Here is a 72,089-nt window from a genome sequence, read left to right as displayed (position 1 = left end):
GAAAGATTCAGGTAATAGCTCATAACTATTGTACACATACATCATAATTTACATAGTTACCTTCCGTATGCTTGTTTCTAAGTCCACTTTATGAAAAGAAGGGCTAATCGGGACTGGGCCTACAGCTCAAAGTGGAAACCACCGGGTATCGAACCCGAAACCTCTTGATAACAAGGCGACGACGTTACTGCTACGCCATCAGGGAGACCCCGCTATCATTTCGAAGTACACCTACCATTGAAAAACATTAAGGTGTACCCAAAAGGTCAAATATTTTTTTCGCTAGCTTGTTAGGAAATTCGGTAGTGGAATCGGTAGTGGAATCGGTAGTGCACCTGACTGTCAGGCGAGAGATTTGGGTTCGATTTTCGGAGTGGGTTATCTCAGCTGCGGAATTTTCTGGGGCTCAGCCAGCCTATGATTAATGGGCATCCTTGGAGGGTAAAGGTGGCTGGAGCGTGGTGTGGATTACATCATCTCCACTACAACAAAGATAAAGAATGTATTGAGACCCTTCCTCCCTACGTGCCATAATGGCAAGATGCAATGCACAGGGAGTGGTGTAAAGAGTGACCCTTTCCGAAGCCAACCAAATACAACCTAGTACACACTGGACTTCATTTGCAGCCTAACGAGACTCTGGCGTCTAGACTCACAGCCAGCATGTGATTGTCCATCTCACCTGATTACCATTCATCCTCATCTTTGCTTTTCTGACACTTTTCGTTAATCGCAAAGTAAAGTTAAGCAAACAAGCAATGCACATGTGGTTTATCTTAACATTAGGACATTAACCTTTATTATTAACAATAAATATGTTTCTCAGACTTCTTGAAGCTATCCTGGCATGGACGTCCGCAGGATTCTTTCCTGGAAGGGGCAAGCAAGGTAATTTTTTTCAGGGGGGTGCAAAGGAAGCATATTTTCCCCCATAATACTGATGCCCCCTCAAAAAACACTGCTTTAGTCTGAAATTATCATGTTCCTTCAACACCCTTATAATAATTAACATAAATTACTGTGACTGAAATGAAATTGTGTGAAATATATACTTTTTAGGGGGACCTTCATTTTCCGGGGAGGGCCGCGGCCACCCCCCCCCCCCTCGGGACGTCCATGTTTCCTGGTGGTGAATAATGAAGAGATTAAATCTAAATATGGGGACGTAACGTCACTCCCATTTTCTGGATTGAAGTCTTGAAGATGAGAGTTCCTATATCCTTAGCGATCTTCTGCAACTTGTGCGCACTATCTATTCAGGAATTTTGCAGTTTTGCAGGCCAGTTTGTTATGAATCTACCCATAACTCTATAAATCTCATCGAGGTATTTTACATCTAATATCTAAATAAATGAAAGAAAATATACCTGATTCTCTTATTGCAGTAGGCGAAGTAACACCACTTGAAGATAATTGTTCACTTTCTTCTTGTACAGCAATTTTGTCTTTAACGTCTTCAACGAAGTACTCGTCAGGAACAATAATTACTGCCAGAGTTTCATTGGACAGAAACTGCTCCTTGGTCTTCCCACAAGCATACACACTGACAGGTTCATCTTCATCAACTGTGTACTGAGAAGCCTTAAGGCACTGCAGATCAGCAACGGACTGGTCGTGGCGGTGGAGTTTCGCTGTTAGGCCAAAAAAGGGGGAGAGCAACTGAGCTATGATGTCGATTGTTGATGCATCGAGTGTTGGCCTTAAAGAGCTATTGATGTCTTTGCCTACATCCGGGAACTTGTCATCTGAAGCTGGAAGAAAAAGTCACATCTTTCAGGGGTTAATTGCAAGATTGTGTAATGAACGGGAAAAACACTTCCAGGAAACTAACTTTGTTCTATTTTGTGAAAGTGTTAAAAATGGGGACAATTGTGCGTTAAACTTACCTAAGTTACCCTCACCAAATATTTTACGTATATTACTATAAATAGAATGCAAAAATCTGATATTATGGCTATACTTTGTTAATGAATGTAAAGGTAAGATGTATGTACCTGAATATTTGTACACACACAACCAAATATATGTATACACGAGGGGGTACCCAAAAAAAAAAAAACGGAATAGCGCTGCGCTGGGCGGAGCATCCATAGTACGAATTTTTCTCGCTAGGCAAGCGTCGAGCAACTAATTGTGAGTTCAGTACACTCAGTGGCTTCGCTGGGGAAGGTTGTCTCTGTTCACGGTGATTTTTTTCGTAAAAGCAGTTTCGCTCGCACCTCGTCTTTTGTGATGGCCGATGTAAGAGAACAGCATGACTCTCTTTCCGCACGCCCCTTACTCACCTGACCTTGCTCCGTGCGACTTTTTTTTGTTTCCCCGAATGAAGAGGGACATGAAGGGACAGCAATTTGACAACATAGAAGAGGTGAAGAGAAAAACGACGAAAGAGCTGTCAGCCATCACAACCGATGAGTTCCCAAGAATGGAATCACAGATTGGACAAATATATTAATTGTCATGGAAAGTACTTAGAAGGTGATAAGGTTGTTTTGTAAAAAATACAAAATACATGGCTTTAAAAAAAATCCGGTTTCTTTTGGGTACACCCTCGTATATATATACTGCCATCCGTGGCTGAATGGTTAGGCCACCAAACTACAGGGTGTACAGGGTGTACAGGGTGTACCGGGCTCGAAACTCGGTCTGGGCATGGGTGTTCTTTGTGAGTGTCGTTTCACCAATTTCAATCAAATCATCATTCTTCCTCATATTTGCGATTAACTGAAAATGGCAGAAAGACGAAGTAAAATGAACCAAATCAATCAAACAATCAATAAGGGCCTCCCCGATGGCTCAGTGGTAGCGTGATCGCCTTGTAATCAAGGGGTCCCGGGTTCGATACCCGCTGGAGGCACATAGTGGTTCGGATATAATGCAGTTTTATGGTTAATACAGTGCGTTATTTCATTGGTGTTTTTTTATTATATTCTGGTTAATTCGAATTTTTTGCGTAGCCCCTTGGAGTTCGAATTAAAGAGAGTCCACTGTATGTATATATATATAGTGGCTTAAAAATTATGCTTGTGCTCAAAAAAACATATTTATTCATGTTTCTACATCTTATTAGAGAAAATTGTTGGTGTCAAACTTTTGATTGTTGACATGCATTATATACAGTAACGATGAATAGCCGACATCCGTGGAGGACTGGTCTGCACAGTCCTTACGACACCAGGGGTTCCACAATACCTTAAATGAAATGGCTGCTGGCTGTCCGAGACAGTTCGTTTTCTGCATGGTTCATCTGAGAGGGATTGGCTATATTAATGTAGTACACTTTGTTAGCTATGTTAAATACTAATATGATTTTCGTGCTGTGGACCACCTTGGGAACACTGGCTACATTTGGCTCACCTACCTTATTAATACACACACAACTTCCTTTATAGGTTTTTTCATGGGAAATGTTAGTCATGAAGTTTTATAATCTCGCACATAAAAATCTATTGTTTTTGTATAGATCGATAAATTCATTAAGTTATCTACCTATGGATTGAGTGATGGTAGACTCTATCAGGTAGACTGAGATTACTTCCGTAACATCTCTGTCTGTTCTGCCTTTGCAGCTGAGGAGCGAGTCGTAACTGCCGAAGCCACCAATTAACAAGCGATGCCGCTGACGTAATCTCAACCCAGTACCAATCGCTAACCTCTTTGTTCACGCTGTAGGCTGTCAGGCTCGCTAGCTAAACTCGTGAAGTCAGCTGGAGATGTTTTGAAAACAATAAGAGACTAGAGTAAGAAATATCTGATACGATTCTTGCGTTTTTACACTGAAATTTCCGTACATAATATTTTCTTGCCTTTGGTTAATTTACTGAAAAACCAGTTAGCTGAACTTTATACCTCTTAGCTACCATCAAAGTAATAAGCTCTATTAAATTTCTTATATCGGACAAACGGATTTTTTCAAATTTACAGGAGAAATTACTTACCGAATGCAGTTTCTTTATAGTTGTGGAAGTTCGGGGAAGTGTTTTCTCGCATCGTTCATTGAATTTTGCCGGTGAATCATCTATTTTTCGATATAAATGTGTGACCGATGCACGAAAGCTGTTGCATCCATTTCCTTCCATTTCCTTGTTGCCTGTGTGTGATGACGTAATCACGGTCAATGCCGGTCAGTGTTTCGAAACAAGTGTTTTTGTAACTGAAGAAGGTACGTTTCCGCAAATGGTTTGTGGGGCTGTGTGTCAATGGTTCGTGGGGCTATGCGAGAATGGTGTGTGGGGCTACGCATTTTTTTCTAAACCAATTTTTAACTATTGTAACCTAAACGTGACCCAACCTAACCTAAGTTTACCGGAAATGGTTCGTGGGGCTATGTATGAATGGTTCGTGGGGCTATGCGTCAATGGTTTGTGGGGCTGCGTAGGTATTTTTGGGTGCAGTGGGGGTGGAAACACTGCATGCCGAGTACGGTTCTGAAACTGTGACCGGCATTTTGCATGTTACCGAAGGCAAAAAGAAACCAAGAAAACTTACTCGATCTGTCGCAAATAGAGCTTATTTCCGTGACGTAAGCGAAATACTCTCAATGCAGAATACGTAAGTATGAATATTGAAATTAAAAGAACTAGCACATTTCAGCCGTTTGTCCGATATAAGAAATTTACCAAGCTTATTTTCTAATTTGACTCCCCCCCCCTTCATGCACAGGTGAAGTGCAATCATTTGAAATGTCCTTACTTACAAGGATTACTGGGTGCCAATCCACCAGGCAAAGCAAGCGCATATCCAGTGAACCAGAGAAGAAGAAGCTGCTTCATGGTTGGTGACATAAGGAAAGAAACGGATTTTATCATGGAGACACGATTTATAAGTTATGTTCCTGACGAAACTGGATGTTTGTTGTTTACCCTGAAAGCCACAATCGTGTCCATTCACCATTTCCAGACAATCACTTGGAAAACCAACACTTATTATTCCATCAAGAGTTATCTTGGAGATTAGACTAATATAGTGACAAGACAGTGGACTGGACACTGCGCAGAACTTCCTCAATCCAAAGTTCATACCATCGGTATCATTCCCCTAATCTAAACGATTCCAGACCTCGTTTCGAAACTCGAGAAATGGTCGACACGATTACAAATTCAAACGAGAACGAGACTTGTCGAGAAAAAGCCTCTGTAAGATTCGGATGGGAAAGAGGAACAGACGAGTCTAGTGCGGGGCACATCCAGTTTCCTTAAAACGCCAACACTAAATGCTAAAATATCTAAACCGGACCCTTCTAACGTTATTAGACCTAAGTGGAATTGTAGGTTTGGAAATGTCAGTTTAGGAGAGCGAGATTTAGAGCCGTAGAGACGTAGACTTACTGTTTGAAATTCTTTGACTCGTTCAAACCTAGGTATGACACTTCAAACAATTTACCCAAATCCAATTCACTTTCCAACTGAACTTCAATAGAATATGATCTAGATTTCAATATTAACATCACTGCATTCGTGACTTGTATATTATACATATTCAGAACGTAACTTTTTTACCAACTGTTTACTTTTTACGAATGTCAGTTGTTCTTTTTTAGAGATAGACGTTCATAAATTCACGTTGTAAAGTCATCCAAACTTAACATTCTTCTCGTCACACAACGTATTCTGAAGTACCAAATTGATATCTACCTGATTATATATTTTGTTTATCCTAATTGAAAAGTGAATCTGGCAACTGTGAACTTGTAAGTTTGCGCGATAACATGCTGTATATGTTTTTTACACTTTGGCCAGCGTGTTATTTTAATTAGCGGGTGGTCTGTTCGTATGGGCTTTGTCATTTGTGATCACATGTTATTTATAATTTGTAATTCGTAATTATTTTATATTTAATACAATTAGTGTACTAAAATAGTTAGTCTACTTTGTTATTAACTTCTACAAGCCTCAAGTTAACGGGAAATTTTAGTTACAAAGTTAATGTTCTGTGACCTCTCACAAAAACTTTGCTATTTGAAATTTTTGCAAACTGTGGAATAACTATTATTTGCATTAATTGTAGAATATGAAAAAAATAACATGGTTCCCGTGAATTATACACAATTATTTTTATTTAACGCAGTGTTTACTTTTATTGTCCTATTACCAACTAACTGAACTTTATTTGTGTTATTATTAATAACTTATTAATACCACAAATAACAAATTTCTACTTATTTATAACTTGAAAAGAACTATGCCAATTTCCGGGGAGGTCGAGGGACCAGTTCAACCCCCCCCCCCCCCCCCCTTCCTCTCATCCCGACGCTTATGCGATTGCTACATCCTACTTAGAAATTTCAGGCTCATGAACTAAATCGGTCAAATTTTCCATCTTACATTTCTTGTCATGTTAACTATTGAAATTATTGTCGTTTCTATAAAGGTTATTAGAAGGATTAGAAGTATGGATATCAAAAGTTGAGTACAAAAATGCAGATATGAAAAGAAAATACTTGTATCAGCCATAGCTACCTGGCATATATTGCACAGTGGGATCCAAGAGTATTACCGTGCAAATTATCCATAACCACATTCGTGCACTTTATTTGACCCATTATGTACATAGAAACTACAACATAGCCTATATATTTGAATTACTGCAGTTTATTTGATGTGAAAGGTGTATATATGTTCATTATTTTCAATGTTTATATGTGAATGAAATTATGTATGTACCTATATTACATTATGAACTTTTTGTGTATGGTTGAGGGTAAAACAATGCACGAGCCCTAAATCTCCACCATAAAAATAACAGGTAAATAAATATATAAGATTGAAATTATAGCCGATTCAGCCCAAGGATTTACACTTGACATAACAGTAACTTTGGTATAGGTTTAATAAAGCTGCAAGTAAATAAATTTAATGTTCTTTTAGGTGTTTTTATTCATTAAAATATGATGCTTAAGAACGATCAGAAAGATGGTAAAATTTTTGTTGTCAGTAGGCCTAATTACATGTGTACATATTTCAATATGTGCATATCTTTTTACTGGTGTAGTAACTTCTCGAAGACCCTGTATCATATTAAATTCTTCTCATCTCCACGTATAAAGGTCGAGTCCCGGTGGCGGCAACTCCGTGCAAGATGTGTGAGGACTGTCCATGGAACGTCTGCCAATGTCCTTTGCCGAACCATCTCTCTAACCAGTTCCTGGTAAAGAAAAATCTGGCTTCAGGTTCATGATTGGTTACCGGGTCCCTCCTGGTAACGTCGACATTTGAACCAGCTAGAGTTTCTGCTACAACCGCTGATGGTTGTCCAGCATCTTCTACACGCTCCGTGCTCTTCTGCATAAGGGCACTGGCAGTTGCAATGCTGGACAACAGAGTTTCTCCATCTGCCAATCCGGAATCTACCATTGTTTTCTCCACCGCAGACAGAGCCTCAAAAAAACTAGCATAGCTGGTTACCTGAGCTTCCATCAACTCTCCTTTGTTGATGAAATTGTTGGCGATCACCAGAAAAGCTATATCATGTGCTTCTTCCTCGCTACCATCAACTTCTTGCACCAAACATACATAGGCCGTTACAGATCTGTTCTTGTCATCCTCATATATGGTACTGATGTTGCTACATTTCATGGAAGCTTTGAGAGTTTCTACTTCTTGTGTCGATTGTCTTATTCCTCCAAAAGATGCAGAGTCTTTTCCCTGAACTATGAAATTAACTGTCCGAAGCTTTCTTGTTGCAGTCGATCCTACTGTAAAGATAAATAACGATGTAGCATACAAATGCAATAAAACTAAACAGACTACTACACAATAGGCCTACTTTAAAACCATTCACGACATCATCCATCTTGTTACACGAAAGTTAACTTGCAAATTTGAGTAGTGATTAAGAACCATGTGCGAAAACAAAGGACCAGGTGTGAAACAATAAGTATAATCCATGAAACCAATATGGAGGTCATAGATTGTCCAAGGATTTTAAATGAATGCAAATTTATGAGTGGCGTCAACAAATAAAGAATCGACATGCCCACTTTTCTGTAGATACTTCGTCCTGTGTGTACGCATCGCATATATTGTCCATCTTGCAATCAACAAACATATTGATATGTTGTGATGAAGTGATAATGCACGAGAAGAGAAAATTATCACTAAAATGATAAATAATAACAATAATTGTTATGGTAATAGTACACTCACATAGACCCTAACATTGTAATCATCAATTTTAGTACCTTTTTTGTATTTTTGATTTTGATTTGTTGTTTCAAGTCCACTTTATTCACGGTAAGGCTAATCGGGACTGGACCTACAGTTTAAAGTGGAATCCGAACCACTTGTGCCTCCAGCGGTTATCGAACCTGGGACCTAAATTTTAGTACATGGAAGATGTTATATTAAATAATACAATCAGTGGCGTGCCCAAGGGTGGTTGGTGGGAGTTATAACCCCACCTTTGGCCCAGTATTCCTAAAAAAAGGACGTCAAAGGTAGGAAAAGATGGCAAAATGAAGGCTGACTACCAGAGAAAGTGTACATAACCCCTCCCTTTCGAAAATCCTGGGCACGCCACTGAATACAATCCATACAAAACACTCGGTACTTGCTATTAATAGTACTTTACTGTTATTATTAACTGCATTCACATCATTCCATAATATCAACATCGTCTGCATATGCTCACAACCTAGTTACAACAATTCGGTCCCCCTTTAATTTCTTCCACCTTCCTAACTGCATATTCTGAAGTTAAATTTAAAAGTAGAGGCGATGAAGCATTTCCTATGTTGAATTTGAAGTTTATCAGACATAAAGTCACCTACAAGGATTTTTACTGTTGGTTTCGTTAAGGCACACTCTTACTTCTTCTTCTTCTTCTTTATTTGATGGCTCACACCGCTTTTGCAGTTTCTAGCCAAAGTTGCTGAGTTCAGGTTCTAATAGAACCTCCGTTCTATTGTTAATATATATGTTCCAAACTATGCACACTCTTACCATATTTCATTTTTTTTGTATTCCAGAATCCACTAATATAAATTTCTTATATTTTATCTATTTCGTAATTACCTGCATCATCTACAGCAAGTCCATTTGGAAATGCAAAGACGATTGGAACAAGAAAGAGCAGAAGCAAGTTCCTCATCTTGTGGTTTCACAGTGACTGATCTTTTTGTGACGAATGCTCACATATCTATATCTATATATATATATATATATATATATATATATATATATATATATATATTCTTTGTGACTCAGAGATTAAGATGTGACATTTGTTTATCATGTGAACAAGGGGCCATTTAGGCCTACATGTCCGGCACATTACAGATAATGACATCACATGTGAACACGAATACTTACCGTCTGTTGTCGTGCGTGCTGATGTCTGGACGAAATACGGAACTACGATTCAGATCCAAGGGTCGTAGTTAGGAGTGGACAAAGAGGGCCGTTGCCCCCGGCTAGGACAAAGAACGAACAAGAAGAGAAAAAGAATAGAGTAGTTGCCACGGCGCGCTGTGAAATTATGGCGCCTTTTAAAATTAACATTTATGTCACTCCCTTCGCTCGCAGCGCAAACTTTCATCTGGTAAAATTTAATTTTCTTGCTTAAAAGTAGTTATTGTGTAGGCCTACCATTTGCTCATGAGAATGTAATGTCCAAGGTACTGAGTAGTGAATAATCAATCATATGTGCAAGGGTGTTTAGTAATTCGGTAACCACTAAAATCACGACACACATGTCTGATGTTTTGTTGAAGTTATTAAGAAGGAGTGTACTCTAGTTACATTTCGAGACATAGAAAATATTTTTAGCATTGATTAATAATGTCATGTTTAAAATTGTATTAAATCGTTTTTCTTCACTTAAAACACATGCATCATGTTTAAAATGCTGTTCTATTAGAAAGAGTGGAGAGTGATCTTATGAGAATGCACCCAAAGGTGAACCTCACTTTCACTTAGTATATCCTGGTAACTGAAATCTCGCAGGCCAACGAGGCTCTGGCGTCTTACAGCCAGTATAATCTTCTGTGCGATTTGTGTTGGGATGATATGTCTATGAGTGTTTGTGATTTTCCTTTAATCAATTTTATTTTATCACCATTCGTCCTCATCTTCGCAATTTGACAAAAGTGGCAGAAAGAGAAGGCACAATCAATTGAATCAAATGTATCACTCGAAATACTATTGTAATAATGAATCTTTCTGTGCCGTACTTAATACATATCTACTATATAATAAAAAAATGCAAATTTCCTCATAGAACGGGGAGATACATAATAACAAACATGCATTCCGAACGTTTCTAGAACTACACTTTCATGTTGAAATTTCAGCGATAAATGTAGTCTTGGCCAGGACTTGAACCCCCGCCTCCCTCACACCGTTGAGCCAAATTAACTTTTCTTCTCTTTTTATATTCTTTATCTTATATGCTTTTACTTTCTAATTAAATAATTCTGTGGTTACATAATACATAAGCAGCATATATATTACATAATGGATTAACATTGTGGAATTAAATTAGGACCTGTAGGAAATTCGCATGCTGTGATTTGCAGGCAACTTTGTCCATCGGTTAATATCTTCAGTAGTAGTATTGCAACTATTCTTTCAGTGTCACTGAATTATGTCCTAAAATATAATAAATATGGTCATAGTCGTAACTTGGCGGGGGCAAGGGGGCGCTTGCCTCCCCCCAAATTACCAGGTTCATTAAAAGTTACAATTTAGGGGACCTGATCTGACGAACAAAATAATAAAGAGTAGCTACTATTTGTGATTTCGAAAATGTCAGTTATTTAGCAAATAATCCTGGACGCTATTCGTATGAGATGGAAAATTTTTCGAGTGTCTTCCTCCAAAGTCAAGATCCAGATTTGATTCTGTCTCCTCAAAATTAGGCCCCAAGTTACGCCAATGAATATGGTGTTCTTCTAAAAACTGGACAGCCGTTACTTTAGTAACAGGGAAGTATACACAATGTGGGTTTAGTGAGTGCTCTACAGTGAAGGTATCAGGCGTTGTTCCATGTAGTACCAAGGATCGTACACATGTGTTTATTTCCATTGCTCTACCGCTGTGGTGGTTCATTTCAATAGGCGTGGCAGTGTGCCTTCTTCATATCAAAAGAAACACACAATACTGTCAGTCAATTGGTATCAGTGTCGCAGCAACATATCGCGAGGCCCTGGGCGAGATTAGGATGCGAGGGCCCCATCAGTTTTTAAATTTGAAATCTCAATGTGAATCGATAGAAAATCATCAGGGTATGATATTTAAATAATAATAAATTACTGAAGAAGATTATATTTAATAATTTCACTCACCCTAAAAATGTCTTTCTTTGTTTTTCAGGATCTGAAATATGAAGCTGTAGGACTGTAGGAAGGAAGTAAGAAATGCTTATATTATCCAATGCCTTTTTGAGCTGCAAACAATCCAAGTATTTAAAAGGCTCACACTTGCTTCGTGGCAGTTGGAGGTGTTTTATTGTTAACAAATTAAAATCGAGAGTGCAAGGTCGAGAGAATGAAGAAAAGACAAGATAAATTGCTTTTTATTCGAGAAAAAAATAAATGGGTAAAAATGTCCACGCCACTCCTTTATCGTGAGTTTTTGCGTAAATATTTCACATGAGAAATATGACAACAATTTTTACTTTTTCCGGCTCCCCTTAGGCTTAGAGCCATCCCGCCTGTATGTTACGCCCCTGATTTCACGTATTATAACGTTTAACTAGAATTTAAAGCCAGATAAAAGCTGAATGTATTAATTTTATTGCCTACAAAAATTAGCCTTTTCCATCTTTTTTTCCCCTCACTTCTATTTAATACATTTTTTGTATCAACCCCATGAGACGCGAGGCCCATTCACGCGCAAGGCCCCGCCCACCTCGTCCACCCCTTGCGACGCCACTGGTTGATATCGCTACTTTCTAGCGCCAGTTGCAATTGCATCATGAACTACCAGGTACAGTGAGATCCATAAATATTGCTCAGCAAATTGTCCATGACTATTTTCGTTGGTTTTTATCTTCATCCTACGTATTTTTAAGGACTGCATTTTTACGTATTCTGGTTCAGAGGTTGTAAGCAGATTGTTTGGTGTTTTGTGTCAGATCTTGAAGCTCTCATTGCATAAAACAAGGGGATTAAACGTGGTGATGGATAATTTGCTTGGTAATACTTATGGATCCCACTGTACTATCAAGATCTAACACTGCTGGGAATTTGAGATGCAGGTATATTTCTGCCCACACTGTATTTTGGTGGTATTCGTGGCATGTGATGTATCCTGTCGGCCAACTATGCATATAAAAATGTCTCTTATGTGAGGGGAACCTATTGGCAGGTAGAAAACTCAAACTATGCTTGTCCTGAAATTGTTATACGTATTTGGAAGGGATCTTCCCTGGATAAATGGGTATTTGAAGGTCCACGTCAACTATCAGAGTATGTACTACCATTACAACCTGAGTACACTTTGCAATCAGTTGTGTTTCATCTCATCAATAAATCATGTCCTATCAAAACAAATTGAAAATCACCAAAATAAGCGAATTTCTTCCAGATATTCTTTACTCAGTAGGTAAACAAAAGAACATCTTAGAGTTTATGTCAAAGGAATCCCAAATGCAGATAATCAGGTTACCATAAATAAAACTACTTCTCTGAAAATGCATCAAGAACTTTTATTGTACAATAAATGTTGGAGACAAATTATTCTGTATAGTTCACATACACTACAAAGTGAATTACATTGAAATATCATTTGTTTTTTATACTGCAGATTACTATCTCTGTTGTAGCCCTTCTAACAAATAGATTTGTTTGATATTTCATTAGGCTCACCTATCGAATTCTGAGTCTCATATCTCGTATAAAATTATATTTTAATAATTCTATGCAGCCAATATTCACAATATTCTTACGATAGCTAGTCTAAATTAATTTTTAATCTTTTCAGTCCTTTCAGTCTTTTCTTCTCTTGATGCGTCCTTCTCGCTCTCGGCTTTATCTTCTGAAAATAGTAATAAATTAGGTGCTTTTATTATTTGACCACAAAGCTGAATTCGTAGTAGCTTCAATAAACTTTGATTGTGTGGCATCAACTAGATAACTCAACAAATATAGTCATGACACATTGAACTTCTTTCGTTAAGCATATCAAAATTAATTTGTTCCTCTGAGGAAAATAATGTTGTCAATATATTTAGACATAGTATACGAATTAAACATTTTCATTCGACGAAAGCCATTTGTACAATTTTCAAGGAAATACATTTTTGTGGGAGATATTAGCAGTGGTACTAGCATAATAAAGAATGACGGAAAGAAAACAAACAATGCAAAATGTCCAAAATTAATTTCTTCATACTATCTTCACCAAACATTTACTGTATCCTTGGGTTGACTTAGGTGTGCACAAAATACAAAATGAGAAAGATGTTGACTTCAAACTGATGTTGGCAACACTGTGCTAATAAACATAGATAACTCAGAAGGTTTGAAAATAAATTACAACGACAGGAGAAGAAAGCAACTTTTTGAACAGCATATCTAAATGTTTTTGTATTGATTATACTACCTGACAAAAGGTTCATCTCAAGAAACAACGTTACGAAAAGAAATCTTAGCGTTAGTACTAATTGAAAAAGAGACCGGTAATTGTTAATCACATTAGCACCTACCATTATGATGTCATCGGTGAAGAATCGCCCTCTCTTGAAGAAACTGTATGATCCACGTCATGGATATCTAAAGGGAAGATGCATTGATGAGCATGATTTGTTTGATGTTTATTTGATGTTCCCAGTTAATCTTAAAATTATAAAAAAGTATTCCAAAAGTTCGCTTGTTACCTTTTAATAGAGAGATGAGGGACAGTCTCCCCCACTTCCCACCCCCTAAGAATCAGCAATTTCTCACTTTGTTACCCCTCTTATCCTCGACGCACTGCTACTCAGTGTTGTTTGTCCAATCATCTATATGATCAGTTCATCTTTGGTCTTCATCAAATAATAAACAAAATAGGAAGAAAAAAGGACATTTCGTGATTTAAATAATTTCAAAATATATGATTAAATCAGATAATTGCAGGAAGCATATATGACCTTACGTGATATATTGTCTAAAGCCATCCCACGTATGGGAACCGGAGGAACATAACTAAAAAATGTGGTTTTCCACTTCTGTTTTTAAAAACTCCTCTGAAGAGCTCCATTTGGAGTCAGATTGACATATCTCCACTTCTGATCCTTAGCAGTAAAGTGGAGTCACGTATCTCCACTTCTGATCTTTAGCAGTAAGGTGGAGTCACGTATCTCCACTTCTGATCCTTAGCAGTAAAGTGGAGTCACGTATCTCCACTTCTGATCTTTAGCAGTAAGGTGGAGTCACGTATCTCCACTTCTGATGCTTAGCAGTAAGGTGGAGTCACGTATCTCCACTTCTGATCCTTAGCAGTAAAGTGGAGTCACGTATCTCCACTTCTGATCTTTAGCAGTAAGGTGGAGTCACGTATCTCCACTTCTGATCCTTAGCAGTAAGGTGGAGTCACGTATCTCCACTTCTGATCCTTAGCAGTAAGGTGGAGTCACGTAGCTTCAATTTACTTACTCTTTTTAAGAGTCAGATATATACATAAGAATACTGTACATTATTTCCTATCTCCTGTAAATTTTATAAATTGAAGTTACACCCCTCTGGTCCTCACACGGTTGATAGCTTAGCTCCTTAGGAAGTCAAATGTCCTGTGTTTAAGTCCCGAGTACTCCTTAGGAAGTCAAATGTCCTGGGTTTGAGTCCTGAGTAAACATGGACGTTTCATTGCGTTTCTTACTTCACCGTTCATCCTCATTGTCGGGATTAACCTAGAGAGGTATAAAGCGACGTTAAATGTCTCAAGTACAAGTAGAAGTAAAAAGGAAATTGATTTTGAACTGTCGGCGCGGTTACATACCAACCTATAAATGCAATGGAGAGAACTCAAAGAAGAGGAGGAGTTTTTTGCAGTGGCTGCCGAATGTATCCAGGAGTATTGGCCGTTCAAGGCAAAAGCTGGCCGTCGTGGACGAACACTACGACCGGTTTTAATTCTCGGGGAGGCATTCGGGTCGTTTCGTTCATGTTGGAACTGAAGCTAAAGGTACAGGAGAACCGTGTGATCATTGGTTTCCTTAAAATCAATTTGCAAATGTCGAACTGTGCCTTGCCGACCGTTCATGATTCATTTCCTGTTTACTTGAAAGGAAGATTTAATCTTTCTTCTCCTAAAGAACCAGAAATAATTACTTACCAACAGGAGAAGGAGCCGTTGTGCCTTTGCCCGAGTTAATTGTATGGCCAATGTCATTTAAATCTGAGGAAGAGATTAAGAAATTAAGAAACAAAAAGCAATGGTGTATATCGATCGAGGTATGACAATAATTTCCTTCATAATGTGAAAGAAAAACTAATTTTCTATAACTTCTCGTTCTAGCAAGAGTACATAGCAGTGACGACATGAATGCGCATGCGCTCACGATCACACACAGATTTTTCCCTAAATTAACTGTTAAATTCTAATGGCAGAATTTTGCAGTTACTTCTGACAGCGTACAAGCATATTTGAACATATGTTTAAATCGATATGAGAGATTATGGAATTTTTTTATTCTTCAGAATGCTACTTGTATATTACAGTTACACGTTAACACAACTCCAACCTTTTGTTCCTACTAGTAACGCGAGAAAATAATCAACACCTACCAATAGCAGAAGAAGGTAGTGTGCTCCCTCCCGAATGAACTGTGTGGCCAATGTCATTTGAACCTAGGAAGAGATTAAGAAATAGAATCAGTAGTGTATCATACTGATAAAAATTTAAGAGAAAAATACAGGCTCTAACAAGACTCGAACACGGGTCTCTGGTAAACCGTGCCATTTCTCTACCAACTAACCTAAAGAGTCATTTATCTGATTTTTAGAGTCCGCTTGCGGAGACAATTCTACTCAGGAAAAGCAGCGAAAGAAAAAAATCCACTGATAAGTTTGTTACGTATCTTTCAGTCTAATCAGGAATTATCCCTTGGCTCCTCAAGCCTTTGACACAAGACTCTAGCAATCACTAGGCGTGGAAAACAAAACGTACTATTTCACCTTTGTAAAAGGTGTATTCTTGGAAACACACACTTAACAGCAATTAAATAAACTTTAAACCACATATTACAATTATTCACATCTTTTTCCACTATATCCCTTGATGCTATGTTTTTTTTTCTTGCTTGTTGATAAATCTCTCAGTTTGATAAATGTTGCCAGGTCCCGGCACGTATCTGTCCATCTGACACTAGTTGTCTATGACATCATAAATATTTGCCAAATTAAAAAACGAACAAACACAACATCTTAACTAAATAACAAAAAATTACAATGTAATGTCCAGGGCATTACAAGGTAAGCTTAGAGTTGGCTTAGAAAATGATGCTTGTGCTCAAGAAAACATATTAATTCATGTTTATTCACGTTTCTACATCTTATTAGAGGAAATTGTTGGCATCAAACTTTTGATTATTGACATACATTTTATACAGTATGAACGAATAACCAACCTCCGTGGAGGACTGGTCTGTACAGTCGCTACGACGCCAGGGGTTCGACAATAACTTAACATACTGGCTTCTGGCAGCCTGAGACAGTTAGTTTTTTACATGGTGTACCTGAGGAGGACTGGGTATATTAATGTAGTGCCATTTGTTAGATGTGTTAAATAATAATATTTTTTTTGTAATGTCGACCACCTTGGGAACACAGGCTACCTTCAGCTTACCTACCTTATAGAAAATTCCACACAGCTAAAATAGTAGAAGCAAAAATTCTCTGGCGGACAATGTTACTCATTAAAATTTTACTAAGTTGAAGCTCTAATTATGTTCGTCTTACGTGAATCAGAGGAACGTAGCTCCAAATAGACGTTGTTTTCAGTTTTGCTTGAATAAACTCCTCTGAGGAGCTCTTTTACGTAGTTCACAGATCGACATATCTCCACTTCTAATCCTTAGCAGTAAGGTGGAGTCACGTATCTACAATCAACTGACTCTTTTTAAGTCAGACATATTCCTAAAAATAAATAGCTTCCTCTCTCCTCTAAATTTGATAAATTTGCGGTACTTCCCTCTGGTTCTCGCACGACGTATTCTTGAAAAGCAATTGAATTAAACCTTAATAGATTATTTTATTTAGGTTTTTATATTAATATTAACAAATGCACTTACGTTACAAAATATTTTTTTTTGTTTATTGTATTATTAAATTATTCTAGCGTCACCTCGCAATAGATGTTACTCACTTTGGAAGTGAAGATGTGTACATTGAAAGTTACCTAAAATGATTATTATTTCTTAATTTGTTGCTTATAGCAAACATTCATATTTCCTACTTGACATATATGAATAATTAATCCATGTATACACCAAAAAATCTGAAATTCGGAAATCTGCAGATAGGTAGTATTCTGTTACAGAAAATAAAATTAGAACCACTTGGATGCGATCTTATGGGGTGGATTTAAATCTTGGTAGAGACGCTTCTTCTTGTTTCATATAGCAAACAAATAGACCAATTACTTACCAATAGGAGTCGAAGTTACAGTGAATATATCTGAAGGAACTGTATGGCCGTCATTGTCACCTGATGAAGAGATACAACCATTAGAATTATATTTGTAGGAGTAAAATATTAACAATATTTCAACAACAGTTCGACTTGATTTTATTTTTGTTACTTAAAGGTAAAGTGCTCCCCTGTGCATAGCACCACGCCATGAAGGCGTATAGGGGGTGTGGGGGTAACGCCCCACACTTTCTTGATCCGGTCGTGAGTGGGAAATGTGATCAGCATCACGCCCCTGACCGCCTATACCCACCAGGGTTTCCCCCAGGTACCCATGTTATTCGACGCTGGGTGGGCGCCGGGGCCGCTTCCACCGTTAGAAAAGTTCCCGGATTTGAACCGTACTTGTTACTTTGTTACTTGGAGTCTCTTTTATGCCACTTTTGGCATTCCCCAGCTAGGATAATTTGCATAAGCATCGCCTCACCTCTTGCACTGTCTCCTCCCAACATCCCGAAACTCGGCCAAACATTCTTCCGCCCCCTCAGCTTGTAATTTCCACTTCGAGCAATGCCTTGATGTTCGTGTAACTAAAAACAGATCGCATAGAGCACTCCTAAGGTACGATATTAATTGTGATGAGTTTTCCTTCAGATTGACGAAAATCAATTACCACTCTGATCCTGTTTATTTTAAAATAACCCTTCCACAAAAAGAAAAAGAAAAAAATATTAAAATGGAGATGTTGAAGTTCGTATGTTTTTGTTTTTTTCTAATACCTACGCCCTTCTGCTACTCGTGGCTAATCGTGACAATGAAGATGTAGAATGATTAGATGAAAGTGATGGCTGAAGACACGTAAAGAAACACTCATGCTCCAGCCTCAACTCGGCCTGTAGCTTTCGGTGGTGAGATTGTGAGCCGAACACTCAACGAAATCGACTACAGAGGCAGCAGATATTGATTGGTGCAGCTATAGTATAGACACATATAGCGCACAGAGCAAGCTACCAATAGAATGCATGTAGAATCGCTATGACACTGCTATTTTTATCAGGAAATTAATTACATCTCAGGCACTGTGCGAATTAAGCTTCTTGCTGGGGTAGGGTGCCCACTCAGGGGCATAATTGTGATTTCTTTTCGGGAGATTTTTTTTTAATGGGGTATGCTAATTTGTATATGTTACCGGTCAGGTATTGCCTGGCGGTTCTACTAGTAAGTGCCTTAGAACATTGACCTAGGCCATTAAATTTTATGATGATATTTACAAGTAACTTAGAAACACTTAGTGCATGTATTTACATTATAGGTCGCATAGAGCTCACACACAAAAACGGGCATCGAACTATGAACACCGAAAACATGCCCAAATTTCTATTTTCAATCTACCTACAAGTTTCTGGTCAACTTTAATGCATGTAAAATATCAGTTGCAAAATGGTGTTTTTTTTTTTTTTAATTTACAAGGCTACATACTCTTAAACAAGGAAATTTTCATAACTGAACCATTAATGGACACAAAGGATTTTTCAATCGTGTTTGTTACAAAGTTAAGAAATGGTATACTACATGCTTTCAATTCCATTTTGTTTGAAAAGGGGGGGGGGGGACAAAAACATCCCTGGCTGGGATAAATATAATTGTCTCTTGCCAGGCATAAAATTCTTTTGGGGGGGAAATCCCCAGCATCCTCCCTGTTAATTCGCACACTGATCTCAGGTATACAATTCCACACAAAAAAACAAACATTAGTTTCCTAGCAAATTAGAGTTACAAGGGTAACAATTATAGTTAAATTTCTAATAGTAACAGTAATCGCAATACATACCGTGATGAGTCGAAGGTCGAGTGCTGCTTCCTGAAGGTATGGTGTGGTCTTGGTCTATTGTACCTAAAGAAAACATTAACATATGAATGGAACTACAGCATGTTCATTTCAATATGCTTTGTAAGAGCATAAGATGATTGATTGATTGATGTGGTTTATTTTATTTAGTTTTTCAACCACTATTTGATAATTGCGAAGATAGCATAAAATGAAGTAATGCAGTATTAATGTTATAAATTACATAATTAGAGGAAAAGGTCCAAATATGGCCCCCCCTTTTTATATTGTCATTTTCGGAGGGGAAAAATTAACATATCAAGCACCTGCCTTTAAAATGCATATCTATGAAATATGTACTTAAATGTAATAGCATGCTAAAGTATTTTAAAAAAAGAGCAATTTCCGAAAAATGGTAAAATGATGTATTTCAAAATTGTGGTCTAAATATGGGCTACTAGTGGTAATATCACAAAAAGCAATTAAAATTTAAAAAACAGTCATTTATCGCTAAAACATTATAAAATTCATATTTATGAATAATCTGTTGTTTTGAAAGTCGCGCGGAATGGAAAAAATCGAAATTAAGAAAACCATCCAAATATTTGCTAAAAATGTGATCTCAACATTAGACCTAATGTCATAGCCTATATTTAGACTATCACGCTATTTTTCTTCTTCAATTTACTTTCGCTCTCTGTGGTACATATTTCACAAGCAAATCATGGCATTATAAAAGCCCACATTTGTTTTATGTACCGCTAATATCATAACTTATACAAAGGAGATGAGAATTCAGAAAACGCTGAGTTAAAACATACCTGCAAAAAGTTTTCGAAGGTCGCAATTCTATAACAGCGTCCAAGGCCGAAACTAACCACCACTTTCTCTTGCGAATTGGCGCCGCAACCTTTGTCCTTGACAGATAACCACTTCCCATAGCCTTCGCCAGGCTGCAGCACCCGGTATCACTGATAATTCCAAAAACCCATATTTAAACCTTCGCCCATATTTAGACCTTCTCCTCTATTAGTATTATGTTAATGTGAGAGACATAAAGCTGGCCGCGTCCCCGCAACATCTGTTTTTTGGGTCCAATAATAGAAAATTAAATTATCAATATCCGGGGAAAAAAATCCAGATATGTAATTTAGTGGAAGGAATACATGCAGAATTCCAACTTCATACTCAATGCAATTCGAGCGTTCTGCATTGATTCATAAATTTGTTGTTCGATTCAACATTCCATCTATTCGATTGCTGATGGTTATTCTGAAATTACTACAGCTACGAAGATAAAATTCCATGGACTGAAATACCAGCAACATATCAATTCTATGGAGCTTTAGTTGTCTTTGTTTATTTAGAATTACGGGAACTATATACACATATTATCTGGTGTACTGAAGAACTTCATGTAATACTTACTTGTCTGAGTTGTGTATGTAGTTGGTCTTTTAGTTGTAGAAGTCCCTGGTTCATCAGTAGTAGAAGTCCATGGCCAGTCAGTAGTAGAAGTCAATGGTCGATCAGTTGTAGAAGTCCATGGCCAGTCAGTAGTAGAAGTCCATGGTCGATCCTTAGTAGAAGTCCATGGACGATCCGTTGTAGAAGGCCATTTATCAGTAGTAGAAGGCCATGGCCAGTCAGTTGTAGAAGTCCATGGACCATCCGTTGTAGAAGGCCATTTATCAGTAGTGGAAGGCCATGGACCATCAGTTGTAAAAGGCCATGGACCATCAGTTGTAGAAGGCCATGGACCATCAGTTGTAGATGGCCATGGACCATCAGTTGTAGAAGGCCATTTATCAGTAGTGGAAGGCCATGGACCATCAGTTGTAGAAGGCCATGGACCATCAGTTGTAGATGGCCATGGACCGTCAGTTGTAGAAGGCCATTTATCAGTAGTAGAAGGCCATGGATCTTCAGTTGGTCCTGGTAGTTTGGTAGTAGCTGTAGAAAATTGAAATATGTCATCGATCTACATGAGACTAAAATATAATATCCACTATTTAATTCGAAGTTTCGTCAGCGTTCATTTTCCTTGTTAAATTTACCAATTATATTTCTCTCCTCGTAATTAACAAAACTGTCATTCAACATGAATGGAATATATATTTTCTGTATGTAATACGTGCATGTAATCACAGTTAGAGAAAAAATTCCTCCTCAGTATTCTATTTTTCATGCAATTGTACAGACACAGAAATTTCACAGAATACTTACTTTCCAGAGTGGTAGGCTTGATGGTAGAACTCGATTGGATAGGCTCTGTAGGAGCTGTGGAAAACATTTCAAAATAAGTGAAAGATTTAGTGAAATATTTACATTCTCCCACATTCCACGAAGCTAGAAAATAAGCTTATGAACTAGTTGTGAAAATACACAATCAAATAGGTACAATAGATCAACACCACACAATACCTTCAGGAAAATATCATTACACCTTCAGTTCATGGAGGTATGCATCACATAAATATTTGCACTGATCTATAATTATTTTATGTTATATTACAATATTTTGTACTCAATGAATATTGAAGTTTTGAGTTCAGCTAACAAAAATATACAAACAGTAGTAGACGAGATTTGACCTGTAGTTGTGACATGAAACATACTTCATATTCCAATTGAACAATGGAACAACAACTATAATTCCGTATTTAATAATAGCTCTGTGCTTTAATTTTGTTATATATGGGTAAAAACTTTTCCAAATATAAGTTGGAAGTATCATGATTTCAATAGTGTTTACGATGTCATTTTCAGAAAAGAAGCAATAAATACAAGGTTAGCCTAAAAGAAATAGACACTTTCAAAGTTTTACAGAAAGAAGAGTTTTAAAAATAGGGCTGAAATAGTTACATGGGTTGAAGAGTACGTCCCGAAGCTTACATTGGTAAATTACAAGTGTTCTACGTGTGACCCTTTTGTAACACAACAGATATCAATGGGATAGTCCAATTCTCTCCCAAACACGTCTCAGCATGAGCATGTCCATGTCAACAGTCGCAGCAGCTTCTGTGATGCGTTGTTTGAGATCGTCCACACTTGTGGGTGGTTGTTTACCATGCCGTGTTCTAAAACGACGCTGCACGATAGTAACAGAATTTGTTTTTGCAAATACAATCACGCAGAAAGCCTTCTCCACCTGGCTAGCGGCCATACTGCTCGACTTACGTCAAGGGCGCTCACGTGATGCTGACGCCACGAAGATGCTAAATGCTTTCTGATGTAACAAACAAATTTCAATTTATAAAGCGTTTGAACTATTTCTCTTAGGCTAACCCTGTATATTAAACATCTGCTTATTGGTTTGTTACTAGCATATTTTCCCCCCGGTCCCCAATATCATTTCTAGCCAATGGGAATTTTCAAAAATTCAAAAATTAAAATAATCAATCAGGAACCCTGAAGGATAGTGTACTACACAAATAACCAATATATGCCACAAAAAGATATGGACACATATGGGTTATTAACACCAGATAACAAATTCAAAATAACAATGTCTTGGCTATAACGAATATTATGTTGAAAAATTGTACAATTTGTAGCCTATTCATGTCACATTATTATAATGATTAAATCTAGAAGACTTAGGTGGCACGAATGGGGGAGGAAAGAAGAGTTTACAGGATTCTTGTTGGGAAACCTGATGGTAAGAGATCTGTAGGAAGGCCAAGACGAAGAGATAACGTTGAGATAGACCTAAAGGAAATCGGTAAGGATGAAAAAGATTGGATTGATCTTGCAAAAGATAGGGACAGATGGAAGCAGTGGATGCGATTGGGAGGCGTAGGAGGGCAATTGCACCCCAGCCCATCTTTTTGCCACTTTTGACCCCGCACTATGCTGAAACTTATGTATCAAGGGAAAGTGTAAATTGTCCTTACCCCCCAGTTCAAGCACCTTGCCCCTCCGCCAGTTTTGGAACCCAATCTCCGCCACTGGATGTAAGGATTGTGTTGGTGCAGCCATAAACCTTCGGGTTTAAGAGACTAGAGAGTTAGTTATGTTGAAAATGTCCTTATCAAGAACAACAACAATATATATATAAACAACACTTCTCTGTTGATAAGGGCAAAGTGTGAATTTGTGCTCTGGGTACATGTCTTACAAGAGGCAAAAATACTATCTGTGAGTCGATCGCCCGTGCCTCGTTGACCTGCTATGATGTAATTTCAATTGTATGCTGAATATTAGCGAGTTCAGATGTCAAGTAAATGTGACTACTTACCAGGTATTTTGGTTGTTGGTCGGGTAATGCAACGCGCAATCGCATGCCCGAAACACAACAGGAAGACTATGTTGTGTTTCATGGTTCAAAACAACTGAAGAACGTTCAATGCAACGTCATGTACTTTATAAGAATGGAAGAAGTTCTAAAACCTGATTGCTTTTTCCTTGTTCAAAGTTGAATGTTTGCTAGTCTTCTCCTCATCTTATAAACAAAGTCATCAGCACTAATGACCTTAAACTGTTAAGAAAAATAATACCAAATTTGTCGTTCTTATCTTACGAGCCTGGGAAGAACTGCAACATTTTCCTTCACGCGCCACATTGACCAGTGGCATAGTAGTGGCATAATGACAAACTCTGTCACATTTTAATGAAGGGATACGGTTTAGATTCCTGTTGGATTCACGTTGAACATGGGCAGTAGCGGCGATTAGGGAAGCGTGGGCTGGCAGTTGCCCCCCCCCACCCAACTTCTTGCCACTTTTGCCCACGCACTATGCCAAACCTTATCTACAACTTGCCCCCCAGTTTTGGCATCTTGCCCACCCTCCCAATTTTGGAACCTTAAAGCCGCCACTGCACACGGGTACGAATTCTGCTTGTAACTTTCCTCTATGGCAAAGTGATAACTAGGGAACGGAACTTTATGTGCTAAAAAACTCAGAAATATTTATTTTTTATGTCTCATAAATGTTGAAAATATGTGATAAAAACAGGAAAATATGTGACAAAAATAAAAACATTTGGTAACAAAAACAAACTATAACATGCATTTTAAACACCTGAAATTAGTTTCTAAATGATTATCTCTTAGCGAGCTATTTTTTGGAAGAGTTGCAGTGGATCACCATAGTTTTTTTCCAAATTCTCCATTGTAAATCTGTGACGATTATCTCTACAAAGCATCTTATATTGTGAGAAAGATCGCTCCACGTCACAAGAAACAATTCTTTCATATTTGAAGCACGAAATGTCACTAACACTGAAGTTTTCCAAAGCTTCCTCTTCCTCTACTTCACCTCCTTCCAAAACACATGCAATTTGGCACAATGTTTGAAAAACTTGGTTTTTCCCCAAAAATTCTGTACATTAAGACATTTAAATCCAGTGAGTTCTTTCAGTTTCGTTTCTACTGTACGGACTTCACCAATGGAAGCTGCCAAAGTGTTCGCGGACGATTCCAGCTTTCGTATGGAATTAGAGAGAATGGACAGGTTTGTTGAGATGTATGCCAATTCGACTTTTAAGGAGGACTTCATCAACAGTTCTTGCAGAATTCTTCTTTGTCGAGATCATTTACAACAGATACAATTTTTTCAAAGTTCTGGGCATAACATCTGCATCCAACCAAGTGCCCCATCGTGTTACTACAGGTGTAGGGGGAAGGGGAACCTCAGGACATTTTTGTTTAAAAATGTCTATTCTTCTAGGCGACTTGATAAAAACTTTCTTCCCATTTGAAACCAGTTTATCGACATTGGGATAAAGAGCTCTTATCTTTTCACATATTCTATGCAACGCATGAGCCACACATGTAACGTGCACCATTTTGGGGTAGCTAACGGCAAGACCACTGCATGTAAGCTGCAGCATCTGTCAAGAGAACATTGTCAAATTTTATGCCTTCTGGCCACAATAGCTGCATTGCTTCATTAAAAAGCCTTGCTATCGTTACGTGTAGCCAGCCCCAGCTACTTACAGCTATTTTCTCCCAATAGGATCGTAGGCGAGGTGCCAGAAGTCTGCCAGCGAGGGTGTTCAAAGACAAAACAAACCTAGCACTCTTGATATGAAAGAGGTGCGGAGAATAAACATCTTTCCTTCGAGGATTTCGAGGTAGATGAAGTCAATGAGCGATTTTATGTATTTAAAATGAAAATTCGCAAAATATGTATTTACATACGGAAAACTGGAAAATATGTGTTTTTATGTAAAATAAAATTTGCTGTGTTGACATATAAGGCTATGATCAGAATTTTGGCAAAAATGAGGGTCTCTATCTTATCGCAGAAAAAACATTTATTTACCTGAAGTTCCTTTCCCTAGTGATAACATCATTATTGCTTTGTAATCAAGGTGTCCCGTGTTCGATTCCATGTGAAGTCAGATAGTGGTTCGGGTCCTTACAGTTGTAGATCCAGTCACGATTAGCCATCATGTGTTTCAAGGTTGCTCCTCTTAAAAGACAGCAAAAATCTCATTTGCGAACTACTTATTCTAGTTTTATCACTACATTCGCTACCATACAAAGCAAGTTTTAAAATTATGCTATGGTATCTAATTTGAATATCTTTTCTAATTTTTTTCCAGGATTCTTTTGAAAATTCCATTTAATCTATTATATTTTATTAAATTTTTCTCAGCATCTTTTTGTTGTTTGAACTGTGAAATATGGGTTCCCAAATGTACAAAGTCTGTTACCTGTTCAATTATTTTCATCGTTTATCACAATTTGCACTGTAGGAAGTTTTTACATTTTCATGTTCACAAGTAAAATTCAGGAATTTTTTGCTCAAAATTTCTGGATGTTATTTATCGACATTGTAAAATCCTTGAGACCTTGTGAAACCCTTGACGCATTATCCCCATACATCCCCAAAGTACGAGGTGCAATTTAATGCACCAGAAGTACAGTAATACACCATTAGAGGAGAAGGTCTACATATGAGCGAAGCTTTAAATATGGGTTTTGGAGTTATCAGCGCTCCCGGGTGCTGCAGCCTAGCAGAGGCTATGGGAACCGGTTATCTGTCGAGGACAAAGGTTGCGGCGCCAATTCGCAAGAGAAATTGGTGGTTAGTTTCGGCCTTGGACGCTGTTATAGAATTGCGACCTCCGAAAACTTTTTGCAGGGATGTTTTAACTCAACGTTTTCTGAATTCTCATTTGCTTTGTATAGATTGATATTATTAGCGGTACATAAAACAAATGTGGGCTTTTATAATGCCATGATTTGTTTGTGAAATATTTACCACAGAGAGCGAAAATAAATTGAAGAAGAAAAATGGCATGATGGTCTAAATATGGGCTATGACATGAGGTCTAATGTTGAGATCACATTTTCAACAAATATTTGGATGTTTTTCTTAATTTCAATTTTTCCCATTCCGCGTGATTTTGAATTTTATAATGTTTTAGCGATAAATGACTGTTTTTTAAATTTTAATTGCTTTTTGTGATATTGCCACTAGTAGCCCATATTTAGACCACAATTTTGAAATACATCATTTTACCATTTTTCGGATATTGCTTTTTTTTTTAAAAAAATGGAGACCTTCTATACTTTAGCATGCTATTACATTTAAGTACATATTTCATAGATATGTATTTTAAAGGCAGGTGCTTGATATATTAATTTTTTCCCTCCGAAAATGACAAAATAAAAAGGGGGTCCCATATTTAGACCTTTTCCTCTAACAGTTATGCACTTGAATACGTCACTGGGGTCAACAGATTTGTGTCAATTGATTAGATTTGATTTTTGGTTATTTAGAGTCGCTTTTCCGTCACTTTTGATTAATCGCAACGATGAAATAAGAGATGATATAGTGAAATTGATAAAGGGACGCTTCCAAGCACACCCATTTCCAGGCCGGGGTTCGAATCCGATACCCCTGACGTCGCAGCACGCTGTAATAACAACTCTGCCATGGTTCTGTGTGCTCTACAAGTTTATGCTACCATCGTGGCGGAGTGGTTAGTACATCGCGCTACGACGCCAGGGGTCATGTGTTCGAATCCCGGCATGGGCATGGATGTTTGTGAGTATCTATTCATCAATTTCATCATGCCATCACTCATCCCTATCTTCACAAATTAGCCAAAAGTGGCACAAAAAGCAAAGTAAAATAAAGCAAATCAATCACAATCACCAGTGGTGGCGATTAGGATGGGGGGGTTGAGGGCAGTTGTCCCCCACTTTTTTTTACCCCATACTATGGCCTCTTAATATTAATCCTTGTCTACCAAGAGAAAGTAAACTTTCCTTGCCCCCAGTTTTGGCACCTAATCGCCGCCACTGCTTTCCACGTTCATTTCACTAACACTATTCTTCAATATGTCAATACTAAACCATTGACAAAATCATTATGGATTGTCATGAAATAAGGAGACTCACATACGTAAAAAAATGCTACAAAAATCATTTTATTACAAAATCACACACATACACATTTTGAAAGTAACCAACAATTGTCTATTCTTTGTACTTGCACTTAGATACTACATCTCCGTTGGCAAATGTGGAAAGTGGCTACAGGGATAACATAGCCAATTAGCCACACACTGGGAACTCTCACTAAAATATTGCTGGCCTTAGAAAATCCTTCCAAAACTTGACGTTTCAAATGAATTGCATTTCAGTAGACTGATTTCGTATTGGTTTCACATGTAGGTACCTTATCGCTTCTTCCACCTAAAAAGATAAGTAAAAATGCAAATTTATTATTTTTGTAAGTGCTGCACGTTGCAATATTATTTTATTTTATTGAAGAATTAACACAAACATATACAATGAAATCAAATTGCAGGTAGGTTAATAGGAAACAGGTAGGAACATTGTGTAAAATCACAGGCCAGCGAAAATATAAATATTTACATAAAGATTCTAAAGTAAGTTAAGGCACAGTGGCAAGTGTAACTCGCTACGAATCACGGGGCCCTGGGTTCAAACTCTGGGTGCATCATTGTGTTTGTCCTACTACCCATTTCACAACTTCATCATTCATCTCCATTGTTTAAAAAGGAAAAAAAATACTAAATGACGTTTTTCTCTTTGAAGTTTTGGTTTGGTTTGAGTTGCTGTTTTAAGTCCACTTTATGCACAGTAAGGCTAATCGGGACTGGACCTACAGTTTAAAGTGGGATCCGAACCACTTGTGCCTCCACCGGGTATCGAACCCGGGACCCCTTGATTACAAGGCAAAGACGCTACCACTGCGCCATGGGGGAGGCCCGTCTTTGAAGTTTTGTTTCGACGTTTAAATTCACTATATACACAGATACACAATCCGGACCGAGCCTACAGCTTAAATTTGGGTCCGAAACACTACGTGCCTCCACTGGGTATCGAATCCCTTGATTGCAACGCGACGACGTCCACTACACCATCGCGGAAACCACGAACATTCGGAAAACATCACTTTATTCTGAATGTATGAAGCACGCTGTACAGTCACGGACACTTATGGGTTATAACAATTCCATTAACTTTCAATGGAATCGTTACAACACAGAAGTGACTGTACAAGTTCACAGGGCCATCAATGCCTCAAACATTTTCGCCTTTCATTTGTTTGTATGCAGTGCTGCTCTCCAGTGGCGGTAGTGTATAAACGCGTTGTTGCCTGAATATGAACGTCTATGTATTTTACATTTTAGTATCAATCTGCATTTCTCACGATAACAATAAACGTTATAAAACAGATTTATAATACATTTTAAGTTGTTTAACGTCATGTAGGCATACGTTATTTGTAATTCAGAAGATGGATTTAGTGTTCTTTATCTTATTTACAGTGAAAATACCGTAGAATGCTCTTACGGTAAATTAGTAAATTTTAGGGAATCATCATCGTACAGTCACAGATATTTTTACAGTGCAGTCATTACCTTATCCCTAATTAGAAACGAAGAGACCACTTTTTTTATTTCGTTTAGAATTTTTTTTAGCGAAGCTTTCCTGCCACTTTTGACTAGTCGCGACGATGAGTGATGATATGATGAAATTGATGAAGGGAGACTTATAAAGAACACCTATGCCCAAGTCAGGATTCGATACCGGACATCTGGCGTCGTAGCGCGCTACGCTAACCACTCCAACACAGAGGTTGGCTGAGGTTTGGTTTCAAAATACATGAGAGGCTATGAATTTATATTTACATGAAAGGCTGTTGATATTAGACTATATACATTGGTTACAATAAATAACAGGTACACACATTAGTTTATAGTTAACATGAGACATAACATGCAAGCAGTTGTAAAAATAGAAATAGAGTTTCATGTAATATATGTTCAAATATGTACTGAGTGTATGTGTAGAGGAGGGAAAGACAAAGGATAAGTACATTAAAGGTAAGTTAAGGTATTAGAAATTAATCGACAAAAGTCCGCACGACCAAAGAACGAACTTGGAATTCAATTTTTCCCTTTTATGTCGGAACGCAGGGAGGGTCACCCTTGAACCAATCAGTTAGTCCAGTTGCCGTGGTGACGGAAAATTCTTGTGTTGTACTGCATTGCCAAACTTAAGCCTCGGAGCAACAGTTCGGGTCCAAGACGCTGCTAAGTGTAACGGTCGCCGCTGGTTAGGAAATGAATGAGTGTCTTATTCAATTCTCTGTCTATCCCTAAACTGCGAGCGAAAGGTGCATGTTGACTGGACAAAAAAAAAACAGGCGTGTGGCAACACTGCTCTATGCACTTCGGGACTCCCACATCTGGAGACGAAATGTCTGGGTATAGTGGGGCAACAAGAAAAAAAACGCGCTGTCGACCGCGTCGTACTCGTGCGTGTAGGGGAAGGGCAGAGTGGAGCAGCCTCATTGTGGTCGAACTGAATGGATGGAGGGGAAGATGCGCGAAGGCTCTTTTGTTTGTGGTTGCTCTACAGGTTCTTTGGTCTTGTGGGCTTTAGCAAAAGATATTTCAGTAGGTGAAGGAAGAAGATACACGTAACAGACTGAGAAGAGACTTACCATCCACCACCACACGTGTTACACCCTCCTCCTCCTCCTCCATGGCCACCACCTCCATAGCTTCCGCTAGAGCTGGAAGCATAGGCTTGACTCGATGCGTAACTCCCTCCCCAGGCGGAACTACCAGCCTGGCTGTAGGCAGCATTGTTACCATGGCCTCCTCCGTACCCTCCAGACGGATATCCACCACCACCCCCACAGCCCCAACTTCCACAACCACCTCCATGGCCTCCACCATAACTTCCATAATTCCCTCCATAACTACCATGTCCACCTCCTGATGGCGTAACGACTTTGATCACCTTGACCGTTATTGGGACGCTACTGTAGCCACCACCCCCGTACCCGCCATGGCCACCCCCGTATCCACCATGGCCTCCCCCGTATCCACCATGGCCACCCCCATACCCACCACTACCACCCCACCCACCGCTACCTCCCCAGCCAATCCCAGCAGTAAGGCTGCCACCCCACCCTCCATTCCCACCCCATCCACCCCCTCCGTACCCGCAGCGTTTGCATCTGAATGTCCTCTTCTGCCTGACTTTGGGTTCCAGAACCATGTTCTTCGTACTCTTCATCTTGCTAGACGTTCCAGGTTCTTGGGAACCGAGTATGCCACGGTTTGCCGGATACTGCAGCACTGGTTTCAAGTCGAACAAATAGGTGACCTTTCCTCCTTCTGGTACTGGAATGAGTGCGCTGGGTGCCCTCACAACTTGGCCCTTCCATGTCGGTTCCTGTGCTCTCTCGGTTACGGTTGAGGCTTCTGTATGTACTGTAATTAAACAAATTTGCTTTTTAACAAATCTGAGTCCCGTACTAGGGAAATAAATTCATTCATTATCACCAATAAAGTTATATTTTTTAATGAATCTACGTTACGTGTAACTTCCAGCTCTTCTGATTGATTTGCTTTATTTTACCTCGCTTTTGTGCCACTTTTGGCTAATTTGCGAAGATGGGGATGGGTGATGATACGATGAATCTGATGAATAGACAATCACAAACATCCATGCCCAGACCAGGGTTCGAACCCAGGACCCTGGCATCGTTGCGCGATATGCTAACCACTCCGCTACGGGAGCAGACTCCAGCTCTTCTGGCAACCAAGGATGAAGAGATTCTCTCGCGTGTTAATCACCACCTTTGATTTATTGATATGTTTTATTTTCCTTCGGTTTTTACCACTTTTGGCTAATCGCGAAGATGAAGATGAAAGGTGATAATATGAAATTGGTGAAACAATCACGCACACAATCAGTGGCGTACCCCAGAAGGGTTGATGGGGGTTATATTCCTAAAAAAAGAACGTCAAAGGTAGGAAAATGTGACAAGATATGGGCTGACTACCAAGAAAAGGTATATAACTCCTCCCTTTCGAAAATCCTGGGCACGCCACTGCACACAACTGAACAGGACTCAACACGAGCCCCACACAGGATTGTACTGGCTGTGAGTCCACACGCCAGAGCCTCGTTAATCTGCAAAATACAGTCCTGAAAGTACTACGTGGCATGAATGTTGACATTTACATCACTTTCGAAAGGGTCACCCCTTATATATTTCAGTGGAAGTCTGAAAATTAAGCCCACGTTATACAAAGTAGTCTAATCGGGACTGGACCTACAGATTTTAAATTTATGCATTTCACAAATCTGCCATTCATTCTTATCGCCACGACAGGGGCAGATGCGCGATTATGTGTTAAGACTGGCATTGAAATTCCTGCATCAATGATAAAACTTTTTTCTATGTATCATGTTCATTTCCTATCAATTGTTTTAACTTACAATACAAATCCCATTTTACAGCCAGTCCCAGTTATGCATGAGCAATGCTATTCTCTCTGGACCGGTTGGTATTAAATGTATGTGTCTAAACAACGGGGTGCGACACCAGCGCCCTGCAGCGTTAATTTTTGGTAGTTGGCGCGGAAACTCGTACAAGTTGTTGCGACAGCTAGAAAAGTGTGTCTGTATTTACACGTTAGTTTTGTAACTTAACAAACAAATTAGACTCTAATAATATTCTATCCGTGTGTGTACATTATGTTTGTGAAGCGCTAAAGTTCGTGTGCGTGTGCATCGATCGAGAAATACCCGTCTTTCGTGCAAGTTTTTCTGCACTCAGACCATCACTACAGGTAAGGAAATTAACAGCATAAATGTCCAATTGATGTTGTGTTTTGTTGCTTACTGTAGAAAATCGTGAAAAATTTTCATTTCGTTAATCGTTAACCCCATCACACCTGCAGCGAAGTGAATAATTGTGGATTGCTTGTAAAGATTGTTTGTCGTAGAAAAGATTTACGATCTTACAACCGTGTCTCTGCACTGCAGTATAGCAATAACCTGTTGTTTATAATCGTCATTACGTTCAATACGTTACATATCTGTTTAGCTTAGCTTGGTTGTGTTGTCTTAGAATTTAGCATATTATCTTGATTCCGTGTGTGTGAGTACACGATTATTGCTTTGTAGTACTTTAACTGCAAAATATTAATGGCAGTGAATTGAGAAACTGAACTTAATTGACCTAATCAACAGATCATGTTAAAAGACATTTTCATTGTGCAATGTGCAATAACATTCATGAACCACACATAACAACATATATGCAGAATGCAGCATAAATATTCGAAAAAGGAAAGTGTGGCATGGAAGTATACATTTTTTGACATCGATTCACAGATTTCAGGATGATTAGCGGCATTGTGTTGTATATGGTGTTGCGTTGGGTTGATTTTCTTCGTGCAAGGAAGCAAGTTCCAGCTTGCTTAAAGCCTCACGCTTTCAGTGACCCACATTCCACGCAGTTTGTTTTGTCGTTGAAAGACTCCAAATGATTGCTGTGTGTTTTCTAGGTGTTCGTTTCAGGGTATCCACTCCGGCACGTACACTCCCAAAAGTTTTGCCTGGATTAGGTCTGTAAAAGTTAATAATGAACAAACCGTTTAAAATGTAAAGAATAGGAAGACATATTTATGCTCGATATTCATGTAATGCATTGTGAAAATCAGTTCCCCAAATATATAAAATAATATTTATAGTTATAATTAGCAATAAAAGTAATACTTTATTAGCATTAGTTTATAATAATAATTATGTAAGTTTATACTATTCAATAATGCTTCCGGATGACAAAGTTGTACAGTTGTCGCATTGTAATCAAGGAATCCCTAGATCCAGAGGCGCAACCGCGAATTTTTGTCTTTGGGGGGGGGGGGGAAGTACCAGGAAAAACGTACCAATAATAACAATAATGTTAATAATAAAAGTGTTATTATTATAACATTATTATTATTGATTTGCTTTATTTTACTTCGCTTTTTGTGCCAATTTTGGCTAATTTACGAAGATGGGGATGTGTGCTAACATGATGAAATTGATGACTGAACACTCACAACCATCCATGCCCAAGCTGCAATTCGAACCTGGGACCAACATTATTATTATTATTAGTAGTAGTAGTATCAAACAAAGACGTTATTACCATCTCAAATTATGCAAAAAGGAGGTAGAAGTTGGTGCTAAAGCATTTGTGTTCGAACAAAGAATTTGAATTATTTTTTCAACACGTTCAATTTCACATTAATAATGGAAAACAAACATAAGCTATTTTTGAAAGACAGAAAATGGTTGATACATGCATTCCAAATATAATTCTTTTTTACATTAACATGTACCTAATAACTTTCATGCACGATATATAGAAATAATTTCCATCTAAGGTTGGAGGGCATAGCCCCCCCCCCCACCTGTGGTTGCGCCACTACCTAGATCTATCCCCGGTGGAGGCACATTGCACAGTGGTTCGGAACTCCTAAGTCCAGTTCCGATTAGCCTAACTGATCATAAAGTGGACTTGAAACAATTTTGACGTCTTTGCCTATTATTAAGTATTGTATCAACTACTAGAACCCCAACGAAACATTCTGCCAACGCCCATAAACATTACATGTTTTCTTTACTGTCCCGTCTTAATGTTAAGTAAAATGCACATACAACAGAAAGAAAGGAAAAGGCAATTAACATTAATAATGAGCTTTCATTTATGCCGACAAAGGAGTAAACCTCAGAAGTTGTTGAACCCCTGCTCTGCAAGAACAATGCTGTAAGTTCCATCGTTAATGGGTTTTCTGGATACTCAGAAGAACGAAAGTTCTGATATTTGCCCAGAAACCACTTAAAAGTTTTTGTTCTAAGTTCTGAACTTTTTGCAATTGTCTTTCGCGGTAGCATTATTTGCAGTGGAGTGGCGTAGTCACAGTGGGAGAGTGACATGGGCTTGAGCCATGAACTTAGGAAGGGGATCGAACCGGTCTCCCCCTCCCCCTTCAACCCGCATGGAAATTGGCATTGTTCATTTCAATTTAGGAGAAGTCTTTTTATTCTGATTGTTATAACAGAAATAAAGTTCAGTTAGTATACGAACAGAATAAGCAAAGTAACAACTGAGTTAGATCGAAGAAAATGTAGAGTAAATTGCAGGAACCAAGTTGTGTTTTCATATTATACCATTTTATTCAAATAATAAATGGCTCCACAGTTTCCAAATTCCAAAAATTAGATTTTTATGCGAGAGATCACACAATATAAACTAATAACTAAAATTGTAAAGCTTTTTTCTTGAACTAGATGTATAAAAATTATAACAAAATATAATAACTAGTCACATCAGTGCCCTAACCGTATAAAATGTAAAGAAGATAAAACAGTTGTAGATATTCCTTCATCTGGTGGAATGAGAAGCAAAGAATTAATAACTTTGGAATAAAATTGGTTTATTTGTTAGTATATAATAGTTAATATTCTATTATAACAATGATAATACTAATATTATTATTTCTACTGTAGCGTACAAGTTTTATCAATGGCTACCTACACAAAAGTTTCTGGCAAATGGCTCCATTAGCGTATTCAGGAAGTGCTCAAGATAGGTATATTATTCTAGTGCTGGAACTATTATACAGAGCGAGAGAGGGAGGATATTCGGAGAGAAAGAGAGAACATGTAGAGTTAAGTGCACTTTATGCACAGAAAGGCTAATTGGGGCTGGGCCTACAGTTTTAAGTGGGATCCGAACCATTATGTGTCTCCATCAGATATCCAACCTTGAACTCCTTGAAAGCACACATTATGAAGAATAACAAAAACGTAATGATTCAATCCGCACACACACACAAACAGTGTGGTATTTGACAAATACCGAGGTGGGGGGAGGGGGTGATTCCAATAACTTCTGTTGTAAAATTTTGTTGTTTCCCTCCAAGGGCCAAAAATTAGCAATCAGAGGAAATCCCTTCAAATATCACCCAATACACACGCAGCATACACTACAAACAGAATAATGTAGAGCTTGAGAAGAAATTTCAAGAGGGAGATTCTCTCGTTTACCCCTTCAATTCAATAAGTGAGAATAACTATCTTAGATCTATTGCTCCAGCTATTCTCACGTTTTATCGTAGTTGCAATCTTATTTGAGAAAGACCGGAAGTTTACCGGATGTTCCTGAATCGGTGAGGTACGCGTAATAGAGCTCAAAAGTTAGACACAAAATGAACATCGAATATTGAATAAGAGACATGAAAGACTCCAAACCACATTTTTAATTTAATGAAATAATTCTGAAACAAGCATTCGGCAACAGTATGGTATAGTGAAAACACATTTCACTCGTTTATTTCCTAATTATTTACATTTGTACTTACCTTTTATGCATAGCGGAACATTTTTGAACGTGGGATTTTGCTTTTTTCACTGAAAAAAGCGTAATTTTTCACATTACAAGTATTTATTGTTCGTTGCTAATTCTCTTTCGTTACACACAATATGGCGGGAAAATCTTGACTCACGTTGTCTATCGTCAGCTACTATGCAGTGTTTCCAAACTTATTAACCGAAAAATGCCGCACAAACTATTCACAGAAGGTTTTTAAACGAAAATAGATCCACAAACCATTCACCGAAGGTTAGGTTAGGTTCAGTTAGGTTAGGCAAACAGAAAATTAAATTGAAAAAAAAAAACCGCTCACACGTCATCTTGTAAAACTACCGCGTGGTTGCTACACTAACAGGGGGTTACATAATCGAACGCACGGAACATTTGATTCACGTAGTCGACGGTAATGGTGGCAAGAGCTATGGTGCATCGGAGATACATTAATGTCGAAAAATACATGATTTACCGGCCGAATAAGTAGAACGAAGGGAGAAAACACTTCCACAAGCTTCCAAAAGTCTACAGAAACCCAGTTCCTTAAGTAGTTTCTCCTGTAAATTTGAAGAAATGTGTTTTTACTATACCATACTGTTACCCAAGCATTATTAGTACCTTGTTAGCTTGTAAATTTCAACCGCAATCCACCAATTATATTATGATGACGTCAGCAATGAAGTAACACCTCTTTTACACAATAACGCCTTTATTATCTCCTAATCGCATATTTCTAGTCTTTTTCCAACAATGTAATTCTTTTTTGTTTAACTTTACCTCCTAGTGGAAGAAAGATGAATATTCGAAAATTGCATTGTTGTCACCATATTGACTTTAGTTTTCTATGCTTTGTACGCATGGAATTTTGAAACGAGACGATATGAAACAGCATGTAGTCTCGTCTTGAGAATGCTGAAGTATTGTCGGCTCCGCCTTAATATCGTCTCGAGTTCTCTTGTTCGGACATAAAACGTTCAGTCTCGTTCTCGTTTATTCAAGTCTCGAACGAGACGCTTGCTTCAGATCAGAAATTCCCAGGTCAGAGTGTATTTTCTTCAAATGATTTCCGTACCGCTTATGGATAACATAGGAACCTCCTTCCCTCCCATGCTACAGGCCTACACGGACATTTTCTTCGTGTATTAGATGGGTGTTTATACGCTTATTGACTACCCTGTATAATGAAATATGATGGGAATTGACTCGGTAATTTCCGGTATACATTTGCATTCCCGTATTTACTCAGCTGTTAGACCAAATCTGCTTCCGACTTCTTAATTCTCAAGGTCTCCATTTGCACTTACTCTTCGCAGCCATCTTGTCACATCATGCACCGTGCACGTGTGACTTCCAACGGAACAAAGAGAATTAATTGAGGAAAATCCCAGCTAATTAAGAAGCAATTACAGTTTTACATGGAACAGTACGTGCACGTGGTGTTTCTCAACACGTCACTTCCTGTCTGTATAATACATACCTGTAAATTCAATTAAAACAATCCAAACTTTGTGCACATTTTAGACAAGAATAAATTTGTCTATGAATAGCAATTATGAATTTGATGTTTTTTAAACTAATACTGGGCCAAGGGGGGGAGGAGTTAACCCCCACCAACTCTCCTTGAGCACTCCAGTGTACAGGGGTGCATTGTACCACCTCAAATTTTAGGAAAGGGTACAGTACCCTCTATAGTTCAAATAAAATAAGTACAGTTGGTAAAATATTCGCTGAAGATGCGTTTTTTTTAGTGTCTAAAATCGTTTAATACTCAAAGCTTTATCAGTTAGACAAGTATATTAAAATTTAAATGTACATTTCTCGAAATTATAATAAATGGGTAAAATGATATATGTACTGTTGAATAGAGTTTAATTTTGTTAAAGTATATAAGTATATATATATTGAAATTATATTTGTTTCGCAGATCCTTTATTATTGTTATTTAGAAGCAGGTTATTATGCTGTGAACAGTTTTATTCTTTCAGATAGTGCTTCAAGGGTTTCTGGATTCAATATCCGGTGAAGGCACATAGGGGCTTGGATTCCACTTTAAACTGTAAGTTCAGCCCCGATTAGCCTATTTGTGATTATAGTGGACATAAAACACAAAAGCTCGAATAGTGTGTACAGGCCTCTACATGAACATTTATAAAACATTCTTGTGAATAATGTTTGCAATCGCGTATCGTATCAAAATATTAGTTTGAAAAACGTGTACAATCACGAATTGTATAGTTAAAACTATTATTTTGAAAAGTGCATGGCAGTCACGTACAATCACAATGTAGGCTATCCAAAATCCAAATATTATTTTGACAAATGTAAAGAGTAATGTATCATATAAAAATCTTAGTTTGAAAAGAGTGTGCAATCTTGAATGTCATGAAATGTTTGAAGTATTTTGAAATAAACGAGGCAATTCAGTGTAAAGATAGTTATATCATTTAACAAATATTTACAATAACTTATCGTGCACTTATTATTGTAAGAAGTGAGTTTCACAAAAGTGAAAATGTTTTTATTACTTCTAGTACTTACATGCAATTACTCTATTTCACAACTACTCCATTACTTACATGCAATCAAGCAATGTGGAAAGGTTTATTCTTTAGGGAATTATGTGATTTAATATTTTGAAATATTTTAAGTATTTTACTTTACATGGTAGCATAAACTCGTTCATTCTTGTTAAAAAGATTATGAATATTAGAATATTTCATGTTCACTGACATCTTTTTGTTGATAATAGTCTTTTGACTGATGATGTTCTTTCTTGTGGGAACTTGAACCTATTTTTTTTCTTAGGTAGGTGACACGCTTTGTTGCCTTCAAGAATGCGGTTTAAAGCCGTATCTCTCTTTTTTGTATCCTTTAACACAGATTGATATACGTATATGTCTTGACGTGTGTGGTCATCTATACTGAAGTTCGTTTTTGTTTGGCAGTGTTCGACCTTGGGTAAAATCGCACGGTAATTGTTCCAGACAGTTTATATCCCTGGAGCTAGTTCTACGTGCTCGCCTGTTAACAGAGAAACCTGCACTCTGTAGGAACAGAAGATTTCTGTAGATCTCATCAGATCCGGAATTCTTCTTCTTCATCTTCCTCTTCTCTCGCTCTCTATCTCACATATTCATCATTGGAACAGCAAAAGCCTTGTTGGGAAATAGTTGTTTGTTTGAATTGTTGTTTTAAGTTCAATTTATACACAGATAGACTAATGGGGACTGGACCTACAGTTTAAGGTAGACCTCGAACCATTGCGTAATGTGCCCCCACCGGAGGGAGGGGCAGGGGGGAATTGTTGTATAAATAGAACTGTTCAGGTAATTTTGTAAAGGTGAAGCATAATGTTGGACAATAAATTGTCAGACCTCCCCGATGGCGCAGTGGTAGCGTCGTTGTCTTGTAATCAAGAGGTCCCGGGTTCGATACCCGGTGGAGGCACATAGTGGTTCGGATCAAACTTTAAAATGTAGGTCCAGTCCCGATTAGCCTTATTGTGCTTAAAGTGGACTTAAAACACCAATTCAATCAATCAATAAATTGTCAGGTGGTGCCTGGCCGTTCGTCTTGGATTTAACTCTCATCGCTCTTCCATCCTTTTTTTCAGCATTTCTGTCCGTTGTAATCCCTTCGCAGTGTAATCAAGAAGTACCGGGTTCGATACCTGGCGGATCCACATTTCACCGTTTTTCGGAATTAGAGTTTAAGCTGAGATCCGAACCACTATGTGCCTCCAACGGGTATTGAACCCGGTACTTCTTGATTTCAAGGCAGCGACGTTATCACTACTCCATCCAGGAGGTGTCGAAGTCCATGGTGGAGTGATTAGCACAGCGGGCTACGACGCCAGGGTCTTAAGATTTGAATCCCGGCTAAGGGTGTTTCTTGTGAGTTTCCTTTCACCAATTCCATCATATCGTCACTCATACTCAACGTCGCGATTAGCCAAAAGTGGGAGATAAGCTACGCCAAATGACAAATATCAAATTAAATCAAGCCATCGAGGGGGCTGCGCCAAGTTAATGAATGCCAGTTGAGATCTTATTACAAAACTAGGAAATGAGCAGACAAAAACAATTTTATGCAAAATATGTTAAAGTGCAATATTCCGAAAGAGCTCCACATCCGTAACACTTCCATTTGATCTAGACATTCCTTCCAGAAAAAAATCAAGTCGTTTTTCTACCTTTTGGGTTAATCACGACGATGGCGTCGAGAGTAACGATCTACTGAAATTGATCACGAGAAAAACACAAAAAAACACCAGGCAACAAACAATATTAAGCTATCTCCAATGTATTACAGCGTCTCATAAAGCAGCGGGAGGTAGGGCTTCACACATTATCGATCTCGGCCCATCAAAGTTGATGTAATAAGCATCTCCTTTTACAGTTGCCCCAGGTGCCCATTGATAAGTGGCTAGTTAAGCCTCAGAGCCTCTTTATGCAGGGAAAGAGAATCACATCTGAGATCATCCACCTTGGGAGTTGAACCTAGGTCTTCCCCGTGGCAGTCAGTCATGGGGTCTAATTTGTAAACATTTTGGCTTTAAATCTATATTGTAACTCCTACGAAAACGTAATTACAACCTGTCGGAAATAAAAAAAAAAGGTTGGATTATCCACGGCTGATCGAGCTGGACAGTAAAAGTAGATTAAAGTTTGTTTTAAGTCACTTGATGAACACGTAGACCAATCGGCACTGGGCCTACAGTTCCAAGAGGAATCCGAACCACAGCGCAATGTGTCTTCACCATGAACTGAACCCAGAATCCTTCGATTACAAAGGCGACAACGGTATGCCACCAAAGGCTCTAGTAACACACAATTAACTCGCAGTTCGTTTGGTGGTTTACGTTACAGGGGTAGATAAATCACCCAAATGTCAACTTCTCTCTTTCACGTATTACGCCCTGGACTGCATTTTGCAGACTAACGGGGCTGTGGCGCTTGGAACTGCAGCCAGGATAATCGCCTGTAGGAATATGTGATTGCCCCTTCATCTCTTTCATCCTATCACCATTCATCTTCGCGATGATCAAAAAATGGCAAAAATACGAAGTAAAATTAAACAAATCAACATCGACTACGTTTTGTCCCGGCACCAAAGTTCCCGGGTTCAAGTCCCGGCCTGGACTTGGGTGTCCTTTGCCAATGTCCCTTGGCCAGTTACACCTAATCATCACTCATTCTTATCGTCGCGATCAGCCAAAAGTTGCAGAAGATCGACGCTAAATAACAAAACTACAAATACATACACTTTTATCACGGTATAGTTCCAAAAGTGTGCAGTGAGCAGTTCCAGACAGGGTTGTAAAAGGTCCAGGAATTTTAAATAAATTCAATTCCGGTTCAGGAGAGAAAATCAGCAATCGTAAACGGGTTCTGGACCGTTAAGAACCTTATTATTTGTAAAGTATTTCGATTCGGTCCAGAAACTTTTTGTCCGGATCAATTCATATACGGTCCAGGAACCTTTTTTTTTCGGATCAGTTTAAATGAAATGAAACAATAAGCAACTTGGACCGAATTTAAATCGTCGTAGTAAAAGGTTCCGGTCCTGTTACGGGCCCCAACAAAACCCATCACAAAGTGTGGTTTCCTGGATCTTTAACAACCCTGGTTCCAGGATGACTTCCGGAAGAGAGCAATAGTTATTGTGCCACCTACCTGTGCTATCAGATGCTGCAATGGTAGCCGTGACCTCCTGAGCCTTCAGCGGACACACGACCAGCAAAACAACCAGAAGAATGTTCATGGTGGCGTTCGTCGCAACCTCACGTGAACTCAGCAGGAAGAGCGAGTGTAGTCTTTCTTATATGCGAAGCCGGATCAGAATCCTCCAGGCTGTTGGCTTATTAAGTGTATTACCTCCGGAAAGTCCGCACGAACACCAACTCTGTCCCAGGGGAATCCCGACTGAGAGCGAGTTAACCGTGGGTTCGTTACAGAAGGATCACGGAACCTTGAAGATTTGCGGGGGTGTTCAACCCAAAGGGTCACCGAAGCGTGCAATCTCATGCTCCTTTTTGTTCCTCCTCTTCAACATTATTCAACTGTGCTTACCAATCTTCCTCCGCTTTAAGAAGCCCATAGTCATCTCCCTCTTGAATATTCTTTTACCTTTGTGATTTTCACCGGTTCCTACTTCCGGATGTCTTCTAGAAATCGATAAAGCTTTTGCGTTAGGTGAAGGTTACGTTCTCCAAAGACCAGAGCAGGTTTCGTTCTTAATGTTAGCTATTAACTTTTAATGCCTCTTGTAACACTGATATAATACTGAGTAGTGTTAATGCTTGTCTTCATTACTATTACGTAAAAGCAACGGTTTTGTAAATGACAACACAACAACATCAACATCGTTTACAGTAACAATGCATTAATTCAGCTAATGATATTCTATATTTTTAGTGGTCCTTGAGAGTGTTGGGAACGCTTCATTTTTTGGTACTTATGCTAGTAACGCTTTACCGAAATTACACTAGCAAATTGCAACGGTGTTTTGTTACTAAATATGTGTTACCTTCATAAATTCGGAAGTGAAGGATTTATTTGCCATGACGAAACTTGTATTATGATTTGACACGCTCAGGAAATGTACTTCGTAGATATTTAAGCGAAGAATGCACAGTCGATGCTGACTCGAACCAAAGTGCGTGACGTTCAAACGGAAATAAATTGAGCTCACCGGTAGCTCCCCTGCCCCTGACCCCTCGACAATCAGCAACACAGTCGCTTACAAACAACGGATGTCACACGCCGTACAGCTTATTGCTTACTGTTAACATCAAATTCTCAGAAGTGTTCGAATACTACGAGCTCCACAAGTTAAAAATGTTTTAAAAATTCCTTTAATTTTGTTATAATTCAACATCCATGATAATCCTATGTTTACAAAATAATGTATGTATAAATTAATGATACGTTAACAATGATTCTTATAATGAAGAACATGTCTGAATGGGAGTTACCGCCCCAAAACGGACATTTTGGCATCATGACCGCAGTTCGAGGACAGGGATTGAAAAGAATGGGCTATCCCGACTAAATCGGTATATCTGGTAGCGTTGCATCTATGGTAATAAGGCTGGGAAGTTGAAGACCTATAAATTGCCAAAAAAAGACCTATTAAAAGACCTAAAAATATATATATAAAGAAGGACCTAAAAACGATCTGAAGTCTGAAGACAACCCCTCCCTCAGCGCGGCACCTCCTTATCTGACTTGAGATCTTTTCAGGCGCGTGCTGTCTGGTCATATACAGCATGCTGAAAGCTTCAAAACAAGATAAAGTTGCCACTTACAGCGCGATCTTCCAGACAAGACCTTGTACCACCGTACCTGCTTCAGTCGTCCAAAAATGTTTTTCTCTCGTTTCAGGGATGGTTCAAATATACCGTGCGTTCATTTCGATCTTCAGCCGAGAGATCGGGAGAAGCGTGGCGGGCGGCGCTGACGGAGATGCAGACATTTGCGGCCTGTACTGTCCGCTTATTTTTATGGACATATGCAGACATTTATATAAATATTGCAAAACGAGCACTAACCTGTGTTATAAGAGTACGGTTTTAATTTTAGTAGCTTAGTGGCTGTATGTGCTGATGATTTTGACACGCCCATCTCCTGTGAAACACGGCGTAGAGGTTTGTTTGGGGAACGTTCTAACGCTGCACCAATATCATCGAGTTTTGCTTCGGTTAGAATCCGTCGTTTTTGCTTAGGTGTTTTAAAATTTAACGATCCAGTTTCTAATAATTTAAGGACAAGATGTCTAATCGTATCTCTATGTGGAGGTGAAACGCCTGGGAATTTCTGTACAAATTGCCTACACACGTCTCGACACGAGTCTGTTTTCAAGTAAGTGCCATACATAAAAATTCTTTGTTCTAAAGTGAACCTTGCGGCTGGCATTCTAATCGTCTCACTGAACACAACACACATACACACTGCAATAACACAAACAAGTATCGGCAAGTAACCAAGAATAACACTCTTGCGGACAGTACGAAATTAACATGCTCTGTGTTTAGATCTGCTCGCCACTATATTCACAGCTCCGTCTTCATCTAGTCGCGAAGGAACAAAAAAACTCGAGCTCAGAGATTTCGGATTGCAAGGAAGCTTACGAAAACCATTGACTTTTAACGGTTTCGTCTGCAGCGTAATCTTGGTACAGTGTTGCACATTTGAAACCTCCAAACGATCCCCATCGACACAAAACTCTTTCAAGGATATAAACTTAAGCAGGACGTTACTGGTCAAAACTATGATTAAAATGTTTTATTATCTGTGGCTCTTAACATCGTTTCTAAAGCGTATTTATTTGTGTGATGAATTACAGAAGAACTTTTGCGTGTTATAACACAGGTTAGTGCTCGTTTTGCAATATTTATATAAATGTCTGCATATGTCCTTAAAAATAAGCGGGCATTACAGGCCGCAAATGTCGGCATCTCCGTCAGCGCCGCCCGCCACGCTTCTCCCGATCTCTCGGCTGAAGATCGAAATGAACGCACGGTATTTATTTATTTCTTTTTTTTTTTTTTTACTACAGAAAGGATGTTTAAGAGGTGATGAACTGATGATGATTCGAATTGAGAATGGGCAGTAAAAACGTAGTCGAAAGAAGGTGAACTTGCAAAAAAAAAAAAAAAGCCGTTAAGAACTAAAGAAGGCTAAACAAGGACCAATAAGCCAAAAAACGCCAAAAAAGGAAAAAAAAGGACAAATAAAACCCACCTTTTTCTGGCCTACAATAACCCAAAATGAACATATATTATGTTGGGCCTCGTCTTCGGACAATAGGAAAAAAAGGGTTTTTCCTCAACTTCCTAGCCCTAGTAATAAACTTAAAATTACTATAAACTGTAGGTCCAGTCCCGATTAGCCTATCCGTACACAAACAAAAACAAAACAGAAACCCGATAAAACTAAAATTTTCAAAGGTTGCAGACTTTCGAAGCCTGCCTCTCTCCACACATAAATCTTCATTTATGCAAGATCGAAGTCGAAATTCTTACAAATCTGGAAAATCGTCAATGTTATTTTCGTAGGTTATTTACAGGTTCACATTAAAATATATCATAGTTCGAAGGTAGGCATAACCTCCTAGGCCCTCCTTGGGCACGGTGTGGACCTAACAGATCGTCCCAAGCAACACTTTAATTAGCTTACATCATAGGAGGCAAAGGCAATCCCGGAACTGTTTAGAAGTGGGACTTCACGCCTGATGGAGACCTGCATAATATATAACTTTGTATAAACCATTTATTCCCTCACTTCTGCTTCCTCCTGATAGCTAGAATATGTTGAATGGCGAAAATGTAAACGCGACCTTATTAATATTTCATGGTTTTGTGTATTATGGAAGAACTTCCCGTTCAAATGTTGTTTCTATGTTACTATTTTAAATACACTCTACCCTTTCAAGGTTGTCTGTTGTTTATCGTTGATTGTCGCTTCTGTGGTCAGGTCCTGAAACTAATAGCCACAACTTTTATGCACGCGTCTGTTTAATTTTATCCCGTTTAATTCAAGGTTAATGTACATAAGGTATACACAGATTCTTACCATGACCTATGGCTTCCGAGCATTGGGCGTCTACAGTTCAATCATGTTTTCTCCACCAAGCAAGAACTGTGTAGTGCCAGGACCAAGGAAGTAAAGCTTATGAATATGCATTTAAGACATTAACTTCGCGGCGAGTTTTGCATGTAAGGCGAATGCTTGAATGTAAATTGGCGTCAAAATGTACTTTAAACGCTTTAAATTCACAGAACCGGTGATTTTGTAACTTAGTCTCTAGTGGCATAGCTCATATTGCTTTGCTTTTATTGATGCAAATTGTTTATCAAATTCATGCAATCATACTACTGGAGTAACTTTATCATATATTTTATGTCTCTTTAGGCTAATCGCGACGATGAGGATGAAGCGTCAGAAAATTTCGTTCGGGTGGAGTGAAGGGTGGATGAAATAATTTACGATGGACTTTGTTTTGGTGGTCATAAACATAGAGATCCTCTTTCTCTTTTTATTTCTCTTCCCCTCTGTTTTTCTCTATATACGGTTTCTCTCTTTTTCCCTCTTTCTTCCTCTGTCTTTCGTTCTAAATTTATTTCTTCTTTGTCTTTCTTTTTCTGTGCTCTCTCTATTTTTCTTCCACTCATTATTTCCCTTTTCTCTCTTCTTTGTTCTATATTATGTTTTTCTGTTTATCTTTCTCTCCTTTTTTTCTCTCATCCTCTTTTTCATTCGTTTCTCTCTTGTTCTCTGTCTTTTTCGTTATATATTCATGTCTCTCTCCCTCTTTCTTTATCTTATACTCTGTTTTTCTTTGAGTAATTCATTGCTCTATCTCTTTCTTTAGAATTCTGTGTATGATTCCATGGACGTCCGCAGGGAGGGGCAAGGAAGGTATTTTTTTTCAGGGGTGACAAACAAGGTACATTTTCCCCACTAATATTGTTGTTCCCTCAAAAAAACATTGTTTAAATTTAAATTTATCATGTTCGTGCAATAATTAACACATATTATTGTGACTGAAATGAAATTATATGTGTGAAACATATAATGTTTGGTTGACTTTCATTTTCCAGGGGGGCCACAGCCTCCCCTTCTGGACACCCATGTCTGATTCATTCTTCCTCTCCCTCACTGTGGTATTTCCTATTACAGAAGATTTCTTGCTCTCCCCGATGGCGCATGGTAGCGTCATGGCCATGTAATCAAGGTGTCCCGGGTTCGATACCCGGTGGAGGCACATAGTGGTTGGGATCCCACTTTAAACTGTAGGTCTAGTCTCGATTAGCCATATTGTGCATAAAGTGGACTTAAACACCAACTCAAACCAAGCTAAACCAAAAGATTTCTTAGCCAAGTTCTCTCTGTATGTGTGTGTGCGTGCATTTATATGTGTACACGCATACAGGCAGTCAACCTTTTACCCCAGATAAGAAAGAAACGTCGGTTTAGATAAATGTACAACTTCAACAGGTTTGTAGTAACGTGAGAATATCAACAAAATTCAGGATGGTACTTGAAGCGGTCATGAGTGGGAATTTCCCTCTGATTTCTTCATCCCCGCTTTTGTTTCATAATTTTTTACTTACTGTATGGACGACAACAGGATTTCTTTTCAGGTTGAGGAATGTAAGGTATTTTTCCCAGGGGGAGTGAAGAAACAATTGACTTTTTCATCATAATAACTTTACCCTGCCAAGAAACACTCCTTCAATTTGAAGTTATCATGTTCCTGAAACCCCCTTACAATAAGTAGCATAAATTAATTCACGGGACTGAAATTAAATTATATGTGAGAAATATATAATTTTATATTGACATTCATTTTTTCGCGGGGCCTTGGTCCCCTTGCACCTCTTTCGAACGTCCATGACTATTTGTGTAATTTACATAAAATCCCGATCCTTTGAGACTGGTTACAATAATTCTCCGCATTGACAAAAGGAAAAATATTTCACAAACATGGTACTAATTGCATTGGTACCAGTGCATGTTTGAACAGAAATTGTAGTTCGTGAAACTGTGGTGGTCCAATGAGCAGCTAATGCGAGAAACGTGAGACCCTCCCGGGCATCATTTGGGCAAAATCCTTCTTCGTGCCATCGTCCTGAAGATGCTGATGGCTGATATCAACTGCTCCACGATTCTGCAGGTACTAAGCCAAGTTTTTTCTTCCATCGTCGTTTCTTTGCTAAAATTTGCACAAAGAACACTGATTCCTGAGAAACGCTGAGAAATATATAATTTAACGACACACAGGCATTAGATTTCCAAGTACACGACAGTATTTTGGGCCAATTATGTGTTATGTAGGGTGAATAAAAATTATTATTTTTATTTTCAGAATCATTTTTGATGTTTTTTTTATTTAAATCGATTTTTATATTTTTTTCATCATCATACTTAAATTTGCTAGTATGTTTTTGGCACCGTACATTTTTTTTTTGTAGAAAGTCTTTCTCTGGTAACCGACCCTGTAAAATATTTGCAGTTTGATTGAAGCAAATACATATTTCTGTTTCTGTTACTGTACATATGAACCTACTATGGAAATCTTTGTTGTCCTAATGAAACAATAATAATTTATATACAGTAAAACCTCGTTAATCGGGACCCGATAAGCCGGACTTCGCTTAATCTGGACAGGCAAAAGGCAAAACGAAAAAAAAAAAACAGAATGCAAGGTTTTAAATGTGGCTAGAATACAACAAGAGAACTTCCCAAAGAAAAGGCAGTCAACCACTGATAAAATTCTGTTTCTTGCAGACTTTGTACTGTACTGTATAGTGTATTTAGTCCTATGCCCTTTAAATCAGTAGCGTACGCAGTATTTCATCAAGGGGGGTGTTATTTCGAAAACTTTCTACAAATTCACATTACCATTGTTTCATTATACTTTAATTAATTAATAATAATAATTAATTAATTAATAATTCTTATAATTAATTAATTAATTAGTTTAATTACTACTAATGCAGCTGCTATTTATGAAAGAAATAGAACAAAATTACATTTCTTTTGTTTCTTTGTTACAAAATAATTGTCTAGTCAACGGTTATTTGTATATGATAAGTAAAGAGACATTTTAAGTGTGAAGAAAATCCAAAAAAAAGCAAATATATTAAATTTATTGAAATAATCGAAATATGAAACTCATTCAAGGAGCCGCGCTGGTCTAGTCTGACAACTTCGTGGGAGATCCGGTTTCGATTCCCGGAATTGGTTGGAATTTATCCAGCCTTGTCTCCGCACCCAGCCTCATAGCAATGGGTACCTGAGAGCAACCCTGGGGGATGAAGGCTGCCGGAGCATGGTGCTGATCACATCACCTGCAAAATAGTTCGAGATCGCGAATCTTTGGGGCCCACCACACCACTACGTGTGCCTTAATGGCACGGTGCTATATGCACGGGGGAATTTACATTACCTTTACCTATGGAACTCGCCCAGGATGATGATGAAGCGCGAGAATACATGTTGCTAAATTCCTCTGAGTCTATGTTTTCGTTGAAAAGTAAGTTTATAGACATTCCAACACATTTATCACTTCTAGGTGATTCACAAAGCACTTCTTCAACATTATTTAATGATGTGGATGTACTCAGCATCACTTGAGAGTTCACAAGGGGATGTGAAATCAGTACCGGGAAGAACGTTTGCAATAAGGTCGGCACACTGCGACGAAGCAAGGAATTTTCACAATTCTCGCGAGTCACTGCGCGACTTTTTGCAAAAAAAATTGCAAAATTGAACTTTGCGGCCACTTAGATTGTGTTTGGAATGTTGTGTTTTTCTTCATGCTGCATGGGAATAATAATTCAAATTATTATTATTATTATTATTATTATTATTATTATTATTACTGTCGCAGATCTTTGACTGTGATAAATTAGCCATTTTTAATTTTTTTCTACAGCATTTTCCATAATATTTCAAAAGCTCAAGGGGGGGGGTTAAACCCGGTAACCCCCCCCTTGCGTACGCCACTGCTTTAAATACACTATAATAAACGTGTTTTGTTGCTATAAACTGAGTTTTAATGCACTTTCTACTGTTCTTTTAGGTTATTTCAGTTAATCCGGACTTTCCTTATACCGGTCAACTTATCCCCCCCCCATTAGTACGGATTAACGAAGTTTTACTGTAATATATAATGAGCAATTTCCTAAATTTTAAAACTAAATACATACAAATGTGTGAAAATGTGTGATAAACGCGGTAAAATGAAGAATACGCCACTGAATGGATACAATAATTCAACAAAGAAATCTTGTGGCTCCTCGTGTCGGAGATTGAACGCGGAACCGTTCGCCTCAAAGGTCAGAGCCCAACTGAAGTGGGAAATTTAGTTCTGCTTGAAAACACAAATGGTTGGTTTTGTAGGCAATTTGCGAATTGGGCGTAAACAATGTTGGCAGGTAACATTATGTTTTTCTAGTTTTTTTTTCCGTCGGATTTCCCGTTTGTTCGATTTGTTATCTTTCTTTCAGTCCCTTGCAACCAGACACCGGCATTTTAATATAACTCTGGTGGAAAGACTGGCCATTAGTTAAGCCATGAACATCCTGTTTTGTCTTCATATGCTACGGAATACTTGGGGAAGTCCTAGTGGTTTTCCACTGTGAAACAGTGTTGCCATAACCAGTGTGCACAATTTCCCCTCTCCAAGTACAAGAATTCCCTTTTCCATACAAATATTCCCTTCGTATCATAAAAATTAAAATATCCATCGTGGGAATTATTATTATTTTCCATAGCCCATTTGAAAACGTCAAATTCACTACTATGATTGAAATAATTATTTATCACAGCAGTTAATATTATTAGGCTAACATTAGCTGTGTTATTACATTAGTTTTACAAGTTCAATAATTGAAAATTATTGTCTTCAAGCAAAATTAAGGTCGACCTTCGTAGCGAAGTGGTAGTCGACCTCCGTGGCGAAGTGGTTAGCAGAGCGCGCTACAACGCCAGGGGTTCTGGGTTCGAGTCCCGGGTAAGGCATGGGTATTTGTGTTCGTCCAGTTGATAAGAAACAAAGAAAAATGGAAGAATTGAAAAGTGTAAAAGTGAGAAAAAGAGTGAATGGTGTGGGATACCTCCGTGTAGGGGGTATTTCCTTAAAAAAAAAAAAAAAAGTGGTTAGCATAGCGCGCTACAACGCCAAGGGTCCCGAGTTCGAATCCCGGCCTAGGCATTGGTGTTTTTGTGGGTGTCTCTTCATCAATTACATATCATGACTCATCCTCATCGTCGCGATTAGACAAACGTGTCAGGAAAGGGGCGTTAAAAATAACAGAAATCAAATCAAGCCAGTCTGCAAATTACAATTGAATTGTATTTGTATGTACGTTATTTAGCGTACATTTTCTGCCACTTTTTTCTAATCGCGACGTTGTGTGATGATATGATGAAATTGATGAAGGGACAGCCGGACCTGTGGCCGAGTAGTTATCACATCGCGCTGCGACGCCAAAGGGTCCCGGGTTCGAATCCCGCTCGGGCTTGGTTGTTTGTGAATGTCCCTTCATCAATTTCATCACTCATCCCCATCTTCGCAAATTAGCCAAGAGGCACAAAACGGGAAGTAAAATAAACTAAATCAATCAATCAATCAATCAATGATGAAGGGACCCTCACAAAAATACCCATGAGAACGCCAGGATCCGAACTCGGGACTCCGTTGCGCGCTGTACCAACCACTCTGCCACGGAGGTCGAGAGATTTTAATTGAAGTCTGTTTCGAGAGAATACATTATAGGACGAAAGAAATGGAAAAATGTCATTTATACTTCAAAATTACTTGATTCCAATATATACACGTATGAATCGAATATCTTCAAATTTACCTCTAATATTGATATTTTTCATCAAATTTGTTTTTTTGTCTCCTTTTTCACCTGTTATCTGAATTTCCTTGCGCAGAGGGAAATTCCATTTTCTGTGGCAACACTGCTCTTAATTTCCCTGCGCAGAGGGAAATTCCTTTTGCTGTGGCAACACTGCTCTGAAACGTGTAGCACTTTCAACTTACTTTCATTCCCAAGACGCACCTGCTAAATTTATCACAAGAAGGCCTCTCCCTCCCCTGCTTCGGAAAGTGAAATTCCTTTTTTTTTTATGTTCTCTTTTTCCTCGATGCCAAAGCCTGATCAGACAGAGGTCAAGGCCAATGACGTCACACGGAACAAGAACTTCTCTGCATTTCATTATTACTGGAGCGCTCCCTCCGAGAAGAGGGACTTGACCTTGACATATTGCACAAAGAAGATGAGCTTGTTTTGTTTCCATCGCCTGCTGACGTGAATAATTACCCACCGTGCTTTCCCTTCTGATTGGAAAAACATAGCAAGATTCTTTGCCAGGATATTATGCAAGTTATTCCCTAGTCAGTTACACTGCACGTGCTTCTGGGTTGTTCCTAGTTTCGGCCATTGCGTCATGAGTGGTAAATGAACACCGTGGGATCTGTAGTTTTTTGTTTGTTTGTATACATTTGTTTTATTTTTTAACGCCGCTCTGTTATTATTTTTGCGAAGATGTGGATGAATGATAATCAAACAACATGCGCAATGATGAAATGCTTGAAAGTACCCAGTCAATTGTAACTCTGCAACCAGTGGCGTAGAAACCGTGGGGGGAGGGGAGTTACAAGGGTACATTGTTCCCAAATTTTGGGAAGGGTGTTCAGTACTCCATGCTTGATCTGTCCAAACTGTACCCTTATATAAGTAGGCAAACGCAAGAAATACTGATTGAGTCTGAAATACTTCCGGGCAAGGCCTGCTTCGATGAGAATGCCTTCTAATGTGTAAAGTCTGTGGCCAAAATTCTCCATTTTTATTTTCACTATGTCGTTTTTCTACTTATTGGGTTAATCACGACAATGCTGAACTGATAAAATGGTGGTGGGGTAAACACAATGCCTTGACAAGGTTCAAACCCGAGACCTCCAACTTCGTAGCGCTTTACGCCGACCACTGCACCATGGTTAGCTGTCCAACATGCACACCCAGTAGCGGCGATTGGGTTTCAAAACTGGGGGGGGGGGGGGCAAGGACAGTTTACTTTCCCTTGGTAGATAAGGTTTAGCATAGTGCTGAGGCAAAAAGTGGAGGGGGCAACTGCCGCCCCTCGCCCCCCTCCCATATCGCCGTTACTGTGCACAATTAAATTACGAACAATATAAACGATATTTCATGATGGTAATATAATTGTACATTTTGTTGCCCGAAGCAGCTTTGTCTTTGGTTTTCGAATTTTGGGTGAGGATGAAAATTGTAAAATTTTATGTGATGTTAATGTTTGTGATGTTGAGATATTGAATTAACTCTTCCCAATTTATCATCTGTTTATCTTCTTCTTACAGGTAAGTATATCCGCACCCGTTTGGCAGACAATGTAGAAAAATGTGAGTACAATAATCTGTGTCACTAGATATTCTACTGCTATAGTGAAGTGCAACCGAGACTGCCGGCGTTTTCAAGAAGCGCGGGAAAGTACGAGCCAATAACAGCTGATGTCCAGCAACCAACGTTGCCTAATTTTCATACCAGGTGTCTTAGTTCTAACCTGATTAAGAGGGGAGGAACATATCCATTCGTGCCATGTAGGATTTTGTACTATAGAGGGAAGGAATGTGTACAATTTTACAAGAGCGTTGTTCGTTGTCCAATCATATAGTAGGAAGTATGAACGTTGAACGCCATCGTGACTGTAGTATGCAATAGTACAATCTACTAAACTTTGATTTCTATCCTCAATGCCCATCTGCTATTACTAACGACTTCGAGTTTTCGGTAATTTTTTTTTTTTAAAAAATGTTATTTTAAGTTACTTTTCGGTGTCGTTTCCCACCAAATTCGCGTTTTTACTTTAGCACACTTTTCTGTCAAATATACCTAAAATTTTACCTTTTTTTTACCATCTCCCCTGGGATGGCTAATTTTAGAAACAAGAGCAATGCGTTTGTCTTACCCATAAAAAACAAATTGAAAGCAGAAAAAAAATTAACCATTCACCTTACCTGATGTGCAGAATCTTTGTTGGACTTGTATATCGACTGTTCCCATGTGGAATGTTTTCACTAAGGTCTAATTTACTGTCTGAATCCCCTGCCGGTTCTTAATGTCCCTCCATGGTAGGGCTGTTCAACCTGCAATATTTATGAAATAACGCTATTTTATGCACGTGTGGACTGCGGAGTAAGCATCGGTACTGTAGCGTTGTAAGAGGGGCGGAAAAGAGGCTTCGTCGGTCGCGTTCGTGCAGGGTGGGGAAGCCTCTTGTCATTTGATTAGCGAGTAACAGTGCAGCGTGGAATTGTAAACGTGGCAGATGAAACAAAAGGTGGTTTCGTGAAATGGAGAGCGCCTTCCCGCAATCGGCTCCTCTGCTGCTCACTGGCCTTGAGGTGCAGTGTGCAGGCGGGAAGATCACTGTGCACGGATCGCTTGCTTCAAGTGCAAGCGAGTTGCTGAAGCTTTCCTGGAGACTACAATGTGTACATACATGTGGATATATAAGTTCAACAAAGATTCTGCACATCAAGTAAGGTGAATGGTTATTTTTTTTTCTGTTTGCAAGTACCTTCACGAATGATTCTTTCCAATTCTTTGCAAATTTCTTTCCATCTGCCGTCATAACTGTAAAAATACAAGGCAATATTATTTAAACCTACGAACCAATCCAATTCAAATTTTACTCACCTGACCTTTCTTCCAATTAAAATTTGATGGCCAACATCGTCTCTGATGACATTTTCCAAAAAAGGAGAAAATAACATTTTTTTAAAATGATTGATTGATTAATTTATTTTACTTCGCCTTCTCTGCCACTTTTGGCTAATTTGCGAAGATGATGATGAGGAAGGGCCGGATTTATATGCACTAAAAAAAGCAAAAATGTGCACTAAAAAAGGCCAAAATATGCACTGAAAATCTGCACTAAAATTTTTCAAAACAACCTATTTTAAGGTTCTGTACACATTACATGGGAAGTAAATGTATCGGTAAGTCACTGAACGCAATCATAGAAGTGAAGTGTGAAAAATTGTGCTATTTAGGTTCAAACAAAATATTAATTTACAAATATTTTTAGTTCCATCTAACAAAATTATTATATTGCATGCATTTCTTTGGAGGCTTGCTTTAAAAACTGCAATATTGCAATTATAATTATATACGTATCTTGTTTGAAACACTATACTCTTTTAGTTGCATTAATCAATATCCTCTTCTTTTACATTAGTATTTTAAAAAATATATGTTATTTATCAATGTTTTCAGGTTTCCGATTGTCAGAAAGTAAGTCATTGTATTTTGAAAATGATCTTTCCATTTCACAAGATGCCACTGGAGAGTATTTGTTCGTTTCATTTCTTGTGTTGATATCCTGATGTAACATGGATTTTTCTGTATTCATAATTTCAAATAAATAAATAAATTTCAGTTGTGGCAAGCCCTGGACAGGTTCCCCCAGCAACACCGAAATCATCTGTCTCAGGAACTGCAAACCTGGGTTTCTGGAAGCTATTGCTAACTGCTTCTCTAATTCAGCTATCTCAACTTCTATTGGTACTATTTTCTTTTGAACAATATCGAAAAGAGATTGGATGGACAAAGAAAGAAAAAAAACTAATCTTTGTTCAAAACTATCAACGAAATTTTACCCCATTTTTAATACTTCATGTAAGATTCAGATGAACTGCATTTTCAATCAATTAATAACGCAATGGTACAACTACAGACGTACCACAATGGTCTGGATGGCCTAGTGCGGGGATTCAAACTGCAAACACTCCGAATGTGAATCCATCACTTTAACCATCAATTCAAAGGAAGATAGTTCGCACAGAGATAATTGCAATATAAACAAAATAATGCACAACGATAGACCAAGAAATAATAAAAGCTTTTTTTTTTGCATAAATTGTGTTGCAGATTATATAAGAGATATAATTGTGACAATTTTCGTTATCAAAACCAGGACGGTATTACACACCCATAAAAATGGCATTATACGTATATATCAATAACTACACAAATCACATGGAAGCTATCTCAGTTTCTATAGAACTGCCATTCATCTTTCTCCTTCCAAATAATATATTAGTAAAATTAACACTTCAAATCACTACTACTTTCGTGAGGAAAACACCCAAAATTATGTGTAATCCTCACCAGTAGGTTGTTTGAATATTTAGCTGCAATCCAAAGATAGACATAATGGCAAAAATTTATTCTATTTTATTCCCTTAGTTTCAACTGTCTTCTTATTTTGTACTCAAATAACAGAACGATCCTTTATTAGGTTATAGCAGCATTGTCCGCAAAAATTAACATAAGTTTATAAAAATCACAGTGTCCAGGTATCCGCAGGCAACAAATGTTTTCTATTACCAAAAATGAAAGCTCTGTTTGAGCATTGTAAATTTGCATTTCGCCAAATTTCCATTTAAGCTGCCAAAAACTACTCTAAATACCTAAAATGTATTACGCACATATTTAGAGCATACTTGACATTAAATAGGTCTGGCGGAAGTGGGAAATGCATCGTTACCTTCTACCCACTGTTGGAGCAATATGCTGTTATTTATCAAGATGTGACATTAGCAGATAATCCTCAAATAACGCGATCTTAGTGTTTTCACCGGAATTTGGAAATGTGACTCACATCTCTGAAAGGTCATTGGTTGATGAAAGGGTGGGGTTTCTCCATCTTCGCAATCAGACCACCTACAACGCTATGAGATGAGTTTTGGAATGTTCTTGATCCAACTAGTGCCCATGGCCAGACAGAAGTAGGCTATTTTGTAATGCTGACAGAAAGAACGGGGAAAATGAAGCAGACAAACTTGAAACGAACAATTACATGAAAATTACTCCCAATACCTATATGCAAATTATATGCACGTTAAGTTAAAATATGCACTAACGTCCAAAATATGCATTTATATGCACTATAAAACTTTACCAGAGTAATCCACATCAAGTGAAATGGATAAATCCGTTGAGAGCATATCAATTTTCCTTAAGGAAAAAAGCATGCAAATATGCAAAAATCCGTCCCCTAGTGATGAGTGATGATATGATGAAATTGATGAATGGACACTCACATACAACCATGCCCAGGACAGGATTCAAACTGGGTACCCTGGCGTCATACCACGATGTGCTAACCACTCCACCACGGGGGCCGGCAACATTTTTTAAATAGAAATTAGCAATATGCATATGCCAGGAAACAACATTTTAGTTGCAAATAAAGACATTTTACAAGTATTCATCTTTATTATAAAAATTCGTGATGCTTTCACTAAATATTGGAATGTGTTTGCCCTATGGCCATCTAATGACATATAATTATCTACAGTGTTACATATTAGAATTTTATCATGCATTTATCATTTGAAAATGTAAGCCGTCAGTAGTGCTAATGTCATATAACTTTTGGGTTGGTGAAGCTTGACATATAGAATATTTACATATATAAATACGTATATGTAATATTGATTTTTTTAGGAATTTTGGGGGAGGGGGCAGAACGTGTTACAACCCTCCCTCCCCCAAGTCGATGCCTATGCTAATAACACAATACTGAGGCACACTGATAATAAGGTTCATATTGTATTGTTGTTATTGTAGTAAGCCGAATGGTGAAAACGTAGGGTTTTCTCCGATTAAAGCAGATGAGTTCTGAAGATGCTTCAGAATTTTGGAGAGGTAGCGTCACTCTCATCTTCAGGGACTGAAGATGAGGTGACAATGAGTCTGTATTTATTTACGTATTTATTTGACTCTCAATGGGTTGTACCAGGTTTGTCCATCAGAATATTGTTTATGTAGAGTGTAAGATCGTTTTTAAGGGAACGTAAGGCAAATTTAGTTATAGGATGGCCATTAATTGGGGTTTGTGGAACATTGTATGGGGGGTGTTGGCATTTGTATGGTTGGTCGATAATATCACTGGTTGCTGATGACAACTACTGGTAATATATCACTGTCGACGGGTCCTAATTCGAACAAGACTAGCGCACCCATTCCTTCGGTATCTTCTAGGACATCCACGTCTGTTCAGAAGTCCAAAGTTGGACCTGTACGGTCCAGGAGGCCGTCGTCCAAACCCAAATCCTCCTGAACTCTGGCTGAACGAGTTGCTGTTAGCAGCACTTGCCGACAGTCCTCCTGCTGAGATGCTGGCAGCATTGCTAGCAGCGGAGGCCGCCGAGGCACCTCCAAGACCAGCAGCAAAGGAGGAACTCTGACTGCTGGCTTGACTAGCGGACAGTCCGAGAGCTCCTGACTGGCTAGAAGCTTGGCTTCCGGCGAAAGAACCGGAAACGCCATGCGGAGCGACGTTGACCGAGAAGGACTGGCTGGCGGAGTGGCCTGCCGAAGAACCGCCGCCGAAACTCGCGCTGTGGCTTGAAGAGAAGCTTGCTGAGACGCCGTTCGGACCGGAGCTGATGCTGTGTCCGAAGCTGCCGCCATTGGCAGCATCTCCTGATCCAAAATTGTAAGTTCTTCCGTTAGGTTTGTCTCCACGTTTTGGCTTCACTGAAGCGTCGTTGTCGGCTTCTTTGGTTGCGATTTTTGGTTTTGGAGTGGAGCCGGTGTCCTTCGTTGAGTTTTTCGTCTGTGGTGCGGTGAAGATCGCTTTCACTCCCTGGAAGATGATGCTGGAGACCAGATCGTCATCTTCAACTGGTTTGCTCGGTGGAGGGTCGTCATCTGAGTATTAGAAAAGAGCATATTGTTAGTAACACAACACACGACTCATGTAAAATCAGAAATTAAAAAAAAGTATACTATGCAGAATGTTATTTTGCGTTACTAACCATTGGTACCCGAAGGTTGACTGATTGATTTGTTGAAATTAATGGGCATGTCAGTACTGACTATTTGCACCCGCCCTCAATATGTGGCCGACCTCCGTGGTGGAGTAGTTAGCACATCCCGCTACGACGCCAGGGGTCCCAGGTTCGAATTCCGAACTGGGCATGTGTGTACATATTGGAAATGATTGGATTGATCTTTGCCAAGGATAGGAGCAGATGGAAGGCTTGCGATGCTGCAGCCAAAAACCTTCTGGTTTAAGAAGGCTAGAGAGTTAGTTAGTTGCTTGTGTGTTCATCACATCACCACTCATCCTCATCTTTGCGATTAGCCAAAAGTGGTAGAAAAACGAATGAAAATAATCAATCAAACCTTAATATGGGACAAACCCAGTGACTAAAACAAAGTTAGGATAGTTAATTAACAAAGTAATAAAAAACATTGTTTTAAAATTCACTCACTAATTTCATCTGATTTGCAGAAATCAGAACTAAAATTACATCATCTGAGGCCAACACCGCTAATACTCTTGATAAAAGCTGAGGTTGTAATGGAGCATTCAGTACATGTAATGTGAAGACAAGGGAAAGCACAACCCCACATAATACGAGGTGGTATCAAAAAGTTTTGCCTGTTGAGGTATAATTTGTTTAATAATGGAAAGATTGAAACGATGAACATGCATATAGTTTGCCTGTAGCGTCCTCTACTCAGAGTTACCCTTCCACACAGTTGCCATCACGTTCGATGAATTTGAGCGAGCGTTTTATCCAGACCTCAAGACCAGTTTAGAAAAATTACACAGAACACTCCCTGCCCCACTGTTCAGAGCTATTTTAACCTCATGTAGGTCCTCGAATCTCTTGCCACGAAGCACAGACTTTATGGTATCCCAAACTCTCAATTATTGCATGTGCTGACCCATAGGACATGTGCACTGCATCAGAAATTTCCTGGATGGTGATGCGTCTATCATCTCGAATGAGCTCATCATCCCTGTGGCGGTGGTCGTCGGTCAACGACGTTCATGGCCTGCCACTCCTGGTCATGTCCACACTTTCGGTTTCTCCCACTTTGAACTTAACTACTTAATTCTGAGCCAAGTCTGTGCTTCGTGGCAAAACTTTTTGATACCCCCTCGTATTATACTGCCTGAAGCTTCATGCAGCAGAGACTCGTTGGCCTGCAACAATGAACTTACCGTGAAGTACTACGTGGAAGAGATTGATTGATATCTGAGTGCCTTCACCCCCCAAAAGGGACATTCACGCACCCCTCTGTCACAGAATATTAAAAAAAATATATATACTTAATATTCTCTTCTCCCTTTTGCATGCATCTATCTATTTTTATTTTTCTCTTTTACTTTCCTTGTACTTTCTTTTAAGCTTTTGTTATATTTTGCTCACTCATAGTTATTTTCAGACCCAAGAAACAAGCTTCAAGCGGGCCTGACCTTAATTGACACAAACGATATTTTATAGACATAATAAATGCCTCTTTCGGGTAAAGGAAGGGTGCTGTCGAATGTGTCCATCAACCTCCCCCCCCCCGGAAATTTTTACAAAAGTTTTAAAAAAATCAGAAAGCTAGTTACAGTGGCGGCGATTGGGTTCCAAAACTAAGGGGGTCAAGGTGCGAAAACCAGGGGGGGGGCACAGACAGTTTATTTTCCCTTGGTACATAAGGTTTGGCATAGTGTGGTGGCAAAATGTGGGATGAGCCCCCTCGCGCCCCTCTAATCGCCACCACTGGCTAGTTATGCTTATAGTTAATTACAGAAATAAAGTTAGTTATTGTTCTAACAGAATAACGAAATTAAAAATGTGTTAAATCGAAAGTAGGCTATTTAGTATAAAATACAAGAACCAGTTTATGTTTTTCTATTCTACCATTCATGATGGTTTAAAACAAGGAGATGCATTATCTCCATTGCTCTTTAATTTTGCCTTAGAATATGCTGTTAGGAAGGTAAAAGAAACTAAAGATGGACTAAAATTAAATGGTGTGACTCAGTTGTTAGCATATGCAGATGATGTAGACTTATTAGGGGATGATATAAATACAATTAAGAATAATGCTAAAATATTTTTCAAAACTGCTAAAGAGATGGGTTTGGAAGTTAACAAAGAGAAAACTAAATATATGCTTACAGGTCGAAACCAAGTGTTAGGTAATAATCAAAATCTAATTATTGATAACAACTCGTTTGAACCAGTTTCCAAATTCAAATACTTAGGAGTAATATTAACAAATGAAAATTATATTAAAGAGGAAATAAAAAGTAGGCTTAATTCAGGAAATGCATGTTACTTCTCTCTTCATAAACTTTTGTCTTCTCGTTTAATATCTAAGAAACTAAAAGTTAAAATATACAAAACAGTAATATTGCCTGTAGTATTATATGGGTGTGAAACTTGGTCCCTTACATTGAAAGAGGAACACAAATTGAGAGTATTTGAAAATAAGATCCTTAGGAAAATCTTTGGACCTAAAAGGGATGAGGAGACAGGTGAGTGGAGAAGGTTACATAATTTAGAACTACATAATTTGTATTCATGTCCAGATATTATTAGAATAATGAAATCAAGAAGACTTAGGTGTGCAGGCCATGTGGCACGAATGGAAGAGGAAAGAGGAGTTTACAGGATTCTTGTTGGGAAACCTGATGGTAAGAGACCTGTAGGAAGGCCAAGACGAAGATGGAGGGACAACGTTGAGATGGACCTAAAGGAAATCGGTAGAGATGGAAAAGAGTATATAGATCTTGCTCAAGATAGGGACAGATGGAAGGCCTGTGTTGCTGCAGCAATGAACCTTCGGGTTTAAGAAGGCTAGAGAGTTAGTTAGTTAACATTTAAATCAAAGAATAAGTCGTTTAGAATCCAAAATGAGAGTTTTATATGATCGATCACACAACATAAGTACTATGTCTAAAATTTCCTTTTACTTTTAAAGGTTTTTCTTGAATGAGGAGTATAAAAGTTAATAACAAAACTACTCTAATAATAATAATAGTAATACATTTGGTATGTTGTCATTAGTTTGTAGTTATTGTTGTATGGTAATCATAAGCATGATGATGATGATGAGAATAATAATAATTAGTATTATTTCTATTATTCCTGTTTTATCAACTGCCTGACCCCCTAAAAATAATTCTGGCGACGCTCATGGGCGAGGGGTGAAGAAGGTGTCTCCCCCTCTAAATAGGCAACAACGTCTTATTGAGCGACAAACATAATGGAACAGACTTTGCAGCTCACAATACATTGATGGTAGCATGTAGTTACTTTGATTCACACTAGATGGCAGCAGAATACTGGAAGGAAGGTTACGGTGTAGTATGCTTGAAGATTACACAAATGTTCCTTAAGTTTGCAAAACTAATTCATAGCAGTTATTTATCTGCACACATTCAACAACCCCCTCCTCCACCGTGATCCGCTTGCCAAATTTTTCACGACAACCTCTAAAGTATCTCAATAAGCAATGTTATTATTTGATACATTACTAGTCATTCTTTAAATGTTACGTCATAGAAATCCACTCCGCTTACATGTTGAACGTTCTATTTCTAATCTGTGGTTCTAGGCATACATTTCATCCTAAGAGAGATATCAACCCGAAACGACCCTCAGTAACCAATGCAACCTTTCAGATCGGAGAGACACGGCAAGCTGCCCCATCGTATCGCCTCGGCATGTTGTTCGCGCATGTGCAGTGAATGATTGGCTTTATACTGAATGGTGCCGTCTCGCTTTGGTCTGAAATCTCCCTAAGGCAGTTTTCATGTAAAGCGTTTTGTGCAACCGACGATACGACCGCGAAAACGGTCATGTTTTTCAAATCAACATAAACCAATGGGTCGTTTTTATGCAGTGCTGTCCGTTTTCACATGCCGCCGTGTTTAAGAAAGAAGCTTTCCAGTCCCGATTAGCCTCCCTGTACTGTGTAGATTTCACAGTGTTGTGAAACCACATTAAAATAATAATAATAATTAAATCGACAATTTACGTTCCAGGTGAAACGATTGAATTCTAAATAGACCATAGACATAAAGGCCTCAATTTGTTTATAATTTGGAGATAGAACATTTTCATTTTAACTGGACGATTTAACACTATTTTCTGTTCCCTCCACTCCCTTTGAACACCTTGCATTTTCTTTTACTGACATTGTACACTGTAATTCTTTTCTTTGCACATATTGCTTTCCATCCTCTTCTTATGTTTTAAGATGTCTGTTTTTCACATTTCAAGATATTCCTTCGTGTTTTTTTTTACATTTTAAGATGTTTCCCTCGCAGTTTTTCACTGTTTAAAAGGTTTATCCCGTCTATTTTCACTCTTTCCTACCCTGTTGCTCATCTAATTCAGTTTTGAAGCGATTTTCCTCTTATAATCTATTCGTAAGCTGTTTTCTTTCTTGTATTTCAGTGTTCTTTCCAATAGTTACTATTACCCGGGTTCGATACCCGGTGGAGGCACACGGCACAGTGGTTCGGATCCCACAAACCGTAGGTCCAGTCCCAATTAGCCTTACTGTGCATAAAGTGAACTTAAAACACCAACTCAAACCAAACCAATAGTTACTACTTGCTAATTGTCTTATTTTATTCTTTATGCTTTTTTCATAGTTCTGGGGGCCTCCCCGATGGGACAGTGGTAAGAGTCGTCGCCTTGTAATCAAGGGGTCCCATACTCGAGATCCGATGGAGGCACATAGTTGTCCGCATTCCACTTCAAACTGTATGCCTTTCTGTGCATAAAGTGGACTAAAAACCTGAAATGTTTTTTTCAAAGTTCTGAACTATTATGTTTAGTATTTTTTTTTACATTTAACCTTTGGTTACTATTTTAGTGAGTGTACTATTCCAGAAATATTCCACTGCTCTTCAGTCCGTGCAAGTGATTGAATTTCATAAGCACAAAGAATATCCACTCTCATAAGTGGCCGGATGGTTTATGTTGAAAATACGACAATACACACCCTGGTCACATAGTGCTACACCTCTGGAAGAATGTCACGTACTGGTGATTATATTAGAAGGTTAGAAGGCGGCGTTTATACGTAGCGGCGATCAACGTGACGTGTAAAGCTTTGTCCTGTCCGTCTTCCGACATCTTTGTCTCAACATGATCGCTAGAACTAGAGTCGTTTTCACGTTCAGAAGAGACAACGGCGCTTATGGAGAAACCGCACAGTGTTGCCAATACAGCGCTAGCTCATGTCGCCGGGAAATGATGACCTTCCTTCACAATGAAGGTGTTACGTATTTTGTATATATAATGATAATTATATGTAAATATTAACATTAATATTATACTGTGAACGTTACAGTTACCCTTTTTACTATGATCCATTGCGATCACTACACACGCGAGTGTAATGCACGAATATGACACTTCAGAAATCACTTAAAAAAGTAAAAATCACTGAGCGCTCACACAACTGAAAACACTTTTTCGGGAGAGGGAAAAAGTCTAAACAGACCAAAGCAGATCTCTCACTCAAGTAAGGAGACCCTGGCACATGGGTTGGATTCAAGTTGCAACCCAAACAAACAAATGAGTTGTGGCCCACGTGAACTGATAAGACGTGAATGACTCAAGCAAGTCATATTTCTATCTTGAAGCCCCATATTTTGTCACGTGTTGGAAAGCCTTTCAAAGGTTAATATGGTGTCTATGAATTTATGTGTACGTTGGAAGCTGAAAGGTGATCTTCATTTCAGCATTAATGTCGACAGTAATGTAAACGAAAACAACGTGTATTTGCGACAGCACTAATGTTGCTCACAACAGCAGCATTGGACATAATTGTCAATTATTAAATTTAAGTAATTTCAATTCTATTATAACAAACTGCATGAAGTTCATATTTTTACTGAATGGAAATAAGATAACAACTGGAAAACTTGGTGGTGATTAGCCGGAATGCTGCGGTGAGTCAGCTCAAGATGGCCAGACAACGTCTCCTTACTTCCCGCGTGGTTCGGGTTAAAAAGAAACTCCAAATGCATGGAAGTAATATTTCTGGGAACCTTTGAGTGGTTATAAAAAATAATTTCATTATTTTCTCCACAACTTTGTTGCTGGAAGTTTTTACTTGGAATTACAGAACAAAAAATGGCCAGCGACGACATTTTCTATTGCACGAATATAAAAAATCTCCACATACTTTATTTGAATATTTTTTAATGCAAATATGCTTTACAGTATTGATAGATTCTGAGTACCACCGTCACCTATGACAATTAAAAAACAGTGTCAATTTCTTTCATAATGAAAGCTTCAATTTTACGGCATGTTTCAACGTTAGGAATGAAAACAATGTAAAAATTGTGTTTTCACAGAAAATTTGCGTTTTTAATTTATCTAAAATTATGTAAGCAAGTTACCAGTTTTTTGTGTTCACCATCGTATTCTCTACAAAATTTCCTGCAAAACTGCAGGTACCGATTTTACTTAAGCTAAATTTGTAAATCCAGAAATTTGACAACAGCGCGCTCGTATTTCCCATAAGAAAAGCATTGCCCATAAGAGCCCATTGTGTCTTCTGAACGTGAAAACGACTTTTTTCTAGAAAAGTCAACCTCTCTTTCACACAGTACGTCCTGGAAACTGCATACTTGCAGGCTAATGGGGCTCTGGTGGCTGAACCCACAGTCTGGTGTTTTGTGTCCGATCTGTTTGCGTTTGTGATTCTCGCATTATTTTTGTCAAACGAACATTCCTATTCGTTGACACGATTAGCATATAAACGCAGGAACGTGACTAAAATAGGAATCATGCAAACATAATCTGTGTGTAAGAGTATTTTTACTGATTATGACACTAAAACCGAAAAAAACTAGTTGTACAGTTGTCATGATTGAGATGGCTAAATGCTCTTGGAAGCGAGACCGGATTTGCACTAACAGGTTTATATTCTGTGGCTTTGTTGATATGAATTTGTGAAGCAATGGTGTACAGTAGGATCCATGAGTATTACCGTGCAAATTGTCCATGACTATTTTCATTAATTTTTCTCTTACATCCTATGTGTTTTTAAGCGATAGATTTTTATGTATGCTGGTGCAGAAGTTGTCAAAAGCTTGTTTTGAGTTTTGTTTTAATCCTTGGAGCTCTTATTGTGTGAAATAAAATGCATGAACATGGTGATGGACAATTTGCATGGTAATACTCATGGATCCCACTGTACATGTTGTAGAGTTGTAAGAAATGGTTATTTAAAATATTAAGTGTCAAAAGGGTCAATTCGGATAATAGATAATACGAGCTTTTGGCCTTGTTTGATTTATTAAAGTACATGTAGTTACATTTTAAAATTAATTAATGTACATACCTTTAGTTCTGTTGCAATACCATTGGCCAAGGGAAAATGAACAAATCTGTAACCTGGAAATTTTCATACTAATCTCAATCTTTAGTCCTTAATTCTCGTCGACAATAAAATGTAACTGTATGTCCTTTCTTAAATCAAACAACGCCATAAGATCGTATTAACCCAATTTATCATTTTAACGTTGAATTTTTAAAATAACCATTTCTTACAACTGTGCAACATGTACACAATTGCTTCACACATTCATATCAACAAAGCCACAGAATATAAATCTGTTACTTCAAATCTGGTCTTGCTTTCTAGAATATTTAGCAACCTTCAATCCTGACAGCAGTGATATCCTAAATGTAATCATAGAGTAATTTTTCAGAATATTTGTTCTTGAAATCAGTGTCTTTGATTATTGACGTACTCCCTCCCATTCACATGCGTGCCATGAAGATTATAGCAAAGGCTAAGCCTATTCCTTGCACTTTACAACATGTCCTGAAGGCGGTAGTGCTCTACACATTCACAGTACCAACCATTTGTGGAGGTGATGTGATCAGCCCCACGCTCCTACCACCCAGGGTTGTCGCCGGGTGCCCATTTATTAGATGCTGCGTTAACCAAAGAGCCACATATGCTAGAAAAATTCGCATCTGAAATCGCAACCCTGGGAATAAAAGCTGGGTATTCCACCTAACACTCAGACACTCTACCAACTAGACCACCGCGACCCTGTGACATGAATATTACACCCATGTTAATAATCTTACACATTGTAAACAATTGAAAGTTGCATACGTACCTTTGAATATCACTTTAAACTCTCCCAGTGACGTCAAAGTTATCAGAAGAACTAGAATCACAAACTGGCGATACATGCTTAGCGCGCCGATGTCCACATAAGATTTGCACCAAAGTAACAGAGGGCAACGGCACTGCTTGCACTTTATATATGCTGACAGAAAACAAGGCTGTTGACCACAAAGAACGGGAAAATGTTCAGAACCTCGCAGCTAATGCGTATTCAGCAATACAGAAGTTTGCATCCGGTGAAGAAGATGGTTTCCTCTCAAATATAATGATCTTGATGACAATGATTCATCATTCGTAGAGATTTCAATGTCTCAGGACGTTTACAGACATTGGCCTTTCAAGATAACCTCACCAGATGGTTCTGCAGTCCGGTACTGGAGGTTTTTGTCCAAGATGGACCCTATTTGTGTCCTCAGTTTCTTTACCTTACAAATCACGCACTGTCCTTGGCAACAATGAGCAACAGCGGGTGCTGATGGAATGATAATTACCACAGTGGGCAATTCCATGAATAATCCCGGTGTCAATTATTACACACGCATTTCCTTGCAACAGTGTCCGAGAGACACATTGTTGTGTCATTATCAGTAAAGCGTATCATATTTTTTTCCCAAATGTGCTTAGGGAAAATTCAAGGGGGATTTCCCCGTTGACTTGACATTCAGGCGACAATGTATGATGGAGGTTAATTTCTACAGGTGGAACTACAACTATAATAGATTTCTTTGTGTAGGTTTGCACAAGTTTGCAACATATTAGCACAAACCTATTGCTGATCTACATATATACTCAACTTTGAGTTAGTGCTTGTATGCCTTAAGAAGAATAAGTCTTTGGGATCCACGTGCAGTCACTTCTGAGCCATCTGCCTGAGAACTGAGGCCATTGTCGCAATGTCTCCTACATTAGTAAAGTTGCTGGTGTGGTAAGCATGTACAGAGAGATAGAATTTTCATTTGCCGAGAAATTTCTGTAAGTTTTAGGCTGACATAGGGCAAGAAACGACTCCTCTTCACTGGTGAAAGTGTGTAGAGGAGGCGCCATCTTTAAAATAGCAAAAATGACGATTTGAAACTCACTTGATTAGTATTGCAGCCTTGAGGTCGTTTTGTAAATAACAGTTGATACCTCATGTAAATTTAAGCTGTATACAGTTTGCCTTCAATATTTATTGGACTTTTGAGGTTTTCATTTGACTCTTGTAATACAAGGTAGTTCTACAGTCGTACCAAGAAAAGAAGAACCGTGCTCAAAGCAGGAACTAAAGAGGACAGTCATTTGTTTACCCCTCTCGCAGTGAGCGCAAATAAAAGCCAGTTCACTGGTGCCCCAGTGTTGCCATATTTAAAACTTTCCTTTCTTACTTCGCTGCCAAACAATTAAATAACGTTAAACATTGCTTCTCTACGCTGCCTGCGGTTTTCCCCTTCAACATGACACAAACACTTAGCACCTAGAAAGATTACGACGATGTTTTGGAAAACTCTGAACTTTTTGGCAACGCATGGGCAGGATTACATTAATTACATATGAATAAGTAAATAGAACTTACCGTCACATTTGGAATATTTTTGGTGCAGTTTTTAACAAAGTTTCTTTGTGAACTTTGAGTTCAAAAGCTACTAAAGTCAGTTTCTTATAAGTAACACTACCATCCTCATTGTTCCTCTTTATTATCAGTGAACAGTGGCGCTCCCAGGATTTTAATGGGGTGGTTGTATTTTCATGTTTTAGCGGTCAGTCCTATATTTTGTTATCCTTTCCAGAATTTGACATTGTTTCTTTTTAGTAATGCAGGAGCCAAAAGGGGGGTGAGCAACCTCCGAGGCGGAGTGTTTAGAATAGCTCCCTAAGGCTCCGGGTTCTAATCCCAGCCTGGGAATGGGTGTTGTTTGTGAGTATCCCTTCATCAATTTCATCATATCATCACTCATCCTTGAACAAACCTAAGGCGGGGTTTCCCTACTAAGACCCACTTGGGCACGTCACCGTCAGTTAACGACCCTGAAAGGAGATGATAAAGTCATTCCACGGGCAGCATTGGCTCGACTGCTGGAAAACATACCGTGCTTCGAATGTAGCTACGTTGTTTAGACGCATGGAATTTCCTAAGCCCACACTTGCCAATGCACTCATATGCACTCCAGTGGCGATTTCTCTGGGTGTGTAAGTCGTGTGTCAACGGCCAAAGGAAAATGAAATAAAGAAGAAAGTATCTGTAGTTTTATAAATTACGATTTTGAGCGTTTTTCTTCAATTGTCAGTCACGAGCGCCCGGTAGATTTCGAACGCGGCGCAGCGCGCAGTGGTTGTCAGGCAGGCAGATCGGCCCGTGAAGGGCAGGGCGTTGCGAGGAAATCCAACGTCTTACCACAGCCAAAACATAGCATGACCGCGCATGCGCACCCTGCCACCCACCAGCATGGTTACCTTCTCAAGGCGTTGTATTTGTTCCCAACGATTTGGCTTTCATCCGCCCCGCGTTCCGCGTTGTTTTGCTCGTGATTGTTGTGCATTATTTTTTAAACGTGTTGTGTGAAGTGATGTGATTATTTTAAGATGGAGAATAGTGAAAGTGTTGTGCAAAAGTATTTAAATAATTTATTTTCTTCGCTTTCGTATTCAGAGAAGAAACAAGTGATTGACAATAGTCGACCATGTTCGAATCTCACGATGTCAACATGTGTTAAAGGAAAAAGTTGTGCTGGAAAAGGTTTTGAGAGACATTTTCGAAAAGAACTCTATGAAATTTCAGACTGGCTTTGCGGGTGTGATGTGGTGAATAAATTTTACTGTTGGACATGTTTATTATTCTAGACTAAAAAAGGTGTTGGGAATTATCAAGGGTATGCGGATTTGAATCATCTCAATACTGCAGTGAGAAAACACAGCGAGTCTGAATTGCATCTTTATAATAAAGTTTCTTTAAATTTAGTAGTTTTGTTGCCACCCCTACTAGAATTGACGTTCTTTTGGATACTCAACGAAAAGCTGAAATAGAGCTACACAATGAAAAAGTAAAAGAGAACAGGGAAATATTAAAGAGGTTGATTAACGCCGTCTGCTATTTAGCAAAGCAAGAACTGCCATTCCGAGGCCATGAGGAAAATGCAGCATCTCTAAATAAGGGCAATTACATGGAATTCCTTATTGCAAGTGCCGAGTTTGATCCCTCATTAAAATAACATTTATTAAATTCTACAGTTTTTCGCGGTACTTCGGCAGGCATTCAAAATGATTTAATAAATCCAGTTTCGGATGTTCTGAGAGATGAAATCTACAATGAAATTCAAAACACAGACTTTGTGGCTATCATGGTCGATGAAACATCAGACATTAGCAAAAAATCTCAGGTGTCAACAGTGTTACGTTTTTTCTCGGCCTCACAGAAAAAAGTCATTGAAAGATTTCTTGGATTTCATGACATGAGCGGCGATAAAACTGCAGGAGCTCTTTTTAGTCACGTGACTGAAATAATGGATAAATATAAGTGTGGGAATAAATTAATTGCCCAGACATACGCTGGGTATTCTGTAATGAGTGGTCATTTGAATGGACTTTAAAGTACATTTTTGGAAAATTATCCGAAAGCTTTTTATACGCATTGTTATGTTCATGTAATGAACTTGGTGCTGCAACATTCGTTAGAATGTAACGAAGAGCTTAAGGTGTTCTTTTGTGGTCTTAAATCACTTAAATCTCATTCTCCAAAGAGGTTACACGAACTTTCTGCTTTCATGTCCAGAAAGCTCCCGTTATTAGCTCCTCCCAGATGAAATTTTACCTCTAGGCTAGTGTGGACAGTCAATGACAACAGAGAAGCACTGCTTATGTTTTTTGAACATGTTAGTGAAAGTGGAGACTTCGATCATTTGACTGCAATGACTCCAGAGGATTTTTAGCTTCTTGAAGGACTTCGAAAATATATTTTTAAAAAAGGCTTTATCCAACTTGCTTGCCTTTTCAGACGTATTATTCAGTATATTGCAGTCTAAAAATGTTGATATTTTGTATTGCAGTAATAAAATAACTGAATTTCAACAACAGCTGAAAAAGGAAAGTGAGAATTTCGAAACACTATGGAATTCTGTAACTGGTGCAGTAGAAGAGGAAGAGCTTGTTGAAATGAAAAGGAGGCGACTGAACAACGAATCACAGAAAGACCACTGCCGGAGGCTTTACTTTGAAATCATTGATAATATCAGCAACCAGATAACAATTAGATTCGCATCATTTGAAAAATTACAATATTTTGATTTACTAAATCCCACAAAACTTGAATAAAACTTGAATAAAAGAGAAAACTTTCCTCATCATCTCGTACATCAATTGTAGGAAATTTATGGCAGTGTGTTTAATTTAACCAAACTGCAGAAGAATGAACTTTATGTTTGGTATGCTTCCACTGAAGGATCAGAGAAAACACCAATTGAGATTGTAAATTATCACGAATCTAGTGGGTGAGTTTACATAAATATATAAATTACCAGTGTTGATCGCAACAATTCCTTCCACGACGTCATCTGTCGAGAGATCGTTCTCATCACTGAAGAGGATCCACACATTCTGCCGATCTACTCAACCGGATGACGAATTTAAGTCTTATCTCCATCCAGAAAGAATTACTTTCTAAGCTGCGAGAAGGGGATAAATCCAAATTTTATGAGGCGGTGATCAGCGCATTTCTCTCTAAAGAAAGAAGAATAGACTGGAATTCAAGTAACTAAGTAATGAGCAGTTGACTTTTCAAATTTTACTTTTTGGAAAGATAAATGAAGGGTAAGGGGAAAAACCGGGAATGTGCATTTTAGCGATTTTTCAATGAACGGGTCATTCTTATGTCCACGGTGTTTTTTTTAGGGGTGATAGGAGTTCCACCAACCCCTCTGGTTGCAAACTCGTGCTTTAAAAATTAATTGTATGGCGAAGTATTGAACATATTAATTTTCTCCTTACCCTTCAAATATATTAATACTTTAAATGAAGTATTTACTTCATCTAAAATAATTTATGTAATTTAATGTTTTTCTAAATATTTATAAATTTACACCAAAAAGGTACGGAGAAAATTTGTAATATTGGTTCATAGAAATGAGAGGGGGAGGGGTTAACATTCCTTCTTTGCCAACGCCTGAAGTTCAGGGTCAGGAGACGCCACTGATTCAGTCAACGAATGATTCCTCTTCACCTTGGAGACACGTGAATCATGTGAATAGTAAACATGTAATCAAAGACAAAGTTTAATACTTTTCTCTGTGTTCTTTTCCTGAGTATATGAAGTGCAATTATTCAGTTTATGCCCTGTGATCAATACTCCCATGTATTTTATTCTGAATTAATAATCCCTCCAACATAAACTATTCAACTCGAAGACAAAGAAAGTTTGAAGTTATACAAATGGCAACAGAAGACTTGTGCACAAAGCGTCTGTAGTTGTTTCTTTTCAATAGAAAGTATATTCAATTGGTGAGAAAATGCAGTAGTTGAAGATACGTGTACATGAACTTAAATCGAAACCGGGAATTCTGTTCCACAAAACATCTT

The 72,089-nt window shown here is 38.4% G+C and overlaps 3 protein-coding genes across 4 annotated transcripts in view; all 3 read right to left on the bottom strand.

Annotated features, from left to right (window-relative positions):
• LOC145991872 (uncharacterized) overlaps window positions 1-5,490 on the bottom strand; it is a 9,946-nt gene extending 4,456 nt beyond the window's left edge. Inside the window, exons 1-2 of the mRNA XM_083127909.1 lie at window positions 5,383-5,490; window positions 1,368-1,751 (exon numbers count right to left, since the gene is read on the bottom strand). Coding sequence (XP_082984035.1) covers window positions 1,368-1,751; window positions 5,383-5,476 — 478 coding nt within the window. The 5' untranslated portion in view covers window positions 5,477-5,490. The remainder of the gene's footprint in view (window positions 1-1,367; window positions 1,752-5,382) is intronic.
• A 22,243-nt stretch (window positions 5,491-27,733) lies between these two features.
• On the bottom strand, window positions 27,734-41,970 carry LOC145991595 (uncharacterized). 2 transcript variants are annotated; one of them, XM_083127653.1, is made up of 3 exons: window positions 41,707-41,970; window positions 30,821-31,091; window positions 27,734-28,029 (listed from the first exon to the last, which is right to left on the bottom strand). In XM_083127653.1, the coding sequence occupies exons 1-3, from the start codon at window positions 41,792-41,794 to the stop codon at window positions 28,014-28,016; spliced, it is 375 nt and encodes a 124-aa protein (XP_082983779.1). In that variant the 5' UTR covers window positions 41,795-41,970; the 3' UTR covers window positions 27,734-28,013. The 2 variants fall into 2 exon arrangements, with proteins under 2 accessions (XP_082983779.1, XP_082983780.1); XM_083127654.1 differs by lacking the exons at window positions 30,821-31,091; window positions 41,707-41,970 and adding an exon at window positions 30,314-30,562.
• Window positions 41,971-56,872: 14,902 nt separating this feature from the next.
• On the bottom strand, window positions 56,873-66,919 carry LOC145991594 (uncharacterized). The gene is made up of 2 exons (XM_083127652.1): window positions 66,535-66,919; window positions 56,873-58,289 (listed from the first exon to the last, which is right to left on the bottom strand). The coding sequence occupies exons 1-2, from the start codon at window positions 66,608-66,610 to the stop codon at window positions 57,556-57,558; spliced, it is 810 nt and encodes a 269-aa protein (XP_082983778.1). The 5' UTR covers window positions 66,611-66,919; the 3' UTR covers window positions 56,873-57,555.
• Between the last annotated feature and the right edge of the window lie 5,170 nt (window positions 66,920-72,089).

Source organism: Lepisma saccharinum, chromosome 8, assembly GCF_977018435.1.
Source record: "Lepisma saccharinum chromosome 8, izLepSacc3.1, whole genome shotgun sequence".
Taxonomy (NCBI): Eukaryota; Metazoa; Arthropoda; class Insecta; order Zygentoma; family Lepismatidae; genus Lepisma; species Lepisma saccharinum.
Note: the sequence above shows the minus strand (reverse complement) of the source record. Positions and strands in the feature narration are given on the sequence as shown.

Coding starts and splice junctions, on each gene's coding strand:
- LOC145991595 (XM_083127653.1), bottom strand. CDS start 41,794: ATGAACATTCTTCTGGTTGTTTTGCTGGTCGTGTGTCCGCTGAAGGCT. Junction 31,092..41,706: donor TGCAGCATCTGATAGCACAG/GTAGGTGGCACA, acceptor GTTTAATTACAG/TACATACAGAAGCCTCAACC.
- LOC145991594 (XM_083127652.1), bottom strand. CDS start 66,610: ATGTATCGCCAGTTTGTGATTCTAGTTCTTCTGATAACTTTGACGTCA. Junction 58,290..66,534: donor GTTTAAAGTGATATTCAAAG/GTACGTATGCAA, acceptor TCTAATACTCAG/ATGACGACCCTCCACCGAGC.